Genomic DNA, 72,089 nt, shown 5'->3' on the forward strand with positions numbered 1-72,089 from the left:
AAGGAAATATAATAATAACTAATTTATTATTGCCTCTAGGGCATATTTCCAACACATATATTGTGCTTCAAAGTAGCACCATGTTCTTCATATAGAGAGTCTCATATGTTGTCACTTTCATATACTAGTGGGAATTTTACATTATAGAACTTGGCTTGTATATTCCAATGATGGGTTTCCTCAAAATTGCCCTAGGTCTTCGTGAGCAAGCAAGTTGGATGCACACCCACTAGTTTCTTTTGTTGAGCTTTCATACATTTATAGCTCTAGTGCATCCGTTGCATGGCAATCCCTACTCACTCATATTAATATCTATTGATGGGCATCTCCATAGCCCGTTGATAAGCCTACTTGATGTGAGACTATCTTCCCCTCCTTTTTGTCTTCTCCACAACCACCATTCTATTCCACCTATAGTGCTATATCCATGGCTCACGCTCATGTATTGCGTGAAGATTGAAAAAGTTAGAGTATGAAACAATTGCTTGGCTTGTCATCGGGTTGTGCATGATTTAAATACTTTGTGTGGTGAAGATGTAGCATAGCCAGACTATATGATTTTGTAGGGATAACTTTCTTTGGCCATGTTATTTTGAGAAGACATAATTGCTTTGTTAGTATGCTTGAAGTATTATTGTTTTTATGTCAATATAAACTTTTGTCTTGAATCTTTCTAATCTGAATATTCATACCACAATTCAGAAGATTTGCATTGAAATTATGCCAAGTAGCACTCCGCATCAAAAATTCTCTTTTTATCATTTACCTACTCGAGGACGAGCAGGAATTAAGCTTGGGGATGCCTGATACGTCTCCAACGTATCTATAATTTTTGATTGCTCCATGCTATATTATCTACTGTTTTGGACTATATTGGGCTTTATTTTCCACTTTTATATTATTTTTGGGACTAACCTATTAACCGGAGGCCCAACCCAGAATTGCTGTTTTTTTGCCTATTTCAGTGTTTCAGAGAAACAGAATATCAAACGGAGTCCAAACGGAATAAAATCTTCGGGAACATGATTTTCTCACCGAACGTGATCCAGGAGACTTGGACCCTACTCCAGGGAGTCAAAGAGGAGGTCACGAGGGTGGGGGGCGCCCCCCCTAGGGTGCGCCCCCTGCCTCGTGGGCCCCTCGGTGCTCCACCGATGTACTCCTTCCTCCTATATATATACCTACGTACCCCCAAACGATCAGAACAGGAGCCAAAAACCTAATTCCACCGCCGTAACTTTCTATATCCAGGAGATCCCATCTTGGGGCCTGTTCCGGAGCTCCGTCGGAAGAGGGCCGTCATCACGGAGGACTTCTACATCATCCTAGCCTCTCCGATGAAGTGTGCGTAGTTTACCTCAGACCTTCGGGTCCATAGTTAGTAGCTAGATGACTTCTTCTCTCTCTTTGAATCTCAATACAAAGTTCTCCCCCTCTCTTGTGGAGATCTATTCGATGTAATCTTCTTTTTGTGGTGTGTTTGTTGAGACCGATGAATTGTGGGTTTATGATCAAGTCTATCTATGAATAATATTTGAATCTTCTCTTAATTCTTTTATGTATGATTGGTTATCTTTGCAAGTCTCTTCGAATTATCCGTTTGGTTTGGCCAACTAGATTGGTAGTTCTTGCCATGGGAGAAGTGCTTAGCTTTGGGTTCGATCTTGCGGTGTCCTTACCCAATGACAGAAGGGGCAGCAAGGCACGTATTGTATCGTTGCCATCGAGGATAACAAGATGGGGTTTATTTCATATTGCATGAATTTATCTCTCTACATCATGTCATCTTGCTTAAGGCGTTACTCTGTTTTTAACTTAATACTCTAGATGCATGCTGGATAGCGGTCGATGAGTGGAGTAATAGTAGTAGATGCAGAATCGTTTCGATCTACTTGTCACGGACGTGATGCCTATATACATGATCATGCCTAGATATTCTCATAACTATGCTCAATTCTGTCAATTGCTCAACAGTAATTTGTTCACCCACCGTAGAATACTTATGCTCTTGAGAGAAGCCACTAGTGAAACCTATGGCCCCCGGGTCTATTCTCATCATATCAATCTCCATTACTTTAATCTTGCTTTACTTTTTATTTTTGCTTTTACTTTTTACTTTGCATCTTTATACCAAAAATATTATATCTATCAGATCTCACTCTCGTAAGTGACCATGAAGGGATTGACAACCCCTAATCGCGTTGGTTGCGAGTAGCTATCGTTTTGTGCAGGTACGAGGGACTTGAGCGTGGCCTCCTACTGGATTGATACCTTGGTTCTCAAAAACTGAGGGAAATACTTACGCTACTCTGTTGCATCATCCCTTCCTCTTCGGGGAAAACCAACGCAAGCTCAAGACGTAGCAGTAATCAATCTCCAAACAAAGAAAACAATACATAGAGGAAGCAGTAAATAAACTCCCTTTCTTATGACATGTATATGATCTTCCCTTCCCTCTCCGTTGTCGCGCGTTCTTGATTCTCAAGACCGATGCTTGGGCTGCGTCACTGGGTCGCGACGGTGCCGGAGGACAAGGATGGCAAGGCCGGGTGCCGCGGCACCGCGTTGGCTGCGGCCGGTGAAGGGGGCGAAGAAGGGCGACTTCCCTGGCCCTGGCCCTGGTCGTGGCCGTGGCAATGGGAGTTGGTGCGGTGGAAGCGGCACTTGAAGGACTCGGCGTGAGTGGCCGGCATGCAGACGCACTTGGAAGCGGGCCCGTGGCCCGCGCCGGACGGCGCCGACTCCGACCCAAGCCACCTCCTCCTCATATTCTTGGAGCTATGGCTGGCCGATTTACATAAAATTAATTCCCCCAGTTGTGGTGGCAAATATAATACACATAATCCATATTTTTATGGACTAGCGTGTGTGTGTGTGAAATAGATGGATTATGGTCCCGTACCCAATAAGATGGATATGTGTTTTTTTTAGAAAAGGAGGATGCACCCCCGGCCTCTGCATCTGGACGATGCATACGGCCATTTTATTAATTATTAAGCACAAAAGACCTTACAAAGTAGTACATCAGTAAGCCTGAAGCCACCATCTAGGCAACATCTATCGCTACTCCTACCCCCTTGATGCAGTGGTGTCGAATGTCCGAGCCTAATACCAAACAAACATCGCGCCAAATCCTAACATCTAATGTCGGATGCCCCATCCTAGCCACATACCGAGACTGGGTCACACGCCGGTCCGGCGCACTCACCAAGGCTGCCGCCGCCTTCCACCGATCCATCTCCAAAGCAGGTACTGACGCACAGACCTTGCCAGGCCTGCCGTCGACGCCACCATGGCGCCAGACAGCTCGACCACCCTGCGCTCGTCCATCCATCCACATCTGTCGTCGATATGCAGCTGCACCATGCCGCCACCACTCGTTGTCAATGACGCGGTAGATACAACGCCGCACCACTTGGCAACCTCCACACCATCGCCACTGCTGGAGCTACCCGGAGCCTACCATCCACAATATCTCTCCCCCGAACAGCAGTTCCTCCCTAGACGGCGCCTCCATGGAGGATACGACGCGCAGGACGCCGTCGCCGCCCAATCCAGGCTGAATTTTGGACTTTCGTCCGGGAGGGGTTCGGGGGTGGATAGGGGGGACCTCGGCTTCGCCTCTAGGAAGGGTAACGGCGTCAAGTTACGTCGCCGATGTCGGGCCGAACACGCCGACCAAAGTTTCCTCCGGTCCCATCCTATGCCATCAAACCTCCGTGTACTCCGGATCCGGCAAGCCATGATCCGAAACCCGTGAAGATGAAAGAGCCATGGGGCTAACCCACCAGAAAGGAGGATCGAGAAGAACTCCTTGTAGATCTCCAGACGCTGAATCCAACGATCCGACGTGGCCAGCGACGATCATCACCACCCCGCGGCGGCCGACGGAGTCCGAAGAAAGGATCCAAATGGATCCGATCTGGATCCGGCGGCACCCGCGACCACCGGTCAGGCCAACACAGCCACCACCTCATGACATGCAGGTCGCCACCGCCGCACCGCGCACGACGCCGATGGGAGACCCGCCCGCCGCGCCGCCGGACCCCATGTTCGCTCGGCGTTCCTCTGGATCCCGCTGTCCCGCGCCAGCCAAGACGGAGAGGATGGGGAGAAGCCCCGCCGCCGCGCAGCCGGCCAGGCTTCGCCTGGCGGCGCTATGGACGGCGGCGAGGAGGGGGAGAGGAGGAGGAGACTCGAGGGGCGGCGGCTAGGGTTTTCCCCCCGGGTCGCCCGCGGGGGCGACGCGAGGGGGGAGGGGGGAGAGATGGATATGTGTGTGTGTGTTTTAGAGAGAGAGGAAGAGGGGAGAGAGAGAGAGTGAGGAAGAGGGAGGGAGAGTGTGTGTGTGTGAGGATTTGATGGTAAAAAAAAGATCACCAATGTAACTCGATATGTATGAGAATATTAATATTAAACTCTTTAAGTTAATGTAGCCCCGTTACAACGCACGGGTGTTCTTCTAGTAACATATTACGTTCCACATCCGGGAGCAGAGCCAATGCATGTAAAAGCCAATCCTTTCCCGTATTCTGAATAGAAGATAACTCCGGCAAAATCCAAACCTCAGACATAGTTTTCCATAACTCACGTGCCAATGGACAGCGAAGAAAATGATGGAAGTTGTCCTCCGGTTCAGCACCACATACCGAACAAGAATCATTAATCTCCAAACCCCTGTTGTACTTATTTTGCCAAGTCGGCAATGCATTTGTGGCGACCTTCCATGCATGGGTACGGACTGTCGGGGGGTACATTGCACGAGCAAATCAACTTCCAACATGACCGACGTCCAGCTGGCCGAGAACTAGAACCAGTAGCCGAACCTCTATGTGCCTCCTCAAAAGCCAAATAGTAAGCGCTTTTGACAGAAAAAGTCCCATACTTAGCGGGTCCCCAAGCCAGTGTGCCTTCTTCAACCCTCGGCGACGCTCGTATTTTGATGATCTCCGACACATCCGCCGGCAAGAAGTGCTCATTGAGCAGCCCCATATTCCATGCGCCATTAACATCTAGTAGCTCGGAAACAAAATGTATATGACATCTTCCTCGCATCGTAATAGGCTTATAAGAGAACGGTCTCGGGATCCAGTTATCACGCCAAACTCGGATGCTCTTCCAGTAATGCTACAACAACGGACCCTTACAGGCTTTTACGGGGCAGGTTTAAGTTGGCAAATTATCATTGGATTAAAGGGAGGGAGGGGGCCCACCCACCTGAAAATCAGGGGGTGGAGCGAATTAGAGGAAAGGGTCCCCATAAAGCTCATGTAACAACCCATACGTGATGCTCTTCCCATTACCCACTCTCCAAACTAAGCCTTTTTTAAGCAACCCATAACTAATAGTCTGCCAAGAAAAAGACGCATTGCCTGTAAATACTGTATCCTCTAGTTTACCTTCAGGGTAATATCTAGCTTTAAGAACTTGCGCATAAAGACTACCGGGCTTTGATATAAGTCTCCAAGCCTGTCTCAATTAGTTCCTTAATTGCTCGTTGCCTTTTTTATGGGGGAAATTGCTTGTTATCAACTACCAATATCCACCCCGCAAAAAAAACTACCAATATCTGCCAAGGCATCTATGCATATCCACTTTCACTTTTCACCTCCCCCTGCCGAAGTAGTAGGGTGGGGAACCACCGCCTTGCCGGCGGGAGGGAGGTGGTGGAGATCTTAGCAGAGGCCCTATCGCCTACTCACTCCGTCTGCGAATAAGTGTACATTTACTTTTTGTATTTAGTTAAAATTTTGACCAACTTTATAAAAAATAATAGTAACATATATGACATTAGATTAATATATTGTCAAAGTACATTTCAAAACGAATCTAGTGGTACTAATTTACTGCCATAAATGCTTTTACTTTTTCCTAAAAAGATGGTCAAAGTTTGAAAACTTTGACTTAGACAAAAGCTAAATGTATGCATATTCGCCGACGAAGAGAGTAGCAGAGAGAGGAGAAGTTGAGAGGCGGTGGTGGGTTGCCAACACTTTTCTAGTTGCTCGATGTGATCTTCACCGAGGAGGAAGTGTGGCATGTCATCAAAGAGCTGCATCCGGACCGTGCACCAGGGCTCAATGGATTTATAGGTTCTTTCTATTAGCGAGCTTGGCCAATCATCAAGCATGATATTATGGCTGCCATCCTCAAGTTATATGTATGCGACGGTAGGGGCTTTGCCAAGCTAAACAGGGCGTTGATGGTGCTCATCCCTAAGAGATGTGACGCGGAGGAAATTGGAGACTACCGGCCTATTAGCTTGCCCCAGAGCTTTGGGAAGCTTTTCTCCAAGATAATGGCTAACAGAGTCAGGAGGAGAATGCCCGAGCTGGTTAACGCGAACCAATCAGCATTCATTCAGGGAAGAAGTTTGCATGACAACTTCCTCTTGGTCAGGCAGGTCGCTAGGGAAATTCATGCAAGAAAGGCACCCGGTGTATTTCTCAAAATGGACATCTCCCATGCGTTTGACACTATCTCGCGGCCATTCCTTTTCGAAGTTCTCAGAGCCAAGGGCTTCGACATCAATTTCCTGCGTTGGACTGCCATCTTGCTCCAATCTGCATCCACTAGAGTCATTGTGAATGGAAACCAAGGGAAGAGATTTGATCACGCTCGGGGACTGAGACAAGGATACCCCAGCTCACTACTCCTCTTTGTTATAGCCATGGATGTTCTATCCGCCCTGATCTGCAGAGCTACTAGCACGCGCGTTTTATCTTCGTTCAACGGCATAATGGCAAATCAAAGGCTATCCTTATATGCTGACGACGTTGCACTTTTTGTGCGACCCACGGAGCAGGATTTGGCCTGTGTCGGAGAGGTGCTTCAGGCTTTTGGGCATGCATCCGGGCTGAGAGTCAACTATCGCAAAACATCAGCAATACTCATTCAAGGACTCCCAGGTGATGCCGAAAGAGTACATAGTTTTTCAACTGCCAATTGGGTGCGTTCCCTTGCAAGTATCTTGGTCTCCATCTTGGCATCCACAAGTTATCTAAAGCTCAATGGCAGCCAATGCTCGATCAGGTCAAAAACTTCATCCTGGCTTGGCAACGAGGACTGATACAAAGGCGGCAGGCTTGTGCTTGTTAAAAGCGTGATCTCGGCGAGACCGATCCATCATTTGCTTGTCATGGACGTGCCACTATGGGTTTTTGAAGAGGTGGACAAGTGGATTAGTGTCGGTGTCAAAACCGGCGGATCTCGGGTAGGGGGTCCCGAACTGTGCGTCTAGGCCGGATGGTAATAGGAGGCAAGGGACATGAAGTTTTACCCAGGTTCGGGCCCTCTTGATGGAGGTAAAACCCTACGTCCTGCTTGATTAATATTGATGATATGGGTAGTACAAGAGTAGATCTACCACGAGATCGGAGAGGCTAAACCCTAGAAGCTAGCCTATGGTATGATTGTTGTTCTGTATATTGTCCTACGGACTAAAACCCTCCGGTTTATATAGACACCGGAGAGGGTTAGAGTTACACAAAGTCGGTTACAATGGTAGGAGATCTACATATCCGTATCGCCAAGCTTGCCTTCCACGCCAAGGAAAGTCCCTTCCGGACACGGGAAGAAGTCTTCAATCTTGTATCTTCATAGTCCAGGAGTCCGGCTGAAGGTATAGTCCGGCCATCCGGACACCCCCTAATCCAGGACTCCCTCAGTAGCCCCTAAACCAGGCTTCAATGACGACGAGTCCGGCGCGCAGATTGTCTTCGGCATTGCAAGGCGGGTTCCTCCTCCAAGTACTTCATAGAAGATTTTGAACACAAAGATAGTGTCCGGCTCTGCAAAATAAGTTTCCACATATTTCCATAGAGAGAATAATATTTACACAAATCTAATCTGCTGACGTATTCCGTAGTGTGACATCGCACCACGGCCAAGCCTTTATTCGGATCGTTTTATTGTCCCACCTCAGCGTGTCATGCGAGGCGGTTTCCTTGGCACGTCTCGTCGAAGCAGAGATCGTGTCCCCTTATTCCGGAATTCTCATCAATACGGGCATGGGTAACCCAACCGCTTCTAGGACTCCTAGACTATAGGCAAGTCCAAACGGCCACGAAGAGGACGCTTGATATTCACCCTCTTTATAAAGGGACAAGGCTTTTATTTTTTTCCTCCCGCGCTCAATCGAATCCTTTCCCCACCTCAAGCTCAAACACCCAAAGTTCAGGTCAGGTGCTCCAAACCTTCAATCATGTCCGGATCTAGCCTTCAAGGCCGATGGGTGCCTTCCTCCGTCACGGAAGAAGACATCAAAAAGTTGAGGGAGGCCAGATATTTGACCGCCGAGGTTTCGCATCGGCTGCCTGCCCGAGGGCAGGCCGTCCCCTCCCCCGAACCCAACGAGAACGTCGTGTTCGTCTCCCACTTCCTCCGAGGTCTAGGCCTTGCTTTGGATCCTTTCGTTAGGGGTTTGATGTTTTATTACGGGCTAGATTTCCAGGATCTAGCTCCGGACTCCTTTCTTCATATCACGACATTTATTGTCGTGTGTGAGGCCTTCCTCCGGGTTACCCCTCACTTTGGCCTGTGGCTCAAGACCTTTGAAGTAAAGCCGAAGATGATCGAGGGGCAACATGCAGCGTGCGGAGGTGCCTCAATATGCAAGATGACGGGAGCTCCATGGCCCAAAGGTTCCATTACAGAGGTGTCTGAATTGTGGCAACAGGAGTGGTTCTACATCACGGCTCCTAGAAGTGCCAAGTGGGCGGCCGCCCCTATTTTCCACTCGGGCCCTCCACCACAACTGATGTCATGGATCAGCAGAGGTCTGAGCGGGGTTCCAGCCAAGGACGTGCCTATACTGCAAAGCTGCATTCGAGATCTCTTCAATGGAGATTTTAGTTTGGTTGCGGTAATACAAGTTATGCTGGTTCGTCAAGTCCAGCCCTGCAAACGCCGGCCCCTTCGCATGTGGGAGTTCAATCCCGAGGGACCGCGTGTCATTCAAAATTTCCTTGGCCTGATGCACGAGGAGATGTACAAGTCATTCTTCGGACCTCAGGTAGAGTGTCCGGAAATCACCGAGGACGTGGGCCTGAGCAGTAACCGTGCCGCCAAACAGGTAAGAAATCTTCCGGCCGAACATACTATCTCTCATTTGTTACGAAGTTATTTCTGAGAGTTCGCTTTTTGACCAGGACTGGCTAACAAAGGCGAAGTTGATTCGGTGTTCGGCCCCCCTCCCTGAGGGTTTGGACAATCCGGTATTGGAAAAGATGCTCCAGGTCGCACCTTGCCCGGAGCCCTTGAAGGAAGATACTGGGGAGGATAATACGGGCGGACGCGGGCCCCTAACGCTGCCCATTCTAACCGAGGGAGCGAGCGTCTCCATGAAGGAAGACGACCGGAGGAGGAAAAGGATTGCACCCGGGGATTCGGAAGCCGAAGCTTCCAAACGGGAGAAGAAGTCTCCCACAGAGGGTCCTACCTTGGGGGGTGCTTTTGCCGCACAAAGTCTGCGGGGGGATCAATTCTCCAGCGAGTCGTAAGTGACCCGAAATACTTTAATAGTACAGGTATGCCATCTTTTTCTTCTAAGAAAATAACCACCGCATATATCTTTGCAGTTCGGGCCTTAGCCCCTCTCAAATGAGCTCGTCTTCGGGGGATCTTCTTCCAGAGATGATGGAGAGCGAAACGCCTCCTCCGGACTCCTCCGCTCCGGAAGCAGGCGACCCCGAAGTGTCGTCACGGAGGGCCTCTCCGAGTCCGGTGAGGCCAGAAGATAATCCCATTGACCCCCGAAGCTCCCAGTGTCCGGCTTCCGAAGAGAGCAGACAAAAGAGTCCGGCACCGTCTGGTGTGCGATCGGATGTTCTGAGGGAGTTGGTGGGGCAAGCGGCCATCTCAGATGAACACCGGATGCTGATGAATATGGTGATGGAGAGAATCTCGTCCGCCGAAAGCGGATTGCATGAAGCTTTTATGAGTCTACTGACAGGCTTTGAGGTACGTAAAATAATGTATGATAGTCCTGCACATGCTAGGTGTGCCCTGTGTAGATAGTAGCCCCTGAGACTCTGGTTGTCGTCGGAAACGATGACAAACAGAGGATCATATTCCCAGGTAATAACCATACTACCTCTATGTGCAGGTGATGGAAGCTCTGGTGGCTAGTCGGACTAGCGAGTTTGCCCATTTAAAACGGCAGTTGGATGCGGCAGACGCCGACATCGAGCTTGTTAACAAAAGGCTTGACGAGGCACAGTGTAAGTGTCATTATCTGGTAAACGCCACATAGTAAGAGCAGCATGATGCCAGTATCTTTAATATGTTGTGACTACAGATGGAGCTGCCACTGTTGAAGCCTTGTGGGCAGAACTTGCCCGAGCCAAGGAACAAGCGAGGTTTGGTAATGCGGCTGCTTTGAAGGCGGCCGAAGAGTTGAAAACCGAGAAGGCCGCGCATGGTGAGAGCCGAGATAAGATGGCCAAGATGGCCATAGAATTACAAGCCGCCGCCGACCGTTGCCGGGTTCTTGAAAAGGAAAACCTAGCGAAGGCATCGGACCTTGAGAAGGCTGCTGCGACGAGAAAATACATCCGCTCTGCTATGAGGGCGAAGAAGGAGGAGCTGCGGAAAGCCGGGATATTGTAGCTGGGAAATCCTTTATGTTGCGGAGGAAGTTCGGAGATCCACGGTATGCCCCTCTGGATCGGCTGTGGAGTTTAGAGGATGTGTATATGGATTTGGCGGCGAGCGCTGCTGATGCGGCCAAGTACTTCCAGGGTCAGACGGACCGTGAAGTGGACCAACTGTTTTGGACACAATTCCATTCTCCCGAGCGTCCGCTTTTATTGACTGACCAATTAGCCGAATGGGCCGAACCGAATAGGTTGTCCGGACTCGCCATGAGGTCTGTTGTGTATCAGCTATGGCCGGAAAGGCCAAAACCGAACAGCTATTTCAGCTTGGTGCAGCAGTTCCTTGACGTGGTGCCGCGCATTAATGCGATGAAGAGGTCGGCGTGCACAGAGGGCTCACGGATGGCCTTTGCCTGTGTTAAAGCATACTGGGCGGAGATGGATGCTACCACTGTTGCAGTGCGGGATTCGGCCATAGGCCGGATGGCTGCTGAGCACTACTTTGAAGAAGTTTTTGAGGGTGCTCGTTTGATAGAGACCCAGTGCTCAAAAAATATTATGTTTGAGTGATATGTAATCTCATTGTAAGCGAAATGCTTTTATAAATTTTTATAAGGCTATTTTTATACTTTGGCCTGAAAGTAATATGATGCCTCCTGGGCGGCCGTTTATGTATACATGTGTATAACCTGAAAGATTGCACCCGTCGGCTTCAACCCCCACGCATATAATGCGGAGGTGCTCGCAAAAAACACGCGTTCACACTTAACCAGGTGCTCGCAAAAAACACGCGTTCACACTTAACCCAACGTCTTGGTCCTATTAAGGAGGTGATAGCGGAGCGAGCGAGGCAACCGGACTATAATGCTTTAGCACTTTCACTTAGCCATAGGAGTTTGACAGTGGGGCTACTAGATAGCCCCTGGTGGCTCCGCACTCTCCCGATCCCGGGGTGCGTACATGCCTGGCCGGAAAACAGCCCTTCGTTAAGGCGGAGGAATTCTAACATTCCAACAGGTCATCGAGTGGTTGACCAATCTCACGCTATATCATGACAGTCAGTTTTCGGCTTTCTCTACTGAGGTGCTCGTCCGGATGAACCAGGGCACAATCGTAGTAGTTCTCCTGGTGCTACCTTAGCCGGTAAAGCGGAACGTAAGGCACCAAAACACAGGAGCCGGGCAAACCCAACATTTGACCAAAGACAATGATTCGGAGCTGATGCATATAGGGCCAAACTCGCGACGCCGAACACTCCCTAAGGTATTCGGTCTTGGTGGTATAAACCGGGCCTAAATAATGGTCTTTGTAAGAAGCCCCTTGTGTCCAGGTACGTGCATTGTTCTGGCGTGGCCACATGCCAAGACGTCAGCATCCTTCTCAATGGTGGATATGTAGAGACAGTAAAAAAGGTTTACGCAGGGTCTTAATCTAAAAAGAATCCTTGGAGCGGGTCCCTGCTGCACGTCTGCGCCTGTGTCTCCGTTGTGCCGTTTCCTGGACGGGTGTAGCACGATGATCGTCTGTAAAAGAGAGAATTTAGGTGAAAAAGTTGTCGTGCAAAAAGATAGTTTTTAAAGAAACCATGTATAATTCAAGATGAGAAAAAATTGCCACTTGTCTGCGCGCGTTGAGCCCCTTGTATTGACAAATAGGGGTGTGACCATTTATTCGGTATAAATAGCGGCGCCGGACTTGATTAGTTGTTCTGAGGTCTTGACGACCTATTGGATGCTTTCGCTGGTCCGGGCGCCTTTAGTGTGCGGCTGCCAAGACAGCCGCACTCTCTTCGGCGCACAGAGATCGCTTAATGTTTCCGTTAACTGAAATGATGCCACGTGGACCGGGCATCTTGAGTGTGAGGGAGGCGTAGTGTGGTATTGCATTAAAGCGAGTGAAAACTTCGCGTCCGAGCAGTGCTTGATAGCCACTTTGGAACGGAGCAATTAGGAACGTTAAATGCTCGCGACGGAAGTTGTCGGGGGAGCCGAATATAACTTGTAGTAGGAGGGAGGCCGTATAACGAGCCCCTGGGCCTGGCGTTACTCCTTTAAAGGTAGTATTGCTATGGCGAATTTTTGTTGGGTCTAACCCCATCCCGCGGATTGTATCCTGATATATTAGGTTTAGATTGCTGCCACCATTCATCAAGACTCGTGTGAAGTGATATCCGCCAATTACTGGGTCTAATACCAGGGCAGCCCATCCTGCGCGTCGGATACTTGCTGAGTAATCGCGATGGTCGAAAGTGATCGGTTGAGACGACCAGTGGCAGGACTTCGCGGTGACAGGCACTTGGGTATATTTTCCTGGGAGTGCCGCGTTGTTTTTTCCCTTGATCACGTGTAACACTTTTACTGTTTTGACTTCTGGTGAAAATTTCTTTTGTTCCCCAGTGTCTTACTTGGGAGGCTCGTCCTCGTCTTCACTTGGTGTATCCTCCCCCTTGTGTACGGCGTTGAGCTTGCCGGACTACTTGAAGACCCAACATTCTCTATGGGTATGATTAGCAGGTTTACCAGGGGTACTATGGATCTGACATACTTGGTCCAGAATTTTGTTGAGGCTGGACAGTTCATCCCTGGTGCCTTTAGAGGGTGGCTTTTGACCTGGCCGAGAGCTTTTGAATCCGGCGTTTACTGCCGTGCCCTTTGTGCTGTCTTTTTTATTCCGGCGTTTGTTATTGCTGTTGCACCGTGATTTCCCGTTTCCATCTCTAACTTCAGATATACTGGGGTCGCTGGTGCTGTATCTGGCTAGCCAGCTGTCCTCACCCGCGTAAAAGCGGGTCATGAGGCTTGTTAATGCGGCCATCGTTCTCGGCTTATTTTGGCCGAGGTGTCTGGCGAGCCATTCGTCACGGACGCTATGCTTAAAAGCTGCCAAGGCTTCGGTGTCCGGACAGTCGACAATCTGGTTCTTTTTAGTAAGAAACCTGTTCCAAAGCTTTCGGGCTGACTCTCCAGGCTGTTGAGTTATATGACTCAAATCGTCCGCATTCGGAGGTCGGACATAAGTCCCTTGAAAATTTGCCCGAAAGGCGTCTTTGAGCTCTTCCCAAATTCCAATGGAGCTTTCGGGGAGGCCTTTAAGCCAGTTACGAGCTGGCCCTTTGAGCTTGAGGGGTAAGTACTTGATGGCGTGGAGATCATCTCCTCGAGCCATATGGATATGAAGGATGTAGTCCTTAATCCAGACCCCACGGTCTGTTGTTCCGTCGTATGTCTATGTTTACGGGTTTGAATCCCTCTGGAAATTCGTGGTCCAGCACCTCATCGGTGAAACATAGGGGGTGTGCGGCACCCCTGTAGCTGGGTGTACCGCGTTGTTTGGATGTTTGTTGTGTTGCATTGTATGCTGGGGCGCGCTTGCATGGTCCATAGATGGATCTTGTTGCGTCGTCCTTTGGGTGCGAGCCTCGCATGGGTCGCGTGTTGTATTGTGAGTGGCGTTGTATGCCGCTCTGTGTTGGTAGAGGGGTCGTCTATCCGGCCAGGTGGCTGCTTTGATATTTGGTTGTGGGGGGTCTGAGGCCTCCTCATCGAATTCAGGTAGCAGCTTCCGCTTTGGGTAGCTCTTGGAGGGGAGATTGTCGCGTACCTCGATGTTGTGTTGAGTATTTTACTCCATCTGATTTGGAGTGTATCTTGCGCAGCCTTGAGCCTTTGCTTCTGCATTTTAAGACTCCTCGCGGTGGCAACAAGCCTTTTACGGGCATTCTGCTGCTCCGGGTGCCTGTCCGGCATTATGTCGTTCGGACTATTATCCTTAATAGAATTTGTTTGTTCGGTTTGATTGTCCGGATTGCCGTTGTCCGGCAGCGGTTCGCCCTGCTCCAGCGCCGGGTCTGTGTGATCGTTATTTCTGTCAAGGCGGGATTTGGGGCGGCGCTTGCGTCGCCGCTTTGACTGCTTCTCGAGGGAACAAGCCTTCGGTGTGTCCTTCTGCTCCTCATCGACATCTTTTGGTGCGTCCATCATGTATACGTCATATGATGAGGTGGGCGTCCAGCGCCCTGTGGGCGGTGGTTCTTCTTCGCCTCCCGCATCGTCGTCCATACCATCGATGTTTTCAGAGTCGAAATCGAGCATGTCGGTTAAATCGTCGACAGTGGCTACAAAGTGGGTGGTGGGTGGGCGTTGAATTTCTTCGTCTTTCGCATCCCAATCCTGCTGGCCATGATCCGGGTAGGGCTCTCTTAACAAAGAAAGAGACTTTAGTGATTTCATAATATCGCCGAAGGGCCAGTGCTAAAAGATGTCCGCGGCAGCAAACTCCATGATCGGCGCCCAATCGGATTTGATCGGCAGGGGCGCGGAAGGTTAGGAGTCCGGGGAGGAGTCCGGCTCCTTGGAGTCACGAGTCTCGCGGAGTGCGGGGCTGTTGTTCGGCTCGATCGTCGTTGGGATCGCAGCCCCCGAGGCGGCGTCCAACCACCCATCCTCGATCGGCGCAGTTGGCTCCGAATTAAGGGTCGAAGCCGATGCGGGTGCGGCCTCTAGGGCACTGTTCGGCGGCAGAGCTAGATCATGCCCGTCGTGACAGTGCGGCGCGCTCGGCAGTGGCTCGACTCCGTCGAAGATCAAGTCCCCGCGGATGTCAGCCGTGTAGTTTAAACTTTCAAACCTGACCTGACGGCCAGGGGCGTAGCTTTCGATCTGCTCCAGATGGCCAAGCAAATTAGCCCGCTGTGCAAAGCCGCCGAAGACAGAGATCTGTCCGGGGAGACAAGTTTCACCCTGGATCGCATCACTATCGATGATAGTAGGAGACATCAAGCCTGACGGCGACGACACAGAGGAACTCTCAATGAAAGCACCAATGTCGGTGTCAAAACCGGCGGATCTCGGGTAGGGGGTCCCGAACTGTGCGTCTAGGCCGGATGGTAACATGAGGCAAGGGACACGAAGTTTTACCCAGGTTCGGGCCCTCTTGATGGAGATAAAACCCTACGTCCTGCTTGATTAATATTGATGATATGGGTAGTATAAGAGTAGATCTACCACGAGATCGGAGAGGCTAAACCCTAGAAGCTAGCCTATGGTATGATTGTTGTTCTGTATATTGTCCTACGGACTAAAACTCTCCGGTTTATATAGACACCGGAGAGGGTTAGGGTTACACAAAGTCGGTTACAATGGTAGGAGATCTACAAATCCGTATCTCCAAGCTTGCCTTCCACGCCAAGGAAAGTCCCTTCCGGACACGGGACGAAGTCTTCAATCTTGTATCTTCATAGTCCAGGAGTCCGGCTGAAGGTATAGTCCGGCCATCCGGACACCCCCTAATCCAGGACTCCCTCAATTAGAGCGGGTTTTTTGGGCTGGGAATGGCTGTCAATGGTGGGCAATGTTTGGTGGCTTGGCAAATCATATGTCGGCCCACTTGCTTCGGTGGTTTGGACATTAAGAACCTCGAGCTACAAGGGCTGGCCTTGCGTGTACGGTGGGAGTGGCTCAGAAGAACGGACCCCAGCCGGCCCTGGCAAGGCTTGCATCTCGTGATCGGCAAGGAAGCCAAAGCAGTGTTCGATATCATGGTCCTCATCAAAGTTGGAGACGGTTCTTCGGTCCTATTCTGGACAGATAGGTGGATAAATGGCTTCTCAATCAGGGACATCGCCCCCCTGATCGCAGCAATGGTTGACAAACGGATCAAGAACAAGAGAACTGTCCAACAGGATCTTCTCCATGGCGCTTGGGTACATGATATAGCTGACCAGCTCTCCTTCACTGCCCACATGCAGCTCATCCACCTCCAGCAGGCTATTGCAACGGTGGCCAGGAATGACACGGAGCCTGATGCCTTCACTTGGCCATGTGATGTGTCCGGCACCTATTCGGCAAAGTCCACCTACAATAGGTTGTGCTTAGGCCTAACCCGCTCGGCCACCGCCAACCAAATTTGGAGAAGTTGGGTGCCTCTCAAATGCAAAATCTTCACCTGGTTGGCCTCCCAATATCGGCTCTGGACCTCGGATCGTAGAGCTAGACATGGGCTACAAGAGACTACATCGTCTTGTTACACGTGCGAGGAGGAGGAGGACACGGTGGATCACATCCTAGCCCAATGCGTTTATGCGAGACAATTTTGGCACGGATGCTTCGAGGCCCTACAAGTCAACATCCAAATCCCAAACCAAGACGACACTTTCATGGCATGATGAGAGAGGACGCGTGCCTTCTTTCATGGGAAGATCAAGAGAGGTTTCGATTCCTTTGTCATTGCTACCGCGTGGCACCTCTGAAAGCAAAGGAACGCTAGGGTGTTTAATAGGAACGACCAAATCAGGTCGGACACTAGCTTAGTGCTTAAAATTCTTGAAGAGATAAAGCTATGGAAGTCGGCGGGATTAGGAGTTGAGGGTTTAGCTAGATTCGTGAGAGAGTAGGCTTTGGTCTTCTCTGTATGGAGTCGGAGTTCCTGTCTTGACGACTCGTCGTCTTGTACGGTCGCTTGTAATCAACTTTTCTCTTTTTTCTATAAAAATACAATACACTTTTGGTGTATTCTTGAAAAAAAGTCTCATCCCAACTCATACGTAATTCATCTGCGTGCGTGCCCTTCACGTATCCTACTACTCCTTGTCTTTTCGAAAGCCTGCCTCCAAGGCGCCAACCGAGCAGCCAGCACACAAAGCGGAGGCATGCTAATTTTATTCGCAAAAAATAAAAGAAGAAAGCATGCTAATTATCGTAGCTCCCTTTACAGGTGCATAGCGCGATACATACGCCGTACCTTCCAGGTGCATAGCCTCCTTCTGATCCTTGCTCTCTCCCTACTTCTGTAGTTTGGTCCGTTCGTATACCCATACAAACCTTCGATTCTTGTTTGGACAGTCCGGCGTTAAAACGCTGGCTTAGCTGCACTGCTCAGCCTGTCTCATCGCTTTCAGGTTTCAGCAAATCTGCGATGCAATTGGTACTTTCCCATTCTATGTCAGGCTGTATGTGGTCCCTTTGCTTTTGCGTGCGAGCACTCGAGCAGACGTCCCAACCACAACGCATGATTGACCAGCCTGGTCTATGTTCCTGTGGTTTCGATCTAAACGTTTTTATATTTCTTTACAGACCGAAGTACTGTGGGGCTGTTTGGATTGTGACTATCTTTGTCATATACTGTCATATAATTTTTGTTACACTTGTCGCATTTGCCTTAATTGAGTTGCTTAAATTATTAGTCACCTTTTGGCTTGCTTAAAAGAATCTTACCATATTTTTTGTGTCTATGACATGTGGAGTTCACTGCTCATAAAAAAATTCTTGTCTTAGGTGTGGCTAGAACCAAACACCTATCTAACTTGATCAAATTTGTCTAATGTTAGATGTGGTAAAGTGTGGCAAGGTGTAATTATCTGTAGCTATCGCTTGTGTAACTATGTATGTAGAGTGGAACCAGCCAGGCTTGACCATGGTCCACGCATCTTCTACCTCAAAAAAGGAACACCGTTTGGGTGCGCTGATCCCTCCCTCCATTACACGACTATTACTACGCGCACGACGCGCTCATCATCGCCAGCTTCAGCCCCCCGTCGTGGGCTCCATCTCGCCGTCTCTCCCCCGTACAAAAATACTCGCCCGGTCTCAGACATCCAGCGAGCCATTCGCCAGCACGTCCGCACAACTGCCGCACCCGCCGATCGGTAGCCACCACCTCCGCCAGCCAGCTTCGACCGATGGACGGCGACACGACGTTCACGAAGCTGTTCGTGGGCGGCCTGGCGTGGCAGACGCAGCGCGACGCCATGCGGCGCTACTTCGAGCAGTTCGGCGACATCGCGGAGGCCGTCGTCATCGCCGACAAGCACACCGGCCGCTCCAGGGGCTACGGATTCGTGAGCTTCGGTTCCCGCAGATAGATTCCGTTCGGTCACAATGTGAGCGCCAAGCTCATCTCTGGTGCTCGTGTCGATCCTTTCCCAGGTGACGTTCAGGGACCCCGAGGCCGCGGCGCGGGCGCTGCAGGACCCGACGCCGGTGATCGACGGGAGAAGGGCCAACTGCAACCTGGCGGCGCTCGGCGCTTCGCAGCGCGCGCATCCGGCCGCCGCGGCGCTGTTTGGTACGATCGATTCGCATCAGCAGCTTTTCTACTCACAGCTACCGAATTATCGCTGAAAACCTCTACGAACTGCGATCTTGTTCAGGGATGGTCAGGTCGACGCCGCCGGCGACATCGTCTTCGTCGTACCAGAGCTCTGCCGCCGCCGCGATTGCAGCCTCCTACTTCCCCCAGCAGGCTCACTACGCCTATCCTTACTACTACGGGTAAATTTGCTTTCTTTCGCTTGCCATTAGCTTGGCATTTGCTCGCAAAAAGAAGTTAATTGGCCATTTTCGTCAGGAAGTGTATTCATCTGCTTGATGTTTTGCCTCTGCAGGTATACGGGAGGGTATTCTCACGAAAACATGTATCAAATGCAAATGGTTAGTATCCTTCTCTAAGATTTGATGCTTGAAGCATGAGGTTTGCAATCATACACGGTCGTTTTGAGATCCCAAGTTGCACAAATCATTCTTTCCCCCGTGACAAAGAATCCATCTATTATTGAGCTAACCAAAACTTATTTAAATTAGCATGGTCTTGAAAAGGAATTGTTCAAATTAAGCAAAGTTTCTTTGAAACTAGGAATCCCAATTCAAAATGCATTTAAAAGTACGAAAATATAAAATCGCAAAACAAGAAGATTAAAATAAATCAGAAATATTGCTGCCGAAATATATGAATTCAAACATCCAAATTTCAGAAGAAAAAAACCTAGAGTATTGTTAAATAACACTAGAACCCACGAATAATTATGATCATTTATGAAGACATGACATTCCCTCACTTAGAGGGTGTTTGTTTTCAGGGACTTAAATAAGTCCCTATAAGTCTCATCTAAACCAAACAGGAGGGACTTATAGGGACTTAAAGTGGGCATTTGGGACTTATGAAATAAGACTCTTAAGGAGGGACTTATAGTTGTAATATGGTCTTATAGAGACTTATAAGTCCCAGGAACCAAACATATAGGGACTTTTTAAGGACTTGAGACTTATAAGTTGGGACTAAAAAAATTCCTAGGACTTATGAACCAAACAGGGCCTTAGCAATTTCCAGAAGCTCCTTGGATTTTTCAATAGTTTTATGTTTTCGGAAAAACTCTATTTTTAAAATATTTTTCAAAAACAAGTTTTGATTTTCATTACTTTAATGGTGTACACTAAGAAAACTAAAATTGGTGTTTGGATGTTATAAGGAAAATACATAAATTGTATAGACAGAAAGAGAAGAAACATGAGGTGAGGTAAGACGATGGATTCACTTTAGTCCTTGCGTGGCCAATGTTTCTATGTTAGGTACCTATTTTTCACTTTTTACTTCAAAACAACATTGTACTTTCGCTATAGCCTGCGATAGTTGGCAGAGCCATAGCTCGGACCTCATTGCGATGCCGGGAAAAACATGTTTTAAAACCTTGATAAATCCAGATGTAATTAGTCGATTACATAGAAATTTCAAAGGAACATAGGACATTGGTACCAAAGGAATATTTTCTGTAGGAACCTCGTAGGACGTTGGTACCAAAATTCCTAAATGGGCCTTTCATTACTACTCCCTCCGTTTCTAAATATAAGTCTTTTTAAAGATTTCAATGCGGACTATATACGGAGCAAAATAAGTGAATCTACACTCTAAAATATGTCCATATACATCTGTATATATATTTCTTATTGAAATCTCTAAAAAGACTTATATTTAGGAATGGAGGAGTAGATGTCAAAAAGAAAACTACCATGCACATAGTTTTTATTTATTTATACTAGACAACCCGTGCGTTGCAACTGGATATAAATATTCTAATATGTTAGCTCGTGATTTACCTGTTCATATTAATCCAATTGTGTGAATAAATGTTAATCAAACTCTGCTCATGATTTACCTTATAGTTTGATGAGAAGTTCATTCGTAAATTAAGATGGAATTGGTAAAAAAATATTATTGTGGCTAAGTTGCTGGGAAGGTGCAGTCAAATATGACATGGCGAGAAAAAACCCAGCTGGATGAAAGATATCATTGGAGGGACATGGTGGTACGTGCTCGTGCATTGCCACGGGAGCCAAATATTTTTTAGCTTAATAATTTGGTAGTCTGGGTCACACATGTTAAGTACATTAATGTGATCGATCGGCGCATGGGAAGGTGCGATGAAATATTGTGCGGAAATCAACTACATAATTCCATATTATTGTGAAAGGTAAGTAAATTAATATGATTGAGTGACCTACTTACGGTAGAATATGATGTGATGGAAAAATGGATAGATAAAAAAAGATAGAGACATGGTGAACGGGAACCTTTTGTCTTCAGGAAAAGAAGTGTTATTTGTACTAGAGCCGCGTTACTACCTTTGTCTCAGTTTATAGGGCGTGTGCGTGTCGTCGTTAATTTAACCAACTTAATATAAGTCATATATTACAAAAAATATATCAATATAAACTTCAGATGCTCTATTTTCAAACCGTATAATTTTTGTGTTATATAGTTTATATTAAGGTGATAAAATTGATAACCTAGGTATACGCATAGGACTTATAAACTGAAACGGAGGTAGTATTTAATTTGGATCGAAGGAAATACTTATTTTGTGGACCAGATTTTTAGGTTTCAGCAAAATCGCATGTTTTTTGAACCATTATGTTCGTACAAGTTTAATTGGCGAGTATGACAAATCTGTGATTCAACTTTTTTGCCAGGAAATTGCAAACTAAATTTGTCATTGCGTGCTGATATAAATTGCCATTAAAAATGTTTGATTTGCCCTGCCACGGCTATAAGCCTGACATCATTTTTTGAAAAAACAATTGAAAATAAAGTTTTAGTAATATTTTTACCTACTGCATACGTGCCGCAGAGCTACTATGGCGCGCAAGGTGGAACGAGCGTGCAGCAGCAACAGCAGCAGCAGTCGCAAGTGCAAACATACTACACAGCAGCTGGGCCGGAAGGAGCTCAGCAAGGGTTCTCACCGTACTATCTCCAGCAGATGCAAGCAGGCAGCAACCAAGGTCAGAGTTCTTCCGCGGCAGTCATGCAGTACTCACAGATGATGCAGTACGCGGCACACATGCAGCAAGCGGCGCACGCCGCCGGGCTCCACAGCGCCGACGCTCCAGAGAGCGCCAGCGACTCAGGTTAGGATTGCGATTTGTCCTTCCAATTGAGGCAAACAACAGATCTGTGTGTGTTGGTTGATTTTCAAGAACTCCTGAAAACCAAGTTTATCTGCTCGTTGCTGCAGCTACGGGGACGGGTGGAGCTGCAGCGGCCGTCGGATCCGACACGTCGTCTGACACTGATAGGAGAGCTGCGGCTTGATGTAGCCTTGCACCCCGAGCCGTTGTCCATGACTAACAAAAGTGAAGAAAAGAATTGTATCCGTTAACACATTCTTAAAATTTTATGCCCAGTAGACTGCACTCTTACAGATTCATCAGGATGCGCTGCCTATATTATAGCATCTCGATTCAGTTATCGGCTTCTTCCGCATTCTGAAAGAAGAACACATCACATCACACGATGACACAACAGGGAACTAATGTCTCGATACAGTAGTAATTAATCGAAATGTATCCAGCTGATCAAGCAGCCGAACACTTATTCCAATGATTTGCCAAGTACATTTACGTACAGCACGACATGTTCTGCGCAACGAGCGCGCAGATAGGGTCGGAGAAGAACGGCACACTACGTCTACAAAGAGCACGCACTCGCACGGTCACGCCTCGGACAGCTGAAATCTCAAAGCCTCAGATGCAGGGTACAGAGTCTCGCACAAACTCATCACTGGACCTGCACGTCGATGACCTTGCGCTCGGTCTCCCTCTTGGGCACGGACACGAGCAGCACGCCGTTCTTGAGCTCGGCGCGCACCTGGCTCTTGTCGCACTCGTCCGGCAGAGCCAGTCGCATGTCGTAGGAGCTCACGCTGCGCTCCTTCCACCACCCGTCGCCGCCTTCGCCCTGCCCTTCGCCGGCCTCCTTCTTGTGCTCGCCGCGGATGACCAGCGCGTCGTCCTCCACCATCACCCTCACCTCCTCCCGCGACAGCCCAGGCATGTCAAACCGCATCTTCACCTCCTTCTCGTCCTCCATAATGTCCCACGGCATCCGCGGCGTCTCGCTCGCCGCCGCCGGCGAGCGCCGCGCCGTGGGGAACCCCACGGCGTCGTCGAACAGCCGGTCCATCGTGTCCAGCATCTGCCGCATCGTCCTCATCGGCGACATCGGGTCCACTAGCCCTGCATTCGTTGAAGTAAACCGTCATGCTCTGCTTCTCCTACACCTGCAACAAAATTCCGTGTAAAAGAACATCAGGAACGAGGACTTACCGAACGGGGAGATGTCAAATCCAGCGCGACGAGGGCGGCGCTGGACTGCATTGCCCTGCTGGTTTCCAGCGTTCTGGGCCTGGCTGACTTGGACGTCGACGGAGTTGTCTCTGTTCTCCTGCGCCGCGGAGGCCACGGAGAGCGGGCGGGTTCTCCCGGTCCAGACCGGGGCCGGCCTCGCGGCTCTCCAGGCACGGAACGGCAGGCGCGCGGTCGGGGAGAGGCGGCTGAGAGCGAAGGGGGCATTCGCTGCGGCCATTGCACCAGATACGGAGCTTTGGAAGATTAAATGTCGGTCGAGAATTGAAACGAGAGAGTGTCTACGAGATCGTTGGAACTCGGAAGCCAATGCTTATCTTGCTCGCTTGTTCGGTGGGAGATGGCGACTTTGCCGCGCCCTTTTATAGAGCGGTGGGGATTTCATGCCATGATCGTGGAACGATGGGGAAAGATGTTGAAGCTTCGGGACAACGCACACCGCTCAGAGTACCTGGTTGGAGAGGCCCGGGTGTTCTTCAGGTTTGTGGGGCTCTCTCGATAATTCTCGAACACTTTCTCGGCACTTCGCGATCAGGAGGCCCAACATGAAAATTTATTTCAGACCGTGAAGCCGAGGCCCATCTCGTAATGTTGACCTTTTAGTGTGTTAGTTCACTCATTAAAGTCTATATATATATTCCATAATGAAATATCCAAATCATCTTAGACTTTTTTATATTTTAGTCCTCTTTGGATGCCAACATTTTTCCACGTTGTATGAACATATATTTATATCCTCCAAAAAATATTCAGATGTGTATGTATATTTCTTAAAATATATGAACTTTTAAAAATAAATAGATAAACATAAGGTATTATACTATTATGTAGGAATAGTTGTTATATACATGATGGATATTTTATTTCATCAGTGTGAACATTTAAAAATATATTTGAACTTCTAAGAATACACAAATATAACTATATGTGTATATCTTTAAAAATATGATTAACATTGCTTTATATGTATGAATATTTATAATGACATAAATTAATATTTCCTTTTTAGAATATAAATGTTATCATTGTATATCTACCATCTACCACTTCCTCTGTATCAAAATATAACACTTTTTTGACATTGTCATAGTGTCAAAAAAAACATCTTATATTTGGATATGAAGGAAGTACTACTTATAAAAGCACGAATTTGGTGAATATCATCTGAGCCATCTACCCATCTATATCTAACATCTCACGCTGCTCCCATGATGTATCTATCACCTCATCAATAATTTAGAAACATGTTAATTGCATTAATTGTAATTTCAAAATGATATTATTTATATTAAACATAAATTAATATGATTAATTTTGAAAACAATATTGTTGTCAAGGTTACTAGTTTTCTTTTGATAAATCTACATGATTACTAGTGGCATGTAAATTAAGCACTCGCCTAGTGCAACCGGGGGTGTTGGGGCATTTGCATTGACTTTCAGGCATTTTCCATGTGTTTTTCCTCTTAGTTTTTTTACTTTTTGGTTTCTATTTCTTCCATGTTTCCTAACTTTTATGTTTTCCCCTTTTTTGTGACTATGTTTTATTTTTTATTTTAATTTTCTGTTCCTTTCATTTTTCAATTTTTAAAGAAATTAAACATTTTCAAAGAAATACCCAAATATTTTAAAAATGCATGAACACTTTTCAAGATTATATGGACATTTTAAAAAGTATTATTATTATTTAAATTTAAGTACTAACATATTTGATAATGTGAGCCCCTTCGTAAAAGTTACACGGGCTTTTTCCAAAAACATGAAAAACTATTTTTAATTACAAGTTATTCGCTATATCCTATCTATTATATCTAAATAGGAGTCTCCACTTCCTGATTTCTCTTGACATGGAGCTTAACCACATCAGTAATCAACATGCAGTTTCCACCTCAACAAATCTACCATCTCAGCAAAAAAGAAAATTCTTTTTCAACGAAACGAATTGTGAGATTTTAATAGTGGTAGTTGTCTCTGCTTCGTCTTCTAATACAAAGGACATAGTATATCAATCGCAACCAAGACGTATCTTGCTAACGCTAATTTTCTCCCGTGATTCTGTTACACTTTTCATTAATTTATATCTCATGTTTTGTTTGCGTTTTCCCACTCTACAAACCATCCCTTGGCCTTCTACGAATTTGCACATACAAGTTCACCTCTTTGTTGCCCCAATGGTTGGCGTTGCACCCGACCTTGTAAACCCTCGTTGCTGTCAGATTCGATAGCGAGGAGATGCGACCACCCAACCATTGATGGATTCGATGTCGAGGAGACGCACCAACACCATATGCAACCTAGATCCACCTCCCTTCTCTTGTACTATCTTCTATCACTGATGGATTCGATGGCGTGGAGCTACGCTAGGACCATATGCAACCAAGCTCTACCGCCTTCACCTCTTTGATGCCCCCGATCTCAATGATGTAGATTTCGACCACACCGACCCTGCCACCACCAGATTCGATGGTTATTCTCATAACAAGGGTTGAGGAGGATGAAGGAAATATGCCCTAGAGGCAATATTAAAGTTGTTATTTATATTTTCTTATATCATGATAAATGTTTATTATTCATGCTAGAATTGTATTAACCGGAAACTTAGTACATATGTGAATACATAGACAAACAGAGTGTCACTAGTTCGCCTCTACTTGACTAGCTCGTTGAATCAATGATGGTTATGTTTCCTAACCATAGACATGAGTTGTCATTTGATTAACGGGATCACATCATTAGAGAATGATGTGATTGACTTGACCCATCCGATTAGCTTAGCACGATGATCGTTTAGTTTGTTCCTCTTGCTTTCTTCATAATTTATACATGTTCCTATGACTATGAGATCATGCAACTCCCGAATACCGGAGGAACACTTTGTGTGCTACCAAACGTCAGAACATAACTGGGTGATTATAAAGGTGCTCTACAGGTGTCTCTGATGGCGTTTGTTGAGTTGGCATAGATCAAGATTAGGATTTGTCACTCCGATTGTCAGAGAGGTATCTCTGGGCCCTCTCGGTAATGTACATCACTATAAGCCTTGCAAGCAATGTAGCTAATGAGTTAGTTACGGGATGTAGCATTACGGAACGAGTAAAAGAGACTTGCTGGTAACGAGATTGAACTAGGTATTGAGATACCGACGGTCGAATCTCAAACAAGTAACATACCGATGACTAAGGGAACAGCGTATGTTGTTATGCGGTTTGACCGATAAAGATCTTCGTAGAATATGTAGGAGCCAATATGAGCATCCAGGTTCCGGTATTGGTTATTGACCGGAGACATGTCTCGGTCATGTCTACATAGTTCTCGAACCCGTAGGGTCCGCACGCTTAACGTTCGGTGACGATCGGTATTATGAGTTTATGTGTTTTGATGTACCGAAGATAGTTCGAAGTCCCGGTTGTGACCACGGACATGACGAGGAGTCTTGAAATGGTCGAGACATAAAGATTGATATATTGGACGACTATATTCGGACACCGCATGAGTTTCGGGGGTCACCGGATATTTATCGGAGTGTCGAGGGGTTATCAGAACCCCCGAGGGAACTAATGGGCCAACATGGGCCTTGTGGGAGATAGAGGAGAGGACCTAGGGCTTGCCGCCCCCCTTGGGAGTCCGAATTGGACAAGGAGGGGGGCGGCGCCCCCTCTTTCCTCCCTCTCTCCCTCTCCTTCCTTCCCCCTTTCCCCTTCCTAGTTGGAATAGGAAAAGGGGAGTCCTATTCCTACTAGGAGGAGGACTCCCCCTCTCCTTGGCGCGCCCCAAGGTCGGCTGGCCTCCCCCCTTGCTCCTTTATATACGGGGGCAGGGGGCACCCTAGAACACACAAGTTGATTGTTTTCAGCTGTGTGTGGTGCCCCCTCCACCATAATCCATCTCCGTCATATCGTAGCGGTACTTAGGTGAAGCCATGTTCCGGTAGCATCGTCATCACGCCGTCGTGCTGAGAAGCTCTCCCTCGAAGCTCTACTGGATCGTGAGTTCGTGGGATGTCACCGAGCCGAACGTGTGCAGATCGCGGAGGTGTCGTACCTTCGGTGCTAGGATCGGTCGATCGTGAAGATGTATGACTACATCAACCGCGTTGTCATAACGCTCCCGCTTACTGTTGGGGAACGTAGCAATAATTCAAAAAAATCCTACGTGTCACCAAGATCAATCTAGGAGATACTAGCAACGAGAGAGAGGGAGTGCATCTTCATACCCTTGAAGATCGCTAAGCGGAAGCGTTACAAGAACGCCGTTGGTGGAGTCATACACGCAGCGATTCAGATCGCGGTCGACTCCGATCTAAGCGCCCAAAAATGGAGCCTCCGCGTTCAACACACGTATAGCCCAGGAACGTCTCCTCCTTCTTGATCCAGAAAGGGGAGAGGAGAAGTTGAGGGAGAACTCCGACAGCACGACGACATGGTGGTGATGGAGCTCGTGGTTCTCTGGCAGGGCTTCACCAAGCGCTACGGAGGAGGAGGTGTTGGAGAGGGGAAGGGGCTGTGCCAGGGGAAGGGTGCGGCTGCCCTCTCTCTCCCTCACTATATATAGGGGGAAGGGGGTGGAGGAGGCTCCCTAGGGTTCCCTAGGGGAGGGGCGGCGGCCACAGGGGAAACCCTAGATGGGTTTGGGCGCCCCCACCCCTAGGAAACTTGCCCCCCAAGCCGGGAGGGGTGGCTGCCCTAGGGGAGGCGCCCCACCTCTCCAGGTTACGTGAGATGGGGTGGGACGGGCGCTCAGCCCCTTAGTGGGCTGATTGGCCCCCTCCCCTTGGCCCATAAGGCCCCCCAACGCTTGCCGGGGCCTCCGAAACCCCTTTCGGACACACTGGTCGTCACCCGGTACCCCCGAAACAATTCTGGACTCCAATACCCTTCGTTCAATATATTGATCTTCACCTCTGGACCATTCCGGAACTCCTCGTCACGTCCGGGATCTCATCCGGGACTCCGAACAACCTGTGGTAACCACATACTATTTCCCATAACAACTCTAGCATCATCGAACCTTAAGTGTGTAGACCCTACGGGTTCGGGAACCATGCAGACAAGACCGAGATCTCTCCGGCCAATAACCAATAGCGGGATATGGATACCCATATTGGCTCCCACATGTTCCACGATGATCTCATCAGATGAACCACGATGTCGGGGATTCAATCAATCTCGTACACAATTTCCTTTGTCTATCGGTATGTTACTTGCCCGAGACTCGATCATCGGTATCCCCATACCTCGTTCAATCTCGTTACTGGCAAGTCTATTTACTTGTTCTGTAATGCATGATCCCGTGGCTAACTCCTTAGTCACATTGAGCTCATTATGATGATGCATTACCGAGTGGGCCCAGAGATACCTCTCCGTCATACGGAGTGACAAATCCAGTCTCGATTCGTGCCAACCCAATAGACACTTTCAGAGATACCTGTAGTGCACCTTTATAGCCACCCAGTTACGTTGTGATGTTTGGTACACCCAAAGCATTCCTACGGTATCCGGGAGTTGCACAATCTCATGGTCTAAGGAAATGATACTTGACATTAGAAAAGCTTTAGCAAACGAACTACACGATCTTGTGCTACGCTTAAGATTGGGTCTTCTCCATCACATCATTCTCCTAATGATGTGATCCCATTATCAATGACATCCAATGTCCATGGTCAGGAAACCATGACCATCTATTGATCAACGAGCTAGTCAACTAGAGGCTTACTAGGGACATATTACGATCTATGTATTCACACATGTATTATGGTTTCCGGTTAATACAACTATAGCATGAACAATAGACAATTATCAAGGAAATATAATAATAACCATTTTATTATTGCCTCTAGGGCATATTTCCAACAGTCTCCCACTTGCACTAGAGTCAATAATCTTGTTCACATCGTTATGTGATTAACACTCATAGTTCACATCGCCATGTGACTAACACCCGAAGAGTTTACTAGAGTCAATAATCTAGTTCACATCGCCATGTGATTAACACCCAAGAGTTTACTAGAGTCAATAATCTAGTTCACATCACCATGTGATTAACACTCAATGAGTTCTAGGGTTTGATCATGTTATTCTTATGACAGAAGTGTCAGTCAACAGGTCTACAACATTCAGATCCGTGTGTTCTTCACAAATCTTGGTTTCATATTTTAGATGTTGCTACTATGCTACACTTGGAGCTATTCCAAGTGGTTGCTCCACTATACGTATCCGGTTTGCTACTCAGAGTCATCCGGATAGGTGTTAAAGCTTGCATCGACGTAACCCTTTACGCCGAACTCTTTATCAACTCCATAACCGAGAAACATTTCCTTATTCCTAAGGACAATTTTTACCGTTGTCCAATGATCCACTCCTGGATCACTCTTGTACCCCCTTGCCAGACACGTGGCAAGGCGCATCGCGGTACACAGCATGGCATATCATATAGAGCCTATGGCTAAGGCATAGGGGACGACTTTCGTCCTTTCTCTTTCTTCTGCCGTGGTCGAGCTTCGAGTCTTAACTTCACACCTCACAACTCAGGCAAGAACTCCTTCTTTGACTGATCCATCTTGAACTCCTTCAAGATCATGTCAAGGTATGTGCTCTGTGAAAGTCTTCTCAGGCGTCTTGATCTATCTCTATAGATCTTGATACCCAACATGTAAGCAGTTTTACACAGGTCTTCCTTTGAAAAACTCCATACAAACAACCCTTTATGCTTTCTAGAAATTCTACATCATTTCCGATCAACAATATGTCATGCATATATACCTATCAGAAATGTTGTAGTGCTCCCACTCACTTTCTTGCAAATACAAGTTTCTTGCAAACTTTGTATAAACCCAAATGCTTTGATCGCCTCATCAAAGCATATGTTCCAACTCCAAGATGCTTGCTCCAATCCATAGAAGGATCGATGGAGTTTGCATACCTTTTAGCATCCTTAGGATCGACAAAAACTTCTGGTTGTATCACATACAACCTTTCCTCACGGAGACCATTAAGGGAACTTTGTTTTGACATCCATCTGCCAGATTTCGTAAATGAAAATTGCAGCAACTGCTAACACAATTTTAACTGACTTTAGCATCGCTGTGATTGAGAAAAGTCTCATCATAGACAACTCCTTGAACTTGTCGGAAACTTCCTTGAGACAAGTCGAGCTTCATAAATGGTGACATTACCATCAGCGTCTGTCTTCCTATTAAAGATCCATTTATTCTCAATGGCTTGCTGATCAACGGAAAAGTCCACCAAAGTCCATACTTTGTTCTCATACATGGATCCTATCTCGGATTTCATGGCTTCCAGCCATTTGTTGGAATCCGGGCCCACCATCACTTCTTCATATCTCATAGGTTCATCGTTGTCCAACAACATGACCTTTAAGATAGGGTTACCACTGAGAAGTTGTACACACCCTTGTCGACCTACGAGGTTCGATAGTAATTTGATCTGAAGCTTCATGATCATCATCATTAGCTTTCTCTTCAACTGACGTAGTTGCCACAGAAACATCTTTCTGTGTCGTGCTACTCTCTGGTTGAAGTGAAGGTTCAACAACCTCATCATGTTCTATCTTCCTCTCACTCAATTCTTTCGACAAAAACTCTTTCTCGAGAAAGGACATGTTCTTAGCGACAAACACTTTGCCCTCAGATCTGAGATAGAAGGTATACCCAATCGTCTTGTTTGGGTATTCTATGAAGATACAATTTTCCGCTTTGGGTTCGAGCTTTTCCGACCAAAGCCTATCGACATAAGCATCGTAGCCCCAAACCTTAAGAAACAACAACTTTGGTTTCTTGCCAAACCATAGTTCATACGGTGTCGTCTCCACGGACTTAGATGGTGCCCTATTTAAAGTGAATGTAATTGTCTTTAATGCATAACCCCCAAAAAATAGTGGTAGATTGGTAAGAGACATCATACACCATATCCAATAAGGTTCGATTACGACGTTCGGACACACCATCATGCTATGGTGTTCCAGGCGGCATCAATTGTGAAACGATTCCACCTTGTCTTTAGTGATTGGCAAACTCATAACTCAGATACTTTCCCTTTGATCAGATCGAAGGAACTTGATCTTCTTGTTACGATGATTCTCAACTTAACTCTGAAATTGCTTGAACTTTTCAAACATTCCAGACTTATGCTTCATTAAGTAAATATACCCATATCTATTCAATTCACCGGTGAAGGTGAGAAAATAACGATATCCACCGCGCGCGTCAACACTCATCGGACCGCACACATCAGCATGTATGATTTCCAACAAGTCACTTGCCCGTTCCATTGTTCCAAAGAACAGGGTTTTAGTCATATTGCCAAAGAGGCATGGTTCGCATGTATCAAGTGATTCAAAATCAAGTGGCTTCAAAAGTCCATTAGCATGGAGGTTCTTTCATGCGCTTTACACCAATATGACCTAAGCGGTAGTGCCACACGAAAGTGGTACTATCATTATCAACTCGACATCTTTTGGCATCAATGTTATGAACATGTGTATAACTATGACCGGGATTCAATAAACCATTCACATTGGGTGCATGACCATAGAAGGTATTATTCATGTAAACAGAATAACCATTATTCTCTGACTTAAATGAATAACCGTATTGCAATAAACATGATCTAATCATGTTCATGCTCAACGCAGACACCAATGCAAACAACATTTATCTAGGTTCAACACTAATCCCGAAGGTAGAGGGAGCGTGTGATGGTGATCACATCAACCTTGGAAACACTTCCAACACACATCGTCACCTCACCCTTAGCTAGTCTCTGTTAATTCCGTAGCTTTTATTTCGAGTTACCAATATTAGCAACTGAATTGGTATCTAATACCTAGCTGCTACTAGGAGTACTAGTAAGGTACACATCAATAACACACATATATCAAATATACTTTTGTTGAAGTTGACAACCTTCTTATCTACCAAGTATTTGAGACAGTTCCGCTACCAGTGACCGTTCCCCTAATAGAAGCACTTTGTCTCAGGTTTGGGTTCATGGGTTTCTTCACTGGAGCGGCAACTGGCTTGCCATTCAAGAAGTTTCCCTTCTTTCCCTTGCCCTTCTTTGAAACCAGTGCTCTTGTTAACCATCAACACGTGATGCTCCTTCTTGATTTCGACCTTTACGGCCTTAAGCACGACGAACAGCTCCGGGATTATCTTACCTTGTATGTTATAGTTCATCATGAAACTCTAGTAGCTTGGTGATAGCGACTGGAGAACTTTTGTCAATCACTCTATTATCTGGAAGATTAACTCCCACTTGATTCAAGTGATTGAAGTACCCAAACATTTTGAGCACATGGCCACTGGCTGAGCTATTCTCCTCCATCTTGTAGGCAAAGGTCTTGTCAGAGGTCTCAACCTCTCAACACGGGCATGAGCCTGAAATACCAATTTCAGCTCTTCGAACATCTTATATGTTTTATGGTGTTCAAAACGCTTTTGGAGCCCCGACTCTAAGCCGTAAAGCATGGCGCACTAAACTATCAGGTAGTCATCAGAACGTGTCTACCAGATGTTCACAACATCCATAGACGATGCCAGAGGGGTTGGCACACCGAGCGGTGCATCAAGGACAGAAGCCTTCTGTGTAGCAGTGAGGACAATCCTCAGGCTACGGCCCTAGTCCGCACAATTGCTTACAATATCTTTCAACTTAGTCTTTCTCTAGGAACATATTAAAATAAAGAGCTAAAGCGCGAGCTATTAATCCACAACATAATTTGCAAAGACAATTTAGACTATGTTCATGATAATTAAGTTCATCTAATCAAATTATTCAATGAACTCCCACTCAGATAGACATCCCTCTAGTCATCTAAGTGATACATGATCCGAATCGACTAGGCCGTGTCCGATCATCACGTGAGACGGACTAGTCATCAACGGTGAACATCTCCATGCTGATCGTATCTTCTATACGACTTATGTTCGACCTTCCGGTCTTCCGTGTTCTGAGGCCATGTCTGTACATGCTAGGCTCGTCAAGTCAACCTAAGTGTGTTGCATGTGTAAATCTGGCTTACACCCGTTGTATGCGAACGTTAGAATCTATCACACCCGATCATCACGTGGTGCTTCGAAACAACGAACCTTCGCAACGGTGCACAGTTAGGGGGAACACTTTCTTGAAATTTTAGTGAGGGATCATCTTATTTATGCTACCGTCGTTCTAAGAAAATAAGATGTAAACATGACAAACATCACATGCAAATCATAAAGTGACATGATATGGCCAATATCATATTGCGCCTTTGATCTCCATCTTCGAGGCGCGGCATGAACACCATCGTCACCGGCATGACACCATGATCTCCATCATTGTGTCTTCATGAAGTTGCCTCGCCAACTATTACTTCTACTACTATGGCTAACGGTTAGCAATAAAGTAAGGTAATTACATGGCGTTTTCATTGACGCGCAGGTCATAAATAAATTAAGACAACTCCTATGGCTCCTGCCGGTTGTCATACTCATCGACATGCAAGTCGTGATTCCTATTACAAGAACATGATCAATCTCATACATCATATATATCATTCATCACATCCTTTTGGCCATATCACATCACATAGCATACCCTACAAAAACAAGTTAGACGTCCTCTAATTGTTGTTGCATGTTTTACGTGGCTGCTATGGGTTTCTAGCAAGAACGTGTCTTACCTATGCAAAACCACAACGGTGATATGCCAATTGCTATTTACCCTTCATAAGGACCCTTTTCATCGAATCCGATCCGACTAAAGTGGAAGAGACAGACACTCACTAGCCACCTTATGCATCAAATGCATGTCAGTCGGTGGAACCAGTGTCACGTAAGCGTACGTGTAAGGTCGGTCCGGGCCGCTTCATCCCACAATGCCATCGGATCAAGATAAGACTAGTAACAGTAAGGAAATTGAACAAATCATCGCCCACGACTGCTTTGTGTTCTACTCGTGCACAGAATCTATGCATAGACCTAGCTCATGATGCCACTGTTGGGGAATGTAGCAATAATTTTAAAAAATTCCTACGTGTCACCAAGATCAATCTAGGAGATACTAGCAACGAGAGAGAGGGAGTGCATCTTCATACCCTTGAAGATCGCTAAGCGGAAGCGTTACAAGAACGCGGTTGGTGGAGTCATACACGCAGCGATTCAGATCGCGGTCGATTTTGATCTAAGCGCCGAACAAAGGCGCCTCCATGTTCAACACACGTACAGCCCGGGAACGTCTCCTCCTTCTTGATCCATCAAGGGGAGAGGAGAAGTTGAGGGAGAACTCCGACAGCACGACGGCGTGGTGGTGATGGAGCTCGTGGTTCTCCGGTAGGGCTTCGCCAAGCGCTACGGAGGAGGAGGAGGTGTTGGAGAGGGGAAGGGTGCGGCTGCCCTCTCTCTCCCTAACTATATATAGGGGGAAGGGGTGGAGGAGGCGCCCTAGGGTTCCCTAGGGGAGGGGCGGCGGCCATAGGGGAAACCCTATATGGGTTTGGGCGCCCCCACCCCTAGGAAACTTGCCCCCCAAGCCGGGAGGGGTGGCTGCCCTAGGGGAGGCGCCCCCACCTCTCCAGGTTACGTGAGATGGGGTGGGAGGGGCGCTCGGCCCCTTAGTGGGCTGATGTGCCCCCTCCCCTTGGCCCATAAGGCCCCCCAACGCTTGCTGGGGCCTCTGAAACCCCTTTCAGACACGCTGGTCGTCACCCGGTACCCCCGGAACAATTCCGGACTCCAATACCCTTCGTCCAATATATCGATCTTCACCTCCGGACCATTCCGGAACTCCTCGTCACGTCCGGGATCTCATCCGGGACTCCGAACAACCTTCGATAACCACATACTATTTCCCATAGCAACTCTAGCGTCACCGAACCTTAAGTGTGTAGACCCTACGGGTTCGGGAACCATGCAGACATGACCGAGACATCTCTCCGGCCAATGACCAATAGCGGATATGGATACCCATGTTGGCTCCCACATGTTCTACGATGATCTCATCGGATGAACCACGATGTCGGGGATTCAATCAATCCCGTACACAATTCCCTTTGTCTATCGGTATGTTACTTGCCCGAGATTCGATCGTCGGTATCCCCATACCTCGTTCAATCTCGTTACTAGCAAGTCTCTTTACTCGTTCCATAACGCATGATCCCGTGGCTAACTCCTTAGTCACATTGAGCTCATTATGATGATGCATTACCGAGTGGGCCCAGAGATACCTCTTCGTCATACAGAGTGACAAATCCCAGTCTCGATTCGTGCCAACCCAACAGACACTTTCGGAGATACCTGTAGTGCACCTTTATAGCCACCCAGTTACATTGTGACATTTGGTACACCCAAAGCTTTCCTATGGTATCCGGGAGTTGCACAATCTCATTGTCTAAGGAAATGATACTTGACATTAGAAAAGCTTTAGCAAACGAACTACATGATCTTGTGCTACGCTTAAGATTGGGTCTTGTCCATCACATCATTCTCCTAATGATGTGATCCCGTTTTCAATGACATCCAATGTCCATGGTCAGGAAACCATGACCATCTATAGATCAATGAGCTAGTCAACTAGAGGCTTACTAGGGACATATTAGGATCTATGTATTCACACATGTATTACAGTTTTCGGTTAATACAATTATAGCATGAACAATAGACAATTATCATGAACAAGGAAATATAATAATAACCATTTTATTATTGCCTCTAGGGCATATTTCCAACACTTACGGTCTACGAGGGTACGTAGACAACACTCTTCCCTCTCGTTGCTATGCATCACCATGATCTTGCGTGTGCGTAGGATTTCTTTTGAAATTACTGCGTTCCCCAACAGTGGCATCCGAGCTAGGTTTATGCGCAGATGTTATATGCATTAGTAGAACACAAAGGAGTTGTGGGCGTGAGTATATACATATTGCTTGCCGTCACTAGTTGATTCTTGATTCGGCGGTATTGTTGGATGAAGCGGCCCAATCCGACATTACGCGTACGCTTACGCGAGACTGGTTTTACCGACATGCTTCGCACACAGGTGGCTGGTGGGTGTCAGTTTCCCCAACTTTAGTTGAATTGAATTCAATGAATAGGGTTCTTTTTGAAGATCAAAAAGCAATCACAATACCGTGTTGTGGTTTTTGCTGCATAGTAAGAACGGTTCTTGCTCAGCCCATAGCGGCCACGTAAAACTTGCAACAACAAAGTAGAGGACGTCTAACTTGTTTTTGCAGGGCATGTTGTCATGTGATATGGTCAAGACATGATACTAAATTTTATTGTATGAGCTGATCATGTTTTGTAACACAGTTATCGGCAACTGGCAGGAGCCATATGGTTGTCGCTTTTGTTGGGGAACATAGTAATTTCAAAAAAATTCCTACGCACACGCAAGATCATGGTGATGCATAGCAACGAGAGGGAAGAGTGTCATCCACGTACCCTCGTAGACCGTTAAGCGGATGCGTTATGACAACGCGGTTGATGTAGTCGCACGTCTTCACAATCGACCGATCCTCAGCACCGAACGTACAGCACCTCCGCGTTCAGCACACGTTCAGCTCGGTGACGTCCCGCGAACTCACGATCCAGTAGAGCTCGGGGAAGAGTTTTGTCAGCATGATGGCGTGGTGACGATGTTGATGAAGCTACCGCAGCAGGGCTTTGCCTAAACACCGCTACAGTATGACCGAGGTGGATTATGGTGGAGGGGGGGGCACCACACACGGCTGGAGAGATCTCAATGATCAACTTGTATGTCTAGAGGTGCCCCTGCCCCCGTATATAAAGGAGCAAGGGGGGAGAGGCGGCCAGCCAGGAGGAGGCGCGCTAGGAGGAGTCCTACTCCCATCGGGAGTAGGACTCCCTCTTTTCCTAGTTGGAATAGGAGAAGGGGGAAGGAGGAGGGAGAGAGGAAGGAAAGGGGGGCGCCGCCCCCCTCCTTGTCCAATTCGGACTAGAGGGAGAGGGGGCGCGCGGCCTGCCCTGGCAGCCCTTCCTCTCTTCCACTAAGGCACATCATGACCCATTAAACCCCCGGGGAGGTTCTGGTAACCCCCGGTACTACGGTAAAATCCCGATTTCACCCGGAACACTTCCAATATCCAAATATAGGCTTCCAATATATAAATCTTTATGTCTCAACCATTTCAAGACTCATCGTCATGTCTGTGATCACATCCGGGACTCCGAACTACCTTCGGTACATCAAAACATATAAACTCATAAAACTGATCGTCATAGAACTTTAAGCGTGAGGACCCTACGGGTTCGAGAACTATGTAGAGATGACCGAGAAACATTTACGGTCAATAACCAATAGCGGAACCTGGATGCTCATATTGGTTCCTACATATTCTACGAAGATCTTTATCGGTCAAACCGCACAACACTATACGTTGTTCTCTTTGTCATCGGTATGTTACTTGCCCGAGATTCGATCGTCAGTATCCAATACCTAGTTCAACCTCGTTACCGGCAAGTCTCTTTACTCGTTCCGTAATACATCATCTTGTAACTAAACTCATTAGTTATCATGCTTGCAAGGTTTATAGTGATGTGTATTACCGAGAGGGCCCAGAGATACCTCTCCGACAATCGGAGTGACAAATCCTAATCTTGATCTATGCCAACTCAACAAGTACCATCGGAAACACCTGTAGAGCACCTTTATGATCACCCAGTTACATTGTGACGTTTGGTAGCACACAAAGTGTTCCTCCGGTATTCGGGAGCTGCATAATCTCATAGTCATAAGAACATGTATAAGTCATGAAGAAAGCAATAGCAGTAAACAAACGATCAAGTGCTAAGCTAACGAAATGGGTCAAGTCAATCACATCATTCTCCTAATGATGTGATCCCATTGATCAAATAACAACTCATGTCTATGGTTAGGAAACTTAACCATCTTTGATCAATGAGCTAGTCAAGTAGAAGCATACTAGTGACACTATGTTTGTCTATGCATTCACACATGTATTATGTTTCCGGTTAATACAATTCTAGCATGAATAATAAACATTTATCATGATATAAGGAAATAAATAATAACTTTATTATTGCCTCTAGGGCATATTTCCTTCAGTCTCCCACTTGCACTAGAGTCAATAATCTAGTTCACATCTTTATGTGATTAGTTCACATCTCCATGTGACTAATACCCAAAGGGTTTACTAGAGTCTATAATCTAGTTCACGTCGCTGTGTGATTAACACCCAAAGAGTGATCATGTTTTGCTTGTGAGAGAAGTTTAGTCTACGGGTCTACAACATTCAGATCCATGTGTATTTCGCAAATTTCTATGTATACAATGCTCTCCACGGTGGCTAATTGCTCCCACTTTCAATATGTATCTAGATCGAGACTTGGAGTCATCCAGATCAGTGTCAAAGCTTGCATCGACGTAACTCTTTACGATGAACCTTTTGTCACCTCCATAATCGAGAAACATATCCTTATTCCACTAAGGATAATTTTGACCGATGTCCAATGATCTAGTCCTAGATCACCATTGTACTCCCTTGCCAAAATGGGTGTACGGTATACAATAGATCTGGTACACAACATGGGATACTTTATAGAACCTATGGTTGTGGCATAGGGAATGACTTTCATTCTCTTTCTATCTTCTGTCGTGGTCGGGCTTTGAGTCTTACTCAATTTCACACCTTGTAACACAGGCAAGAACTCTTTCTTTGCCTGTTCCATTTTGAACTACCTCAAAATCTTGTCAAGGTATGTATTCATTGAAAAAACTTATCAAGCGTCTTGATCTATCTCTATAGATCTTGATGCTCAATATGTAAGCAGCTTCACCGAGGTCTTTCTTTGAAAAACTCCTTTCAAACACTCTGTGGGAGTCCTGGATTAGGGGGTCTCTGGACAGCCGGACTATCTCCTTTGGCCGGACTGTTAGACTATGAAGATACAGGATTGAAGACTTCGTCTCGTGTTCGGATGGGACTCTACTTGGCGTGGAAGGCAAGCTAGGGAATACGGATATGTGTATCTCCTCCTTTGTAACCGACCTTGTGTAACCCTAACCTCTCCGGTGTCTATATAAACTGGAGGTTTTTAGTCCGTAGGACAACATACAATCATACCATAGGCTAGCTTCTAGGGTTTAGCCTCTCCGATCTCGTGGTAGATCTACTCTTGTACTACCCATATCATCAATATTAATCAAGCAGGACGTAGGGTTTTACCTCCATCAAGAGGGCCCGAACCTGGGTAAAACATTGTGTCCCCTGCCTCCTATTACCATCCGCCTTAGACGCACAGTTCGGGACCCCCTACCCGAGATCCGCCGGTTTTGACACCGACATTGGTGCTTTCATTGAGAGTTCCTCTATGTCGTCGCCGTTAGGCTTGATGGCTCCTACTATCATCGATAGCGATGCAGTCCAGGGTGAGGCTTTTCTCCCTGGACAGATCTTCGTGTTTGGCAGCTTTGCACTGCGGGCCGATTCGCTTGGCCATCTGGAGCAGATTGAAAGCTACGCCCCTGGCCACCAGGTCAGGTTTGGAAGCTTAAACTACATGGCCGATGTCCGCGGAGACTTGATCTTCGACGGATTCGAGCCTCTGCCTTGTGCGTCACACGGTCACGATGAGTACGATTTAGCTGTATCATCAGACAGTGTTCAGGAGATAGCACCGGCAGCCGCTCCGACCCTCAATTTGGAGCCAGTTGCGCCGTCCATGGACGGGTGGATGGACCCCGCCACGGAGGCCTTACCCTTAGCGGCGATTGAGCCGAACATCGACCTTACCTTGCACGAGAGCCGCATTGTTAAACTGCCGGATCTTTCTCCGGCCACGGACTCCGAACCGCCTACGCCCGTTCCTATCGAATCCGATTGGGCGCCGATCATGGAGTTTACCTCCGCGGATATCTTTCAGCACTCGCCCTTCGGCGATATACTGAACTCATTAAGGTATCTCTCCTTGTCAGGAGGATCCTAGCCGAACTATGTCCGGCAGGACTGGGATGCGGACAACGAAGAAATTCGCGGCCCACCCACCACCCACTTAGTAGCCACTGTCGATGACTTAACCGACATGCTCGACTTCGACTCCGAAGACATTGACGGTATGGACGATGATGCGGGAGACGAAGAGGAACCACTGCCCACAGGGCACTGGACGCCCACTTCATCACATGACGTATACATGGTGAACACACCAAAAGAAAACGACGATGAGGAACGGAAGCACGCAACGAAGGGTTGTCCCCTCAAGAAGCAGTCAAAGCGGCGGCGTAAGCGCCACTCCAAATCCCGCCTCGACAAAAACAACGATCATATAGACCCAGCGTTAGAGCAGGGTGAACCATCGCCGAACCATGGCAACATGGAGAATCAAACCGAACAACCTAACTCTGTCAAAGATAATAGTCCGGACGACCTCACACCGGACAGACACCCAGAGCAACAGAATGCCCGTCAAAGGCTTGTTGCCACCACGAGGAGTCTAAAAAAGCAGAAGCAAAGACTCAAGGCTGCACAAGACACACTTGAAATCAGATGGAGCAAAGTACTCAACACAGCAGCGAAGTACGGCGGTAATCGCCCCACCAAGAGCTACCCAAAGCAGAAGTTGCTACCTGAATTCGATGAGGAGGCCTTAGATCCCCCGCAACCAAAAATCAAAACTGTCACCTGGCTGGATAGACGTCCTCATGGCCAACATAGAGCGGCAAACAACGCCACGCATAAGCCAATACGCGATCCACGCGAGGGCTCGCATCAAAAGGACGGCGCAACCAGATCCATCTATGGACCACGCAAGCGCGCTCCAGCATACGATGCAACACAACAAACATCCGAACAACGTGGTACACCCAGATACAGGGGTGCCACACACCCCCTATGTTTCAGTGATGAGGTGCTGGACCATGAATTTCCAGAGGGATTCAAACCCGTAAATATAGAGGCATACGACGGAACAACAGACCCTGGTGTCTGGATTGAGGATTATATCCTCCATATCCATATGGCTCGAGGAGATGACCTCCACGCCATTAAGTATTTACCCCTCAAACTCAAAGGGCCAGCTCGACACTGGCTTAAGAGCCTCCCCGAAAGTTCCATTGGAAGCTGGGAAGAGCTCGAAGACGCTTTTCGGGCAAATTTTCAAGGGACTTATGTCTGACCTCCGGATGCGGACGATTTGAGTCATATAACTCAACAGCCCGGAGAGTCAGCCCGAAAGCTTTGGAACAGGTTTCTTACTAAAAAGAACCAAATAGTTGACTGTCCGGACGCCGAAGCCTTGGCAGCTTTTAAACATAGCGTCCGCGACGAATGGCTTGCCAGAACAATGGTAGCATTAACAAGCCTCATGACCCGCTTTTGCGCGGGTGAGGACAGCTGGCTAGCCAGATGCGGAACCAGTGACCCAAGTACATCCGAAGTTAGAGATGAAAACGGGAAATCACGATGCAGCAAAAATAATAAGCGCCAGAATAAAGAAGACAGCCCAAAGAGCACGGCGGAAAACGTCGGATTCAGAAGCTCTCGGCCAGGTCAGCAAAAGCCGCCCTCTAAAGGCGCCAGAGATGAACTGTCCAGCTCAACAAAATTCTGGACCAAATATGTCAGATCCATAGCACCCCTGGTAAACCTGCTAATCATACCCGCAAAGAATGTTGGGTCTTCAAGCAGTCCGGCAAGCTCAACGCCGTACACAAGGGGGAGGATACACCAAGCGAAGACAAGGATGAGCCTCTCAAGCAAGACACTGGGGAACAAAAGAAATTTCCACCAAAAGTAAAAACAATAAATGTGTTACACGTGATCAAGGGGAGAAACAAAGCGGCACTCCCAGATAAATATGCCCAAGGGCCTATCACCGCGGAGTCCTGCCATTGGTCGTCTCAACCGATCACTTTTGACCATCGGGATTACTCAACAAGTATCCGGCGTGCAGGATGGGCTGCCTTGGTATTAGACCCAATAATTGACGGATACCACTTCACACGAGTCCTGATGGACGGTGGCAGCAGTCTAAACCTGATATATCAGGACACAATCTGCAAAATGGGGATAGACCCAACGAAAATTTGCCTCAGCAATACTACCGTTAAAGGAGTAACGCCAGGCCCAGGGGCTCATTGCATGGGCTCCCTGCTACTAGAAGTTATATTCGTCTTCCCCGATAACTTCCGTAGCAAAATTTTAACCTTCCACATTGCTCCGTTCCAAAGTGGCTATCAAGCACTACTTGGACGCGAAGCTTTCGCTCTCTTTAATGCAATACCGCATTACGCTTCCCTCATGCTTAAGATGCCCAATCCACGTGGCATCATTATAGTAAATGGAAATATTGAGCGATCCCTGCGTGCCGAGGAGGGTGTGGCTGCCTCGGCAGCCGCACACTAAAACGGCCTCACCAACTAAAGTATTCGATAGGTCGTCAAGACCATGGACACGGTTAGACGAGTCCGGCGCAGCTATATGAAATTCGTACAGGTTTGATGGCCACACCCCTATCACAAACACAAGGGGCTCAACGCACGCAGACAAGTGGCAATTTTTACTCATCTTGAAATTTACATGGTTTCTTTAAAACCTACCTTTTTGCACGACAACTTTTCACCTAAGTTCCTCTCTTTTACAGATGACCACCGTGCTACATGATACGTCTCCAACATATCTATAATTTTTGATTCCTCCATGCTATATTACTATATTGGGCTTTATTTTCCACTTTTATATTATTTTTGGGACTAACCTATTAACCGGAGGCCCAGCCAGAATTACTGTTTTTTTGCCTATTTCAGTGTTTCAGATAAACGGAATATCAAACGGAGTCCAAACAAAATAAAATCTTCGGGAACGTGATTTTCTCACTGAACGTGATCCAGGAGACTTGGACCCTGCTCCAAGGAACAAAAGAGGCGGTCACGAGGGTGGGGGGCGCCCCCCCTAGGGCACGCCCCCTGCCTCGTGGGCCCCTTGTTGCTCCTCCGGCGTACTTCTTCCTCCTATATATACCCACGTACCCCCAAACTATCAGAAGAGGAGCCAAAAACCTAATTCCACCGCCGCAACTTTCTGTATCCACGAGATCCCATCTCGGGGCCTGTTCCGAAGCTCCGCCAGAAGAGGGCCGTCATCATGGAGGGCTTCTACATCATCATAGCCTCTCCGATGAAGTGTGAGTAGTTTACCTCAGACCTTCGGGTCCATAGTTAGTAGCTAGATGGCTTCTTCTCTCTCTTTGAATCTCAATACAAAGTTCTCCCCCTCTCTTGTGGATATCTATTCGATGTAATCTTCTTTTTGCGGTGTGTTTGTTGAGACCGATGAATTGTGGGTTTATGATCAAGTCTATCTATGAATAATATTTGAATCTTCTCTGAATTCCTTTATGTATGATTGGTTATCTTTGCAAGTCTCTTCGAATTATCTATTTGGTTTGGCCAACTAGATTGGTAGTTCTTGCCATGGGAGAAGTGCTTAGCTTTGGGTTCGATCTTGCAGTGTCCTTACCCAGTGACAGAAGGGGCAGCAAGGCACGTATTGTATCATTGCCATCGAGGATAACAAGATGGGGTTTATTTCATATTGCATGAATTTATCTCTCTACATCATGTCATCTTGCTTAAGGCGTTACTCTGTTTTTAACTTAATACTCTAGATGCATGTTGGATAGCGGTCGATGAGTGGAGTAATAGTAGTAGATGCAGAATCATTTCGATCTACTTGTCACGGACGTGATGCCTATATACATGATCATGCCTAGATATTCTCATAACTATGCTCAATTCTGTCAATTGCTCAACAGTAATTTGTTCACCCACCGTAGAATACTTATGCTCTTGAGAGAAGCCACTAGTGAAACCTATGGCCCCCGGGTCTATTCTCATCATATCAATCTCCATTACTTTAATCTTGCTTTGATTTTTACTTTGCCTTTACTTTTTTACTTTGCATCTTTATACCAAAAATATTATATCTATCAGATCTCACTCTCGTAAGTGACCGTGAAGGGCTTGACAACCCCTAATCGCGTTGGTTGTGAGTAGCTATTGCTTTGTGCAGGTACGAGGGACTTGAGCGTGGGCTCCTACTGGATTGATACCTTGGTTCTCAAAAACTGAGGGAAATACTTACGCTACTCTGCTGCATCATCCCTTCCTCTTCGGGGAAAACCAACGCAAGCTCAAGCCGTAGCACTACACCCGTCCAGGATACGGCACAACAGAGACACAGGCGCAGACGTGCAGCAGGGACCCGTCCCAAGGATTCTTTTTATATTAAGACCCTGCGTCAACCTTTTTTACTGTCTCTTGTTGGTACACATCCCTCGGATTCTCAGTACAATTGAGAAGGATGCCGATGTCTTGGCATGTGGCCACGTCAGAATAATGCACGTACCTGGACACCAGGGGCTTCTTACAAAGGGCACTGTTTAGGCCTGGTTTATACCATAAAGACCGAATACCTTAGGGAGTGTTCGGCGTCGCGAGTTTGGCCTTATATGCATCAACTCCGAATCATGTCTTTGGTCAAATGTTGGGTTTGCCCGGCTCCTATGTTTTGGTACCTTACGTTCCGCTCTATCGGCTAAGGTAGCCCTAGGAGAACTACTGCGATTGTGCCCCGGGTCATCCGGACAAGCACCTCAGTAGAGAAAGCTGAAAACTGACTGTCATGATATAGCGTGAGACTGGTCAACCACTCGATGACCTATAGGAATGTTAGAATTCCTCCGCCTTAACGAAGGGCCGTTTCCCGGCCAGGCATGTACGCGCCCTGAATTCGGGAGAGTGCGGAGCCACCAGGGGCTATATAGTAGCCCCACCGTGAAACTCCTATGGCTAAGTGAAAGTGTTAAAGCATTATAGTCTGGTTGCCTCGTTCGCTGCGCTATCACCTCCTTAATAGGGCCAAGACGTTGGGTTAAGTGTGAACACGCGTCTTCTGTGAACACCTCCGCATTATATGCGTGGGGGCTGAAGCCGACGACTGCAATCTTTTAGGTTATACACATGTATACATAAACGGCCGCACAGGAGGCATCATATTACTTTCAGGCAAAAGTATAAACACAGCCTTAATAAATTTCATAAAAACATTGTGTTTACAATGGGAATACATGTCACTCAAACATAATATTCTTCGAGCACTGGGCCTCTATCAAACGAGCACCCTCGAGAACCTCTTCGAAATAGTGCTCGGCAGCCACTTGGCCTATGGCCGAACCCTGCGCCGCAACAGTGGTAGCATCCATCTCCGCCCAGTATGCTTTAACACGGGCAAGGGCCATCCGCGAGCCTTCTATGCACGCCGACCTCTTCATCGCATTGATGCGCGGCACCGCACCAAGGAACTGATGCACTAACCTGAAATAGCTGTTTGGCTTCGGCTTTTCCGGCCACAGATGATCCACGACAGACCTCATGGCGAGTCCGGACAACCAATTAGTTCGGCCCATTCGGCCAGCTGATCAGTCAATGGAAGCGGACGCTTTGGAACATTAAATTGCGACCAGAACAGCTTGTCCACTTCACGATCTATTTGATCTTGGAAGTATTTGGTCGCATCGACAGTGCTCGCCGCCAAGTCCATATATGCGTCTGCCGAACTCCACAGCCGATCCAGAGGGGCATACCGTGGATCTCCGAACTTCCTCCGCAGCATGAAGGGCTTCCCAGCCGCAATATCCCCGGCTTCACGCAGCTCCTCCTTCTTCGCTCTCAAAGCAGAGCGGGTATCTTTGGTCGTCATCGTGGCCTTTTCAAGGTCCGTCAACTTCACTCGGTTTTCTTCTTCAAGGAACTGGCAACGGTCGGCAGTGTCTTTTAACTTTACAGCCATCTTGGCCATTTTCTCTTTGCTCTCGCAATGCACGGCCTTCTCGGCCCTCAAATCTTCGGCCGCCTTCAAAGCAGCCGCATTACTAATCCTTGCTTGTTCTTTGGCTCGGGCAAGTTCCGCCCGGAGGGTCTCCACGGTGGCAGCTCCATATGTAGTCGAAACATATTAAATATACTGGCATCATGCTGCTCTTACTATGTGACATTCACCAGAAAGCATTACTTACCCTGTGCCTCGTCAAGCCGCTTGTTAACAAGCTCGATGTTGGCATCTGCTACATCCACTTGCCGCTTTAGTTCGGCAAACTCATTAGTCTGGCTAGCCACCAGAGCTTCCACCACCTGCACATAAAGGCGGTTTGCTTACTACCTGGGACTACGATCCTCTGTTTGCCGCCGTTCTCGACGACAACCAGAGTCTCAGGGGCTACTATCTACACAGGGCACACCTAATAGTGTGCGGTACTATCGAAAAAGTATCACGTACCTCAAAGCCTGTCAGTAGACTCATAAAGGCTTCATGCAATCCGCTTTCGGCGGACGAAATTCTTTCCATCACCGTACCCATTAACGTACGGTGTTCTTCTGAGATGGCCGCTCGCTCCAACAGCTCCCTCAGTACGTCCGACCGCATACCAGACGGTGCCGGACTCTTTTGTTTGCTCTCTTCAAGAGCCGGACGCCGAGGACTTCGGGTGACTATAGGATTATCTTCTGGCCTCACCAGATCCGGAGAGGCCCTCCGTGACGACACTTCAAGGTCGCCCGCTTTCTTGAGCGGGGGAGTCCGAGGGAGGCGTTTCGCTCTCCATCATCTCCGGAAGAAGATCCCCCGAAGACGAGCTCTGCTGAGAAGGGGTAAGATCCGAACTGCAAGATAAATGCTTCGGTTATTTTCCTCAGAAGTGAAGTAGTATATCTTCACTATTAAAGTACTTTTTGATTACTTACAGCTCGTTAGAGGGCAGATCCCCGTGCGGACTTTGTGCGGCAAGAGCACCCTCCAAGGCAGGACCCTCGGGTGGAGACTTCTTCTCCCGTTTGGAAACCGTGGTTTCCGGATCTTCAGGGGTAGTCCTCTTCCTTCCCCGGGGTGAGAGAATACCAGATTCCTCCCCTGGGTTATCCTCCCTCATGGAGGCGCCTGTTCCCTCGGTCGGAATGGGTAGCGGTGGAGGCCCGCTTTCATCCCCTTTATTCCCCCCTTTATCTTCCTGTGAGGGCTCCGGGCAAGGTGCTAGCTCGAGCATCTTTTCCAGCACCGGATTCTCCAAGCCTTCTGGAAGGGAGGCCGAACACCGGATCATCTTCGCCTTTGTTATCCAGTCCTGGTCAAAGAGCAATTTCTCATAATGACGTCAAGATAAATGAAAGACGGTGTGTTCGGCTAGAGGATAACTTACTTGGTCGGCGGTGCGGTTGCTGCTCAGGCTCACGTCCTCGATAGTGTCCAGACACTCTATCTGGGGTCCGAAGAATGATTTATACATCAAATTCTGAATAGCACGCGATCCTTCTGGGTTGAACTCCCACATGCGGAGGGGCCGGCGTTTGCTTGGCTGGATTCGTCGAACCAGCATGACTTGCATTACCATAATCAAACTAAAATCTCCTTCAAAGAGATCTCGAATGCGGCTCTGCAGTACAGGCACGTCCTTGGCTGGACCCCAGCTCAGCCCTCTGCTAATCCATGACATCAGTTGTGGTGGAGGGCCTGAGCGAAAAGCGGGGACAGCCGCCCACTTGGCACTTCTGGGAGCTGTGATGTAAAACCACTCCCGTTGCCATAATCCGGACACCTCTGGAATGGAACCCTTTGGCCATGGAGCTCCAGTGATCTTGCTTATTAATGCACCTCCGCACGCTACATGCTGCCCCTCGACCATCTTCGGCTTCACATCAAAGGTCTTGAGCCACAGGCCGAAGTGAGGGGTAATGCGGAGGAAGGCCTCACATACGACAATAAATGCCGAGATATGGAGAAAGGAGTCCGGGGCTAGATCGTGGAAATCTTGCCCGTAATAAAACATCAACCCCCTAACGAAGGGATCCAGAGTGAGGCCTAGACCTCGGAGGAAGTGGGAGATGAACATGACGTCTTCGTTGGGTTCAGGAGTAGGGACGACCTGCCCTCGGGCAGGCAGCCGATGCGAAACCTCGGCGGTCAGGTATCTGGCCTCCCTCAACTTCTTGATGTCTTCTTCCGTAACGGAGGAGGGCAGCCACCGGTCTTGAAGGCTAGATCCAGACATGATTGAAGGTCCGGAGCACCTAACCTGGGCTTTGGGTGTTAGAACTCGAGGCGGGGGAAGGATTCGATTGAGCACGGGAGGAAAAAAGTAAAAAGCCTTGTCCCTTTATAAAGAGGGTGAATATCAAGCGTACTCTCCATAGCCATTTGGGACTTGCCTATAATCTAGGAGTCCTAGACACAGTTGGGTTACCCACGACCGTATTGATGAGAATCCCGTAATTAGGGGAACACGATCTCTGCTTTGACAAGACGTGTCAAAAAACTGCCTCGCGTTATGTGCGGGGCTAGGTAAAAGGAAACGGTTCGAATAATCACCGGGCCATGGCATAAGGTCGTGTTGCCAAAACAAGTCAGCAAATTAGATTTGTGGAAATATTATTCTCTCTACGGTGGTATGTGGAACTTATTTTGCAAGGTTGGACACTATCCTTGTATTCAAATTCTTCCGTGGTGTATTCGGAGGAGGAACCCGCCTTGCAATGGCGAAGACAATACCGCGCGTCGGACTCATCATCATTGAAGCCTAGTTCAGGGGCTACTGTGGGAGTCCTGGATTAGGGGGTCTCCCGACAGCCGGACTATCTCCTTTGGCCGGACTGTTAGACTATGAAGATACAGGATTGAAGACTTCGTCTCGTGTCTGGATGGGACTCTACTTGGCGTGGAAGGCAAGCTAGGCAATACAGATATGTGTATCTCCTCCTTTGTAACCGACCTTGTGTAACCCTAACCTCTCTGGTGTCTATATAAACCGGAGGGTTTTAGTCCGTAGGACAACATACAATCATACCATAGGCTAGCTTCTAGGGTTTAGCCTCTCCGATCTCGTGGTAGATTGTGATGCCCCAAGACCAATGCTCGAGAAGACTTACATAGGTTCCGGGTTTCTCCGTGTGTTTCATTCTTGCTTGCTCCTTTTATTTTGCATTGCATCATGTCATCATGTCACAAATCTTTTGCATCTCACTTAAATAAATTGCATAGATCGTTGATCTATTTAAATCGAGGGAACTCACTTGGTGGTTTCTCTTTATAACCTATCCTCCCGATAGTAGGGAGCTATATTCAATAATTCTTTAATTTGATATTCACCATAACACACGTGCAAAACTAATCCTCATGCCTATTTCCGCTTCGAGTTTGACCTTCACATCTTGTCCACAATTCTGTATCTCTTTTATCGAGGTTCCTCTAAAAACCGAACATTTTTGGACCTTCCAAACCTCCACTTCCTATTCACCCATTTGAATTTAATTCAAATGTGTTTGAATCTAAACCTTGCATCCATGCCCACTCCTATTTTCTTGGATTAGACTCATTTTTTATGAGTTTGAGAATATATTCTTTCTCCTACCATCTTCTTTTCTCTCTTTTCTTTCTTTCTTTCTTGTTTTTTTTCTTCTCTGTTTTTTTCGTTCTAGAGTGAGAGAGAGAGCCCAGCCTAGATCTCAGGGTGGCCCATCCTTTTTTTCCCTAAGGCCCAGCTGCAGCCTCAGGCCGGCCGGCCCAAGAACCAGCCAAGGCCCGACCGAACCCTAGCCTCCCTGTTTCCTTCCCCTTGCTCCCTCCTCGTCCCTCAATGCCGCCAGAGGGGATCAATACGCATGCGCTGCACCCCTTCGCTCCCTCGCCGCCGCTCTCTCCCTCGATGCCCTTTCAGCGCCGCCGCTTGCCCGTTTCCCCTCGTCCTCCCTCCAGCGCCGCGCTAGCACATGCCATGGCGCCTCCATCTTCGCATCGCCTCTCTCCCTTTCCTCCCGTCGCCGTCTTCGGTGGGAGAAGGAGCTCCCAGTTATCGCTTTGGCCGACGGAGTCCAAGCCGCCGAGGAGCCGCGCCGCTCCTTCCCGTCCTCACACGTGCCAGGGGCCGAGCTCCTCTCGCTGCGCCTCTGTTGGCTTCGACATCGACCAGATGCGCCCGACGAGCTCCCCGAGCGAGCTCACCCACGGCCCCTGCGTTCCTCGCGACTCCACTTCCGCTCCGTCCTAACCTCGCGGGACTCCTTCTGCAGCAGACGCCGTCCAGGGCCCTTGCCGCTGTGCCCGCCTGGATCCTTCGCTGGCGGCTAGAATCCGCTCGTCCCGCGCCAGCCTCATCTGTCCCCGCCTCGCGTTGCCTGTCTTGCCTCTGCCTCCTGTTTCTCTACATCGAAGCAGTGCAGAGGAGAACAAGCTCTTCGTCGCCCGCCTCCCTGCGTTGACCACCAAGACCCGAGGCTTTCGTGTTGCTTCGTTTGGATGCGTCAAGTTCCTCTACTACCTGTGTACGACTACGGGGTTTCTCCAAGTACGCCACCGGCAAGACCGATGCCCGAACGACTTCATACCGAAACGACAAGTCCTCTCCGAATGTGTGTACGACTACCGTAGCGCCGAAGACTTTGGATGCTCGAACGAGTACCGAATGAAACACCAAGTACCACTATCGCCGAGTACGACTACTTCCGCGATGATACGAGAACAACTACCGTTGACCCTCGAAGCCTCCGTGGATGTCAAGTCCCTCGCCGTGATCCCGAACATCTACGGAAAATCTTGCAACTAAGAACGTGAACGACTACCGCTGCCAAGATCACGAGTACCTCTACCGTCGTATTGTCCCCCTACTTCCACTACCGAGCATCCCGAGAATGTCTACTTCCCCTACACCGCATCGAACCTGAACCCCTCCGGTAACGCACGCTTCAAAGGTATAACCGCCGAGACGACCTTCCGAGAATGAATGCATGTTGTATGAGATGCTCATGTTCAAACCGTGTCCGAGTTGTCATTGCACGTTCCTCCTCGGTTGCCATGCCGTTGACCCATGGGAAACCCGGTATCCGGGATCACCCCACCATCCTCGCATGATCCGTTCATCCACATTTTCTCTTGCACCGACATCTCAATGAGTTGTCGGATCACCCGGAATGTTGCTGTGGCACCATTTCCGTTGTAGTTGCCGTGGCACCCCTTTTGTTCCGCCATGGCGACCAAATGCTTCATAATGCTCTTGTCAAACTTTTAATAAAAATTGCATAAACTTGCACATGTCATCCGCATCATAATAACAACTTCAAGATTGGTTAAAATTGTTGTTGCACCAAATTGATAATTGCATATGGGGATTTACCGGGTTTGTTGTTTGTTATATCCGGCCCCATTTAAATTGTTTAGATGGTATAGTTTTGTTATGCCTCACCTCTTGCCATGTTTAAAAACATTTAATATTGTTGGGTACCTAAACAAGAGAGAACTAAATAATCGATCTGGTGTTCCGTCAATATGCAACTCGTTGCATATTGAGCTCCACTTAACTTGTAGTTTTGTTTGTGCCCTTTGCCATGCCATGCTTCATTAACCGGACATGCATCATACTTGATTGTGCATCATGCCATGATTATGTGTTGGTTGTTTACCATGATTGTTTGCTTCTTTCCGGTGTTGCTTCTTCGGGTTAGTTCCGATAACGTCATGTTGTGAGGGTTCGTTCAACTACGTCCGTTTGTCTTCTTCATGGACTCGTTCTTCTTCCTTGCAGAACCTCAGGCAAGATGACCATACCCTCGAAATCACTTCTATCTTTTCTTGGCAGTTGCTCGCTCTTTTGCTATGCCTATGCTGCGATACCTACCACTTGCTTATCATGCCTCCCATATTGTTGAACCAAGCCTCTAACCCACCTTGTCCTAGCAAACCGTTGTTTGGCTATGTTACCGCTTTGCTCAGCCCCTCTTATAGCGTTGTTAGTTGCAGGTGAAGATTGAAGTTTGTTCCTTGTTGGAACATGGAGATATTGTTCCTTGTTGAAACAAGTTTACTTGTTGGGATATCACAATATCGCTTATTTAATTAATGCATCTATATACTTGGTAAAGGGTGGAAGGCTCGGCCTTATGCCTGGTGTTTTGTTCCACTCTTGCCGCCCTAGTTTCCGTCATATCGGTGTTATGTTCCCGGATTTTGCGTTCCTTACGCGGTTGGTTTATAATGGGAACCCCTTGACAGTTCGCCTTGAATAAAACTCCTCCAGCAATGCCCAACATTGGTTTTACCATTCGCCACCTAGCCTTTTCTTTCCCTTGGGTTCTGCAGACTCAAGGGTCATCTTTATTTAACCCCCCCGGGCCAGTGCTCCTCTGAGTGTTGGTCCGACCGAGTAGACCGCGGGGCCACCTCGGCGCAACTTGAGGGTTGGTTTTACTCGTAGGATGTCTCATCTGAGTGTGCCCTGAGAACGAGATATGTGCAGCTCCTATCGGGATTTGTCGGCACATTCGGGCGGTGTTGCTGGACTTGTTTTACCATTGTCGAGGATGTCTTGTAACCTGGATACCAAGCCTGATCGGATTGTCTTGGGAGAAGGAATATCCTTCGTTGACTGTGAGAGCTTGTGATGGGCTAAGTTGGGACACCCCTGCAGGGATTTGAACTTTCGAAAGCCGTGCCCGCGGTTATGGGAAGATGGGAATTTGTTAATGTCCGGTTGTAGAAAACCTGAAGTTGACCTTAATTAAAATACATCAACCGCGTGTGTAACCGTGATGGTCTCTTCTCGGCGGGGTCCGGGAAGTGAACACGGTGTTGGAGTAATGCTTGACGTAGGTTGTTCTAGGATCACTTCTTGATCACAGTTGTTCGATCGTGCTTTTGCCTTCTCTTCTCACTCTCTTTTGCGTATATGTTAGCCACCAAATATGCTAGTCGCTTGCTGCAGCTTCACCTCATGCCTTTTACCTTACCTATAAGCTTAAATAGTCTTGATCGCGAGGGTGTGAGATTGCTGAGTCCCCGTGACTCATAGATACTTCCAAAACCAGCTTGCAGGTGCCGTTGAACCGAGCAGATGACGCAACCAAGCTCAAGGAGGAGCTCGATGAAGATCTTGTCCTTTGTGTTGTTTCGTTCTAGTTGATCAGTAGTGGACCCCAGTCGGGACGATCGGGGTTCTGTGTATCATTTGGGGTAGTCTTCTTTTATTTTGGGTTCCGTAGTCGGACCTTGATTGTATCTGGTTGATGTAATGTTTTATTCATGTATTTGTGTGAAGTGGTGATTGTAAGCCAACTATGTAACTCTTTTCCCTTATGTATTACATGGGTTGTGTGAAGATTACCTCACTTGCGACATTGCTTTCAATGCGGTTATGCCTCTAAGTCGTGCTTCGACACGTGGGAGATATAGTCGCATCGAGGGTGTTTCAAGTTGGTAATCAGAGCCTTCCCCGACCTTAGGAGCCCCCTACTTGATCGAATAGCTGGCGTTGTTGAGTCTAGAAAAAAGTTTTGAGTCATTTAGGAATTATATATATTGGAGAGTTAGGACTTCTTTTTACTCCTCAGTCCCTTCGTCGCTCTGGTGAGGCATCCTGACGTAGAGTTTTGACTCTTCTCTTCTCAAATTTCACTAAAAAAAATTTAGGATCACGCGGGTATCTTGGAATCGTTCCGATGGTTTTGTGACGAGAACATTGTTCTTGGTGCCTCCTGTCATTTAGGGGTTGTGGCAGTGTCCCGGGGAGTTGAGCTCCGAGGTGTTGTCGTCACAATTTTATCGTTGCAGTTCTGGAATACCTGAGTTTAGTTTCGCCGACATCGAAAATCTCTTTTATGCAGTTGTTGGTGAGATAACCTCGACGCCACCCAGTACTGGGGCGGGAGTTCGGGAGTATTGCCATAACTCGTATAACGGATGCTTTTCGAAGGTTGAGGTAGACAATTTCCGAAGGTTTCTTGGTTATGTGTTGAAGGATGGATACAGCTGGATGTAGGATTTGTTAGTTTTGGGTGAGATATTATGCTTCCCCTGTATCCCCAACACCTGATTGCATAACCGGAAAGTTTCGGGAGTTTATAAGTGGGAATTCAAGTAGCTCTTAGGATATCTTTCCGACAGATGTATGATATGTAATTGGGGTTCGACGTCTAGTGGTCCGCCTATTCACGGTTGGTTTTACAGTGGTCTCGTTGTGTCTTAAAGAGTCCTTGGCTATGCCGACTCGGGGACGCTTCGTATGTCATGTGCACTGCCTTGTACATGATGGTGCTGTACGATCGGGCCTGTGTAGGCCCCACCACGAAAACTTCAGACGAAATCTCTATCATATGTTTGTTCCGGCTTATTCTGCAAGCCAACCCTTTGTTTTTGTTTCGAGTAGTGGTATTCGAGTTGCTTCGAAGTCAAATGTTGATTCCATACCTTTCCTAAATGGTGTTCTCATACTCCTATGTGAATACTAATCCCTCATGATAATCGAGATTGTCATGTAAATCCTTTTCACCTGCGTGTTTCTTTTCAAGTGGATCCGATCGTTTTCAACATCCGCTTGATCAAGTATCAGTTCTTCTCAAGGTGTTTGTTTCATCCGTCTCCAAGTTGCCTTTGTTTTTTTCCCACCCACCCACCCTTTTTTCTTCAAGGACTCGGATTTCTTAGTTCGTTATCCATTTTATGGATATAAAGTCTCTCCATTCCTTTTCCGTCAATATTCTTACCCGGTGTTTCTCATGAAGATTCTAACAGAGCTTCTAGTTTATCATTCTTCGTTCTCTTTTCTTCTACGGTGCATCCAATTCAAGCTTTTGGTGTTGATCATATCCCTTTCCTCGTTTTCAATGCTTTCTCATGCTGGTGCAATTCTTAATCTTTCACCTCTCGCTATTCAATTGTTCCGGAGTGCTGAAGATATCTCAGAAGGCTCGTCTTGTCATTCAAGATCCGGTCAACCTATTTCCAGGTTGTTATCTCATTCAAGCCGTTTAACTCAACCGGTGCCATCTTCTTTTCAAGTAATCGTTCAACGGTGTTTATTTTGAGTGGGCCCTAACCCACAGTTCTTTTCCCAGGATCTTACCTAACTCTTATTTTTTTCCGGAGCTATCCTCAAATTTCTTTTCGAAGTTTGACGTAAGAATGATTGTCATCAGTCAAATGCCTTTCTCCAAGATCTTTCATTTCTTTTCATCGTTGGCTCAACTTTTCCATTCTTCATTCCGGTGTGCCTCAATAATTCTTGGTGTTGTTTCTTGTTGTCATCCTCAACATTTGAAGATCGAAGTAGAGTTTCTTTTAAATCTTGCCCCATTCTCTGCCATCCTCCCATAATTGTTTTGGTTGTGAAAATTTCTTTTCACCCATCCGGAGTAATTCAGAGTATTTTCAGTTTGATTCATCCGGAGCCCATCATTTCAGAAGAATTATTCATCCTCAGCTTTCAGCTCTAATTCTCTAAATCTTACGAGTGCATCGATCAAATATCCTCTACTCAGTGCATGATCTCTTTGTTCTCTCATATATAAATTCTCTTAAGCATCTTCATTCATTGCTAATTCTTTCTGGTGTTTTCTTTATCTTCTCTTCGTTCATTTTTAATTCTTACGGTGGTTCGTTCAAGATTTGTCTTCTTTATCAATTTATTCGTTCTTCCAAATTCCTACCGGTGGTTCGTGGAAGACATTCTCAAGTTTATGTTATATCTCTCTTATTTTTTCTATGAGAATAAGTAGTATGCCAAATCCGTTGCTTGTCATCAATCTAAATTGGTGAAGGATAAGCATAATGTAATTCTTATTCTTGTTTCATCCATATGTTAATTTTTTCTTTCGGAGTTTGTTCACGATGATTAAATTCCTGATTTCAATTGTTCATCCTCTATTTTTCCCGGAGTTCCAATCTTTTCCAACTATTTCACCATGGAGATTCATCTAAATCGGTACAAGGATTCACCTTGTGTTTTCAACTTCCTTTTCTTTTCGTCATCCTTTTGTTTACCAGAGTTCTTCATGGAGACTCTACATGATGGTTCATCAAGGATTTTTTCCCCTTCTCGAAGCGTTCATCAAGATTCTTTTCACAGGAGCTTAAGCATTCTTCATCTTGTAATCCGGAGTGCAATTCTTTCAAGTGTATCATTCGAGGTGGCATTACGTCATTCTTGATAATTTGAGTTCATGTTTCATGATTCACATGTTATTAAGAATGAGGTATTTTAAATCCATCAACCAACTAGTTGGAGCTATCTTGTGTCATGCTTCACCTAAAGCCTTCCCTAAGGATTGTTGCTATCTATGGTGCTCATAAGTGACCCAAGTTCTTCTTTTATCCTCCCGGTGAAATAGCTTCTCGTCTACTTGTTCTTATCAATCCAATTCTTTTTCCCGTGAGTGGCAGGTTGTCACCTCATAATTTGAGATGTATTCCATAAGACCATATCAATCTTATTCTTTTCGTTGTTGATTTCCCAACAACTCCGTTCAATCCTTCTTTTTATGGATGCTCTCCCAAATTCATTTCAGGCAGAACTTGTTGTCTTCTTCTCTGTTCTTTTGTTTTCCATTCTTATATTTCTTCCGGAGGCATTGTGATGATGTTCTCTTCACTCATCATCTCGTATTGTGAAGTTCATGTTCTTTCTTTTGCTTATCCATCCAATCGATGTGTCGTGTTTTCATTCGAGCTCTCTCATCTTATCAAATCTTGACTCCCTTCTCAACCGGAGTGCTGTCTGAGATCTTTCTTACCCATTATGCCATTCTTTCAATAGTTCCGGAGACAATGTGTTGTTGATCTCATCAAGTATGTTCTCATCTGGCCAAGTTCTTATTCAATTCCTTTTCTTTTCAATTGGAGTGCTGCCCAAAGTTGTTCTCCCTTGTTCCTCTTTTAAAATGGAGTGTTGTCAACTTCGTCATCTCCGTTGTATTCTTTTCTCGAAATGGCTTAACATTTTCAAGGTTCTTTGGTTTCACTCATTGGTCAAAGAAGCAACTTAGTTTTACCTCCTCTCCTTCTCTTCCGTTGTCCTCCCGGTGCCATTCTAGATCTCGGGACGAGATCCTCTCGTAGTGGTGGAGTGTTGTGACGCCCCAAGACCAATGCTCGAGAAGACTTACATAGGTTCCGGGTTTCTCCGTGTGTTTCATTCTTGCTTGCTCCTTTTATTTTGCATTGCATCATGTCATCATGTCACAAATCTTTTGCATCTCACTTAAATAAATTGCATAGATCGTTGATATATTTAAATCGAGGGAACTCACTTGGTGGTTTCTCTTTATAACCTATCCTCCCGATAGTAGGGAGCTATATTCAATATTTCTTTAATTTGATATTCACCATAACACACGTGCAAAAATAATCCTCATGCCTATTTCTACTTCGAGTTTGATCTTCACATCTTGTCCACAATTCTGTATCTCTTTTATCGAGGTTCCTCTAAAAACCGAACATTTTTGGACCTTCCAAACCTCCACTTCCTATTCACCCATTTGAATTTAATTCAAATGTGTTTGAATCTAAACCTTGCATCCATGCCCACTCCTATTTTCTTGGATTAGACTCATTTTTTATGAGTTTGAGAATATATTCTTTCTCCTACCATCTTCTTTTCTCTCTTTTCTTTCTTTCTTTCTTGTTTTTTTTCTTCTCTGTTTTTTTCGTTCTAGAGTGAGAGAGAGAGCCCAGCCTAGATCTCAGGGTGGCCCATCCTTTTTTCCCCTAAGGCCCGGCTGCAGCCTCAGGCCGGACGGCCCAAGAACCAGCCAAGGCCCGACCGAACCCTAGCCTCCCCGTTTCCTTCCCCTCGCTCCCTCCTCATCCCTCAACGCCGCCAGAGGGGATCAGTACGCACGCGCTGCACCCCTTCACTCCCTCGCCGCCGCTCTCTCCCTCGATGCCCTTTCAGCGCCGCCGCTTGCCCGTTTCCCCTCGTCCTCCCTCCAGCGCCGCGCTAGCACACGCCATGGCGCCTCCATCTTTGCGTCGCCTCTCTCCTTTCCTCCCGTCGCCGTCTTCGGTGGGAGAAGGAGCTCCCTGCTGTCGCTCCGGCCGGCGGAGTCCAAGCCGCCGAGGAGCCGCGCCGCTCCTTCCCGTCCTCACACATGCCAGGGGCCGAGCTCCTCTCGCTACGCCTCTGTTGGCTTCGACATCGACCAGATGCGCCCGACAAGCTCCCCGAGCGAGCTCACCCATGGCCCCTGCGTTCCTCGCGACTCCACTGCCGCTCCGTCCTAACCTCGCGGGACTCCTTCTGCAGCAGACGCCGTCCAGGGCCCTTGCCGCTGTGCCCGCCTGGATCCTTCACCGGCGGCTAGAATCCGCTCGTCCCGCGCCTGCCTCATCTGTCCCCGCCTCGTGTTGCCCGTCTCGCCTCTGCCTCCTGTTTCTCTACATCGAAGCAGTGCAGAGGAGAACAAGCTCTTCGTCGCCCGCCTCCCTGCGTTGACCACCAAGACCCGAGGATTTCGTGTTGCTTCGTTTGGATGCGTCAAGTTCCTCTACTACCTGTGTACGACTACGGGGTTTCTCCAAGTACGCCACCGGCAAGACCGATGCCCGAACGACTTCATACCGAAACGACAAGTCCTTTCCGAATGTGTGTACGACTACCGTAGCGCCGAAGACTTTGGATGGTCGAACGAGTACCGAACGAAACACCAAGTACCACTATCGCCGAGTACGACTACTTCCACGATGTTACGAGAACAACTACCGTCGACCCTCGAAGCCTCCGTGGATGTCAAGTCCCTCGTCGTGATCCCGAACATCTACGAAAAATTGTGCAACTAAGAACGTGAACGACTACCGCCGCCAAGATCACGAGTACCTCTACCATCGTCTTGTCCCCCTACTTCCACTACCGAGCGTCCCGAGTGTCTACTTCCCCTACACCGCATCGAACCTGAACCCCTCCGATAACGCACGCTTCAAAGGTATAACCGCCGAGACGACCTTCCGAGAATGAATGCATGTTGTATGAGATGCTCATGTTCGAACCGTGTCCGATTTGTCATTGCACGTTCCTCCTCGGTTGCCATGCCGTCGACCCATGGGAAACCCAGTATCCGGGATCACCCCACCATCCTCGCATGATCCGTTCATCCACATTTTCTCTTGCACCGACATCTCAATGAGTTGTTGGATCACCCGGAATGTTGTTGTGGCACCATTTCCGTTGTAGTTGCCGTGGCACCCCTTTTGTTCCGCCATGGCGACCAAATGCTTCATAATGCTCTTGTCAAACTTTTAATAAAAATTGCATAAACTTGCACATGTCATCCACATCATGATAACAACTTCAAGATTGGTTAAAATTGTTGTTGCACCAAATTGATAATTGCATATGGGGATTTACCGGGTTTGTTGTTTGTTATATCCGGCCCCATTTAAATTGTCTAGATGGTATAGTTTTGTTATGCCTCACCTCTTTCCATGTTTAACAACATTTAATATTGTTGGGTACCTAAACGAGAGAGAACTAAATAATCGATGTGGTGTTCCGTCAATATGGAACTCGTTGCATATTGAGCTCCACTTAACTTGTAGTTTTGTTTGTGCCCTTTGCCATGCCATGCTTCATTAACCGGACATGCATCATACTTGATTGTGCATCATGCCATGATTATGTGTTGGTTGTTTACTATTGTTTGCTTCTTTCCGGTGTTGCTTCTTCGGGTTAGTTCCGATAACGTCGTGTTGTGAGGGTTCGTTCGACTACGTCCGTTTGTCTTCTTCATGGACTCGTTCTTCTTCCTTGCGGGACCTCATGCAAGATGACCATACCCTCGAAATCACTTCTATCTTTGCTTGCTAGTTGCTCGCTCTTTTGCTATGCCTATGCTGCGATACCTACCACTTGCTTATCATACCTCCCATATTGTTGAACCAAGCCTCTAACCCACCTTGTCCTAGCAAACCGTCGTTTGGCTATGTTACCGCTTTGCTCAGCCCCTCTTATAGAGTTGTTAGTTGCAGGTGAAGATTGAAGTTTGTTCCTTGTTGGAACATGGAGATATTGTTTCTTGTTGAAACAGGTTTACTTGTTGGGATATCACAATATCGCTTATTTAATTAATGCATCTATATACTTGGTAAAGGGTGGAAGGCTCGACCTTATGCCTGGTGTTTTGTCCCACTAGTTTCCATCATATCGGTGTTACGTTCCCGGATTTTGCGTTCCTTACGTGGTTGGGTTATAATGGGAACCCCTTGACAGTTCGCCTTGAATAAAACTCCTCCAGCAATGCCCAACATTGGTTTTACCATTCGCCACCTAGCCTTTTCTTTCCCTTGGGTTCTGCAGACTCAAGGGTCATCTTTATTTAACCCCCCGGGCCAGTGCTCCTCTGAGTGTTGGTCCGACCGAGTAGACCGCAGGGCCACCTCGGCGCAAGTTGAGGGTTGGTTTACTCATAGGATGTCTCATCTGAGTGTGCCCTGAGAACGAGATATGTGCAGCTCCTATCGGGATTTGTCGGCACATTCGGGCGGTGTTGCTGGACTTGTTTTACCATTGTCGAGGATGTCTTGTAACCTGGATGCCGAGCCTGATCAGATTGTCTTGGGAGAAGGAATATCCTTCATTGACTGTGAGAGCTTGTGATGGGCTAAGTTGGGACACCCCTGCAGGGATTTGAACTTTCGAAAGCCGTGCCCGCGGTTATGGGCAGATGGGAATTTGTTAATGTCCGGTTGTAGAAAACCTGAAGTCGACCTTAATTAAAATACATTAACCGCGTGTGTAACCGTGATGGTCTCTTCTTGGCGGGGTCCGGGAAGTGAACACGGTGTTGGAGTAATGCTTGACGTAGGTTGTTCTAGGATCACTTCTTGATCATAGTTGTTCGATCGTGCTTTTGCCTTCTCTTCTCGCTCTCTTTTGCGTATATGTTAGCCACCAAATATGCTAGTCGCTTGCTGCAGCTTCACCTCATACCTTTTACCTTACCTATAAGCTTAAATAGTCTTGATCGCGAGGGTGTGAGATTGCTGAGTCCCCGTGACTCACAGATACTTCCAAAACCAGCCTGCAGGTGCTGTTGAACCGAGCAGATGACGCAACCAAGCTCAAGGAGGAGCTCAATGAAGATCTTGTCCTTTGTGTTGTCTCGTTCTAGTTGATCAGTAGTGGAGCCTAGTCGGGACGACCGGGGATCTGTGTAGCATTTGGGGTAGTCTTCTTTTATTTTGGGTTCCGTAGTCGGACCTTGATTGTATCTGGTTGATGTAATGTTTTATTCATGTATTTGTGTGAAGTGGCGATTGTAAGCCAACTATGTAACTATTTTCCCTTATGTATTACATGGGCTGTGTGAAGATTACCTCACTTGCGACATTGCTTTCAATGCGGTTATGCCTCTAAGTCGTGCTTCGACACGTGGGAGATATAGCCGCATCGAGGGCGTTTCATAGATCTACTCTTGTACTACCCATATCATCAATATTAATCAAGCAGGACGTAGGGTTTTACCTCCATCAAGAGGGCCCGAACCTGGGTAAAACATTGTGTCCCCTGCCTCCTGTTACCATCCGCCTTAGAGACAGTTCGGGACCCCCTACCCGAGATCCGCCGGTTTTGACACCGACACACTCCTTTATGCTTTGCAGAATAATTCTACATTATTTCCGATCAACAATATGTCATTCACATATATTTATCAGAAATGCTGTAGTGCTCCCACTCACTTTCTTGTAATTACAGGCTTCACCGCAAGTCTGTATAAAACTATATATGCTTTGATCAACTTATCAAAGCGTATATTCCAACTCCGAGATGCTTGCACCAGTCCATAGATGGATCGCTGGAGCTTGCACATTTTGTTAGCACCTTTAGGACTGACAAAACTTTCTGGTTGCATCATATACAACTCTTCTTTAAGAAATCCATTAAGGAATGTAGTTCTGACATCCATTTGCCAGATTTCATAAAATATGGCAATTTCCTAACATGATTCAGACAGACTTAAGCATCGCTACGAGTGAGAAAATCTCATCGTAGTCAACACCTTGAACTTTGTCAAAAAAACCTTTTTTGACAATTCTAGCTTTGTAGATAGTAACACTACTATCAGCATTCGTCTTCCTCTTGAGGATCCATTTATTTTCTTTGGCTTGCCGATCATCGGGCAAGTCAACCAAAGTCCACACTTTGTTCTCATACATGGATCTCATCTCAGATTTCATGGCCTCAATCCATTTCGCGGAATCTGGGCTCATCATCGCTTCCTCATAGTTCGTAGGTTCGTCATGGTCAAGTAACATGACCTCCAGAACTTGATTACCGTACCATTCTGGCACGGATCTTGTTCTGGTTGACCTACGAGGTTTGGTAGTAACTTGATCTGAAGTTACATGATCATCATCATTAGCTTCCTCACTAATTGGTGTAGTAGTCACAGGAACAAATTTTTGTGATGAACTACTTTCCAATAAGGGAGCAGGTACAATTACCTTATCAAGTTCTACTTTCCTCCCACTCACTTCTTTTGAGAGAAACTCCTACTCTAGAAAGAATCCATTCTTAGCAACGAATATTTTGCCTTTGGATCTGTGATTAGAAGATGTACCCAACATTCTCCTTTGGGTATCCTATGAAGATGTATTTCTCCGATTTGGGTTCGAGCTTATCAGGTTGAAACCTTTTCACATAAGCATTGCAACTCCAAACTTTAAGAAATGACAACTTTGGTTTCTTGCCAAACCATAGTTCATATAGTGTCATCTCAACGGATTTAGATGGTGCCCTATTTAACGTGAATGCAGTTGTCTCTAATGCATAACCCCAAAACGATAGTGGTAAATCGGTAAGAAACATCATAGATTGCACCATATCTAATAAAGTACGGTTACGATGTTCAGACACACCATTATGCTGTGGTGTTCCAGGTGGCGTGAGTTGCGAAACTATTCCACATTGTTTCAAATGAAGACCAAACTCGTAACTCAAATATTCTCCTCCACGATCAGATCGTAGAATCTTTATTTTCTTGTTACGATGATTTTCCACTTCACTCTGAAATTATATGAACTTTTCAAATGTTTCAGACTTATGTTTCATCAAGTAGATATACCCATATCTGCTCAAATCATCTGTGAAGGTCAAAGATAATGATACTCGCCGCGAGCCTCAACACTCATCGATCGCATTCATCAGTATGTATTATTTCCAAAAAGTCAGTTGCTTGCTCTATTGTTCCGGAGAACGGAGTTTTAGTCATCTTGCCCATAAGGCATGATTCGCAAGCATCAAGTGATTCATAATCAAGTGATTCCATAATCCCATCAGCATGGAGTTTCTTCATGCGCTTTACACCAATATGACCTAAACGGCAGTGCCACAAATAAGTTGCACTATCATTATTAACTTTGCATCTTTTGGCTTCAATATTATGAATATGTGTATTACTACGATCGAGATCCAACAAACCATTTTCTTTGGTGTGTATGACCATAGAAGGTTTTATTCATGTAAATAGAACAACAATTATTCTCTAATTTAAATGAATAACCGTTTACAATAAACATGATCAAATCATATTCATGCTCAACGCAAACACCAAATAACACTTATTTAGGTTCAACACTAATCCCGAAAGTATAGGGAGTGTGCGATGATGATCATATCATTCTTGGAACTACTTCCAACACACATCGTTACTTCACCCTTAACTAGTCTCTATTCATTCTGCAACTCCCATTTCAAGTTACTACTCTTAGCAACTGAACTAGTATCAAATACCAAGGGGTTGCTATAAACACTAGTAAAGTACACATCAATAACATGTATATCCAATATACCTTTGTTCACTTTGCCATCCTTCTTATCCGCCAAATACTTGGGGCAGTTTCGCTTCCAATGACTAGTCCCTTTGTAGTAAAAGCACTTAGTCTTAGGCTTAGGTCCAGACTTGGGCTTCTTCACTTGAGCAGCAACTTGCTTGCCTTTCTTCTTGAAGTTCCCCTTCTTCCCTTTGCCCTTTTCTTGAAACTAGTGGTCTTGTTAGCCATCAACACTTGATGCTTTTCTTGATTTCTACCTTCATCGATTTTAGCATCACGAAGAGCTTGGGAATCATTTCTATTATCCCTTGCATATTATAGTTCATCACGAAGTTCTAGCAACTTGGTAATAGTTGATAACCCACAAGTATAGGGGATCGCAACAGTTTTCGAGGGTAGAGTATTCAACCCAAATTTATTGATTTGACACAAGGGGAGCCAAAGAATATTCTCAAGTATTAGCAGCTGAGTTGTCAATTCAACCACACCTAGAAACTTAATATCTGCAGCAAAGTATTTAGTAGCAAAGTAATATGGTAGTGGTGGTAACGGTAGCAAAAGGTAATGATAACAAAAGTAATATTTTTGGTATTTTGTAGTGATTGTAACAGTAGCAATGGAAAAGTAAATAAGCGAAGAACAATATATGGAAAGCTCGTAGGCAATGGATCGGTGATAGAGAATTATGCCGGATGCGGTTCATCATGTAACAATCATAACATTGGGTGACACAGAACTAGCTCCAATTCATCAATGTAATGTAGGCATGTATTCCGAATATAGTCATACGTGCTTATGGAAAAGAACTTGCATGACATATTTTGTCCTACCCTCCCGTGGCAGCGGGGTCCTAATGGAAACTAAGGGATATTAAGGCCTCCTTTTAATAGAGTACCAGACCAAAGCATTAACACATAGTGAATACATGAACTCCTCAAACTACGGTCATCACCGGGAGTGGTCCTGATTATTGTCACTCCGGGGTTGCCGGATCATAACACATAGTAGGTGACTATAGACTTGCAAGATAGGATCAAGAACTCTCATATATTTATGAAAACATAATAGGTTCAGATATGAAATCATGGCACTCGGGCCCTAGTGACAAGCATTAAGCATAGCAAAGTCATAGCAACATCAATCTCAGAACATAGTGGATACTAGGGATCAAACCCTAACAAAACTAACTCGATTACATGATAAATCTCATCCAACCCATCACCGTCCAGCAAGCCTACGATGGAATTACTCATGCATGGCGGTGAGCATCATGAAATTGGTGATGGAGGATGGTTGATGCTGACGATGGCGACGAATCCCCCTCTCCGGAGCCCCGAACGGACTCCAGATCAGCCCTCCCGAGAGGTTTTAGGGCTTGGCGGTGGCTCCGTATTGTAAAACACGATGAATCCTTCTCCTTGATTTTTTTCTCCCCAAAAGCAAATATATAGAGTTGGAGTTGAGGCCGGAGGAGCTCCAGGGGGCCCATGAGGTAGGGGGCGCGCCCCCCACCCTCGTGGCTAGGGTGTGGGCCCCCTGGTCTTGATCTTTTGCAAGGATTTTTTATTATTTCCAAAAAGACGTTCTGTGAAGTTTCAGGTCATTCCGAGAACTTTTGTTTCTGCACATAAATAACACCATGGCAATTCTGCTGAAAACAGCGTCAGTCCGGGTTAGTTCCATTCAAATCATGCAAGTTAGAGTCCAAAACAAGGGCAAAAGTGTTTGGAAAAGTAGATACGATGGAAACGTATCAATAGTGACTAGAGAACTCTGTCAATCACTATCTTATCTGGAAGATTAACTCCCACTTGATTCAAGTGATTGTAGTACTCAAACAATCTGAGCACATGCTTACTGGTTGAGCTATTCTCCTCCATCTTGTAGGCAAAGTAATGTCGGAGGTCTCCTACCTCTCGACACGGGCATGAGTATGAAATACTAATTTCAACTCTTGGAACATCTTATATGCTCCGTGGCATTCAAAACATTTTTGAAGTCCCGGTTCTAAGCCGTAAAGCATGGTGCACTAAACTATCAAGTAGTCATCATACCGAGCTTTGCCAGACGTTCATAACATCTGCATATGCTCCTGCAATAGATCCGTCACCTAGCGTTGCATCAAGGACATAATTATTCTGTGCAGCAATGAGGATAATCCTCAGATCACGGATCCAATCCGCATCATTGCTACTAACCTCTTTCAACTTATTTTTCTCTAGGAACATATCAAAAATAAAATAGGGGAGCTAAACGCGAGCTATTGATCTACAACATAGATATGCTAATACTATCAGGACTAAGTTCATGATAAATTCAAGTTCAATTAATCATATTACTTAAGAACTCCCACTTAGATAGACATCCTTCGAGTCGTCTAAATGATCACGTGATCCAAATCAACTAAACCATGTCCGATCATCACGTGAGATGGAGTAGTTTTCAATGGTGAACATCACTATATTGATCATATCTACTATATGATTCACGCTCAACCTTTCGGTCTCTATTGTTCCGAGGCCATATCTTCATATGCTAGGCTCATCAAGTTTAACCCGAGTATTCTGCGTGTGCAAAACTGGCTTGCACTCGTTGTAGATGGACGTAGAGCTTATCACACCCGATCATCACGTGGTGTCTCTGCACGACAAACTTTGGCAACGATGCATACTCAGGGAGAACACTTTTATCATGATATTTAGTGAGAGATCATCTTATAATGCTACCGTCAAACAAAGCAAAATAAGGTGCATAAAGGATAAACATCACATGCAATCAATATAAGTGATATGATATGGCCATCATCATCTTGTGCTTGTGATCTCCATCTCCGAAGTACCGTCATGATCACCATCGTCACCGGTGCGATACCTTGATCTCCATCGTAGCATCATTGTCGTCTCGCCAACTATTGCTTCTACGACTATCGCTACCGCTTAGTGATAAAGTAAAGCAATGACAGGGCGATTGCATTGCATACAATAAAGCAACAACCATATGGCTCCTGCCAGTTGCCGATAACTCCATTACAAAACATGATCATCTCATACAAAAATATAGCATCATGTCTTGACCATATCACATCACAACATGCCCTGCAAAAACAAGTTAGACGTCCTCTACTTTGTTGTTGCAAGTTTTACATGGCTGCTACAGGCTGAGCAAGAACCGTTCTTACCTACGCATCAAAACCACAACGATAGTTTGTCAAGTTGGTGCTGTTTTAACCTTCTCAAGGACTGGGCATAGCTACACTCGGTTCAACTAAAGTTGGAGAAACTGACACCCGCCAGCCACCTGTGTGCAAAGCACGTCGGTAGAACCAGTCTCGCGTAAGCGTACGCGTAATGTCGGTCCGGGCCGCTTCATCCAACAATACCGCCGAACCAAAGTATGACATGCTGGTAAGCAGTATGACTTGTATCGCCCATAACTCACTTGTGTTCTACTCGTGCATATAACATCAACGCATAAAACCTGGCTCGGATACCACTGTTGGGGAACATAGTAATTTCAAAAAAATTCCTACGCACACGCAAGATCATGGTGATGCATAGCAGCGAGAGGGAAGAGTGTCGTCGACGTACCCTCGTAGACTGTTAAGCGGAAGCGTTATGACAACGCGGTTGATGTAGTCGTACGTCTTCACGATCGACCGATCCTCGGCACTGAACGTACGGCACCTCCGCGTCCAGCACACGTTCAGCTCGGGGAAGAGTTTCGTCAGCACGATGGCGTGGTGACGATGTTGATGAAGCTACCGCAGCAGGCTTCGCCTAAACACCGCTACAGTATGACCGAGGTGGATTATGGTGGAGGGGGGCACCGCACACCGCTGGAGAGATCTCAATGATCAACTTGTATGTCTAGAGGTGCCCCCTGCCCCCATATATAAAGGAGCAAGGGGGGAGAAGCGGCCGGCCAGGAGGATTCCTACTCCCACCGGGAGTAGGACTCCCTCCTTTCCTAGTTGGAATAGGAGAAGGGGGAAGGAGGAGGGAGAGAGGAAGGAAAGGGGGGCGCCGCCCCCCCCCCTCCTTGTCCAATTCGGACTAGAGGGAGAGGGGGCGTGCGGCCTGCCCTGGCAGCCCCTGCTATCTTCCACCAAGGCCCATCATGGCCCATTAAACCCTCGGGGAGGTTCCGGTAACCCCCGGTACTCCGGTAAAATCCTGATTTCACCCGGAACACTTTCGATATCCAAATATAGGCTTCCAATATATAAATCTTTATGTCTCGACCATTTCGAGACTCCTCGTCATGTCCGTGATCACATCCGGGACTCCGAACTACCTTCGGTACATCAAAACATATAAACTCATAAAACCGATCGTCACAGAACTTTAAGTGTGCGGACCCTACGGGTTCGAGAACTATGTAGACATGACCGAGAGACGTTTCCGGTCAATAACCAATAGCGGAACCTGGATGCTCATATTGGTTCCTACGTATTCTACGAAGATCTTTATCGGTCAAACTGCACAACACTATACGTTGTTCTCTTTGTCATCGATATGTTACTTGCCCGAGATTCGATCGTCAGTATCCAATACCTAGTTCAATCTCGTTACCGGCAAGTCTCTTTACTCGTCCCGTAATACATCATCCTGTAACTAAACTCATTAGTTATCATGCTTTCAAGGCTTATAGTGATGTGTATTACCGAGAGGGCCCAGAGAGACCTCTCCGACAATCGGAGTGACAAATCCTAATCTTGATCTATGCCAACTCAACAAGTACCATCGGAAACACCTGTAGAGCACCTTTATGATCACCCAGTTACATTGTGACATTTGGTAGCACACAAAGTGTTCCTTCGGTATTCGGGAGTTGCATAATCTCATAATCATAATAACATGTATAAGTCATGAAGAAAGCAATAGTAGTAAACAAACGATCAAGTGCTAATCTAACGAAATGGGTCAAGTCAATCACATCATTCTCCTAATGATGTGATCCCATTCATCAAATAACAACTCATGTCTATGGTTAGGAAACTTAACCATCTTTGATCAATGAGCTAGTCAAGTAGAGGCATACTAGTGACACTATGTTTGTCTATGTATTCACACATGTATTATGTTTATTATTATTGCCTCTAGGACCGATCATCACGTGGTGTCTCGGCACGACAAACTGTAGCAACGGTGCATACTCAGGGAGAACACTTATACCTTGAAATTCAGTGAGAGATCATCTTGTAATGCTACCGTCGAACTAAGCAAAATAAGATGCATAAAGGATAAACATTACATGCATTCAATATAAGCGATATGATATGGCCATCATCAACTTGTGCCTTTGATCTCCATCTCCAAAGCACCGTCATGATAAATGTTATTATAAGAGGCAATAATAAAGTTATTATTTATTTCCTTATATCATGATAAATGTTTATTATTCATTCTAGAATTGTATTAACCGGAAACATAATACATGTGTGAATACATAGACAAACAGACTGTCACTAGTATGCCTCTACTTGACTAGCTCGTTAATCGAAGATGGTTATGTTTCCTAGCCATAGACATGAGTTGTCATTTGATTAATGGGATCACATCATTAGAAGAATGATGTGATTGACTTGACCCATTCCATTAGCTTAGCACTTGATCATTTAGTTTGTTGCTATTCCTTTCTTCATAACTTATACATGTTCGTATGACTATGAGATTATGCAACTCCCGTTTACCGGAGGAACACTTTGTGTGCTACCAAACGTCATAACGTAACTGGGTGATTATAAAGGTACTCTACAGGTGTCTCCGAAGGTACTTGTTGGGTTGGCGTATTTTGAGATTAGGATTTGTCACTCCGATTGTCAGAGAGGTATCTCTGGGCCCTCTCGGTAATGCACATCACTTAAGCCTTGCAAGCATTGCAACTAATAAGTTAGTTGCGGGATGATGTATTACGAAACGAGTAAAGATACTTGCCGGTAACAAGATTGAACTAGGTATTGAGATACCGACGATCGAATCTCGGGCAAGTAACATACCGATGACAAAGGGAACAACGTATGTTGTTATGCTGTCTGACCGATAAAGATCTTTGTAGAATATGTGGGAGCCAATATGAGCATCCTAGTTCCGCTATTGGTTATTGACCGGAGACATGTCTTGGTCATGTCTGCATAGTTCTCGAACCCGTAGGGTCCACACGCTTAAAGTTTTGGTGACGATTGTATTATGAGTTTATGTGATTTTATGTACCGAAGGTAGTTCGGAGTCCCAGATGAGATCAGGGACATGACGAGGAGTATCGAAATGGTCAAGACGTAAAGATCGATATATTGGATGACTATATTCGGACATCGGAAAGGTTCCGAGTGATTCGGGTATTTTCGGGGGTACCGGGGAGTTACGGGAATACGAGGAAGAAGTAATGGGCCTCATGGGCCAAGTGGTGGAAGAGAGGAGGCAGGGCGCGCGGCCCCCCTAGCCCAAACCGAATTGGACTAGGGGGCTGGCCCCCCTTTCCTCCTTCTCTTCCTTCTCCTTCCTTCTCCTTCTCCTTCCTTCTCCTTCTCCTCCTTCCTTTCCTCCTCCTAGTAGGAGTAGGAAAGGGGTTTCCTACTCCTACTAGGAGGAGGACTCCTCCTCCTGGCGCGCCCATAGAGGGCCGGCCGGCCTCCCCCCTTGCTCCTTTATATACAGGGGCAGGGGGGCACCTCTAGACACACAAGTTGATCAGTTGATCTCTCCCAGCCGTGTGCGGTGCCACCCTCCACCATATTCCACCTCGTTCATATCGTAGCGGTACTTAGGCGAAGCCCTGCGTCGGTAGCAACATCATCACCGTCACCACGCCGTTGTGCTGACGGAACTCTCCTGTGAAGCTCTGCTGGATCGGAGTTCGCGGGACGTCATCGAGCTGAACGTGTGCTGAACTCGGAGGTGCCATGCGCTCGATACTTGGATCGGTCGGATCGTGAAGACATACGACTACATCAACCGCGTTGTGCTAACGCTTCTGCTTTCGGTCTACGAGGGTACGTGGATAACACTCTCCCCTCTCATTGCTATGCATCACCATGATCTTGCGTGTGCGTAGGAATTTTTTTGAAATTACTACGTTCCCCAACAGTGGCATCAGAGCCAGGTTTTATGTGTTGATTTTATATGCACGAGTAGAACACAAGTGAGTTGTGGGCGATATAAGTCATACTGCTTACCAACATGTCATACTTTGGTTTGGCGGTATTGTTGGATGAAGTGGCCCGGACCGACATTACGCGTACGCTTACGCGAGACTGGTTCTACCGACGTGCTTTGCACACAGGTGGCTGGTGGGTGTCAGTTTCTCCAACTTCAGTTGAACCGAGTGTGGCTACGTACGGTCCTTGCGGAGGTTAAAACAGAACCAACTTGACAAACTATCGTTGTGGTTTTGATGCGTAGGTAAGAACGGTTCTTGCTAAAGCCCGTAGCAGCCACGTAAAACTTGCAACAACAAAGTAGAGGACGTCTAACTTGTTTTTGCAGGGCATGCTGTGATGTGATATGGTCAAGACATGATGCTAAATTTTATTGTATGAGATGATCATGTTTTGTAACCGAGTTATCAGCAACTGGCAGGAGCCATATGGTTGTCGCTTCATTGTATGCAATGCAATTGCGCTGTAATGCTTTACTTTATCACTAAGCGGTAGCGATAGTCGTGGAAGCATAAGATTGGCGAGATGACAATGATGCTACGATGGTGATCAAGGTGTCGCGCCGGTGATGATGGTGATCATGACGGTGCTTCGGAGATGGAGATCACAAGCACAAGATGATGATGGCCATATCATATCACTTATATTGATTGCATGTGATGTTTATCTTTTATGCATCTTATCTTGCTTTGATTGACGGTAGCATTATAAGATGATCTCTCACTAAATTTCAAGATAAAAGTGTTCTTCCTGAGGCATGCCCAGACACCACGTGATGATCGGGTGTGATAAGCTCTACGTCCATCTACAACGGGTGCAAGCCAGTTTTGCACACGCAGAATACTCAGGTTAAACTTGACGAGACTAGCATATGCAGATATGGCCTCGGAACACTGGGACCGAAAGGTCGAGCGTGAATCATATAGTAGATATGATCAACATATTGATGTTCACCATTGAAAGCTACTCCATTTCACGTGATGATTGGTTATGGTTTAGTTGATTTGGATCACGTGATCACTTAGAAGATTAGAGGGATGTCTTTCTAAGTGGGGGTTCTTAAGTAATATGATTAATTGAACTTAAATTTATCATGAACTTAGTACCTGATAGTATCTTGCTTGTCTATGTTTGATTGTAGATAGATGGCCCGTGCTGTTGTTCCGTTGAATTTTAATGCGTTCCTTGAGAAAGCAAAGTTGAAAGATGATGGTAGCAATTACAGGGACTGGGTCCGTAACTTGAGGATTATCCTCATTGCTGCACAGAAGAATTACGTCCTGGAAGCACTGCTAGGTGCCAGGCCTGCTGCTGGAGCAAC

The 72,089-nt window shown here is 46.7% G+C and overlaps 2 protein-coding genes across 2 annotated transcripts; one reads left to right on the plus strand and one right to left on the minus strand.

The window, feature by feature from the left end:
* The first annotated feature begins 18,134 nt into the window (after positions 1–18,134).
* On the plus strand, positions 18,135–22,108 carry LOC125552329 (uncharacterized). The gene is made up of 6 exons (XM_048715833.2): positions 18,135–18,429; positions 18,518–18,656; positions 18,742–18,862; positions 18,976–19,021; positions 21,493–21,772; positions 21,880–22,108. The coding sequence occupies exons 1-6, from the start codon at positions 18,271–18,273 to the stop codon at positions 21,954–21,956; spliced, it is 822 nt and encodes a 273-aa protein (XP_048571790.1). The 5' UTR covers positions 18,135–18,270; the 3' UTR covers positions 21,957–22,108.
* An 88-nt stretch (positions 22,109–22,196) lies between these two features.
* Positions 22,197–23,460, minus strand: LOC125552330 (small heat shock protein, chloroplastic-like). The gene is made up of 2 exons (XM_048715834.2): positions 22,970–23,460; positions 22,197–22,879 (listed from the first exon to the last, which is right to left on the minus strand). Exons 1-2 carry the CDS (start codon positions 23,226–23,228, stop codon positions 22,422–22,424), a joined length of 717 nt encoding a protein of 238 aa, XP_048571791.1. The 5' UTR covers positions 23,229–23,460; the 3' UTR covers positions 22,197–22,421.
* Positions 23,461–72,089: the final 48,629 nt, after the last annotated feature.

Source organism: Triticum urartu, chromosome 4A (assembly GCF_056163025.1).
Source record: "Triticum urartu cultivar PI428250 chromosome 4A, HENAU_Tu73, whole genome shotgun sequence".
Lineage (NCBI taxonomy): Eukaryota > Viridiplantae > Streptophyta > Magnoliopsida > Poales > Poaceae > Triticum > Triticum urartu.

Excerpts from the sequence above, each read along its gene's own strand:
- LOC125552329 (XM_048715833.2), top strand. The coding sequence starts at position 18,271 with ATGGACGGCGACACGACGTTCACGAAGCTGTTCGTGGGCGGCCTGGCG. Across the intron at positions 18,430-18,517 it reads GCTCCAGGGGCTACGGATTC|GTGACGTTCAGGGACCCCGA; the intron begins GTGAGCTTCGGT and ends ATCCTTTCCCAG. Across the intron at positions 19,022-21,492 it reads ACATGTATCAAATGCAAATG|AGCTACTATGGCGCGCAAGG; the intron begins GTTAGTATCCTT and ends TACGTGCCGCAG.
- LOC125552330 (XM_048715834.2), bottom strand. The coding sequence starts at position 23,228 with ATGGCCGCAGCGAATGCCCCCTTCGCTCTCAGCCGCCTCTCCCCGACC. Across the intron at positions 22,880-22,969 it reads ATTTGACATCTCCCCGTTCG|GGCTAGTGGACCCGATGTCG; the intron begins GTAAGTCCTCGT and ends CAACGAATGCAG.